Here is a 72089-nt window from a genome sequence, read left to right as displayed (position 1 = left end):
GACGAAAGAGATCCGTCCGATCCAAAAAATAAACATAAATTTGAAGTTGCCCAAAATTCATTAGCTCCAAACCACATCTCGAAATCAATCGCGAGGTGGGACTTAATGTCAACATACACAAGTTTTGTCGTTTACATATTAGTGTTTGATTAACTATTAATCAAAATTCTGAATGATCTATCAATATCTAAGACTTAGAATAAATATTATAAAGGGAATTTCTGATTATTTTATTAGCTGATCAGATTATTAACACAATTGTGCAATAGATGGCGTATGTTTGTTACAGAAGGATCCATTTCTGTATGTCAGTACAGTTGTGTAAAAGTATTCACCCTGTACTAATATCTCATTCTGATTAAATACAAATAATGTTAAACAGTTTTAATGATGTATTTGTTGAAAACTAATGATCAAACTTAACTCTGTAATGTGCGAAGGAGGTATAATACAAAGATAATATATAAATATTATATATTCAGCCCCCTAAATCAGTAGGTGATGCAAGCCCCTTTAGTAGCTATTACTGCTTTAAGTTTTTTTGTTTGTGTGTTTTTTGTAAATGTCTACCACCTTCGCACAGTGGGATGGTGTCATTTCTTTGTCCATTCTGTCCAGTAAAATTGTTCCAAATCTGACAAGTTCTTTTAGAATAGTTCGTGTACTGCAGTCTTCAAGTCTCGCCATAAATTTTCTATTGGTTTCAAGCCAGGACTTTGACTGGACCACTCCAGAACATTTAACTTCTTTTGAAACCACTCTAGTATGATTTAACATTGTGCCTCAGGTCAACGTCCTATCGAAATGCGAATTTTCAACCCAGTTCTACATTGTTGGCAGACTCGAGCAGATTTACTTCTAGCATTCACCTGTACTTTGTACCATCCGTCTTCCCCTCAGTCCTAACAAGTTTTCCAGTCCTTCCTGATGAGAAAAATCCATATAACATAATGCTACCATAAGCGTGCTTGAAAGTTGAGATGGTCTTGACTGGATGATGTGCTGCGTTGGGCTTTGCACCAGATTTAATACTTTGAATATTGGACCAAAAGAAAAAAAAAATTATACACAGTCTTATAATATTCATATATTTTGTAGCACACGTTTATTTTACATTTAATACGTTTTAATACGATCGATTTTTTAAATTATTGTTAAAATTTCCAGCGTTTATAAGTTTTGAACAACACAATTCGCGTGCGTCTAAAAGTGTAAATCAGTTTGTACACATTGATAAATACATTTTAAATGTTTAACAATAGAGGGCGCGACCGTCAATGGAACTCTTAAGGTTACTTGTTTATAATGTTTATTCTAAATAACTAATAACACAATGAGACGTGTTTAAATAAATAAACAAGAATAACATTCTTGAATTTTTAAATGTCATATAACTTTCTCTTTTTTTCAATATTTTGCTCTAGAGTTCATCAAATCCCATATGATCCTAGCTAACTACTGGACAAGCTAGCCTTTGTTCATCAGGTGGCTCGGCATGGCCAAGCGTGTTAAGGCGTGCGACTCGTATTCTGAGGGTCGCGGGTTCGCTTTGTACGAAATTCAAAACAAACAATTGTTCATCAGAGAAATAAAAATACATTTCTTGTTGCAATATTTGACCCTTGTGATAATAAAAAAAAAGCGAGTCTTCGGATTTACAATGCTAAAATCGGGGGTTCTATTTCTCGCGCTGGACAAAGTAGATAGATGCGAGTGCTATAACAAAATACACACACACACATAAAAAAAAAGAAAATGTGTTATATCAAAACGACTTAGTATGCAAATCAGAAAGTCACGGGACACTCACGACAGATATGAAAACCACACTGGAACGTAATCTATCATATACGTTTTAATTGTTTGACGCTACTTAGGTAGTGTGACCCCGCCGAAACTTTGTCGCGACGGGAAAAGGTGTATAACAATTCTTTTAGCAAAAATATTCAGAACACAAATATCTGTTTATCCCTTGTACTTAATGGCACTGGAAAAAAAATATATCAATTTAGGGCGCCAGGACTGCCAATAACGAGACCTTCAACAAGTCGTACCCCAATTGTGTCGCGGAAAGTGAAGCTTATTTTAAAGGTGAGATTCCACGAACACAAAAGTCAGAAACAAAAGCTGTCAGACTACAGTGTACAACATAATCAGAAATTATCTCCGCCTCTATAAGCGACATAACTCACACGTACAGAAACTGCTTTCACAACATATCCATTCACATATCCCATGCAACTGGGAAATGAGACGAAGAAATACCAGATAAGTCACTGGAAATAGTACCTGCGACTTTTTATGCTATCGGATTTTTGAAACAGGCACTGGAAAATCATTCTTCTAGTCTATTAGATAGATTAGGGGAATCCATTCGGGAACAGTAGTGCACTTTGAATATGATAATTTCACGACAAAACATTTTGCAATGAAAACTACACTGCAGGACTATTGACAATATTAACAGTCTTCAGACGGAATACGCCAGATCGTGACAACATTGACTGTAACGAAATGATAAAGTTCTAAGAGCGTTTTAACGTAATTTACTCAATATGTGCATTAATTATCACCCAATAATAATAAAGTAAAGCAACTGGATATAAGTATAGTGTAATGTATGTGTTATTGACTTAATAGATAGATATATATCTTAGAAAGCGCATTCGACTATATATTTAAAGAGGTACAGAAAATCTTCAAAACTTATAGTTAGAGTTTATGTCTCATGGTTTGTTTTAAATAAAAACAAGAACTTAACTGGAGAAACCTTGACCACGTTTTTATATCGGAAATTTCATGTTGAAGATTTATTTTGACAAATATTAATATTCACGTCCGTAATTAATGACAAAGTAGCGAAGTTCCCGAAATTCTGGCTAAAAGCTTGTGAATTATATTTTTAAAAATCTCACTTCTATTTTTTACTATAAAGATATTGTCGAAAGCTTTTGCTGAATATTTCAACACAACTAAAAACACTAAAACCAGGTGGTAACTTCTATATTACTAAACACATAACACTCATTACAAAAACACCACAGTTTCGTTGCTCACAGCTCCTACAAAAACACCACAGTTTCGATGCTCACAGCTCCTGCAAAAACACCACAGTTTCGTTGCTCACAGCTCCTGCAAAAACACCACAGTTTCGTTGCTCACAGCTCCTGCAAAAACACCACAGTTTCGTTGCTCACAGCTCCTGCAAAAACACCACAGTTTCGTTGCTCACAGCTCCTACAAAAACACCACAGTTTCGTTGCTCACAGCTCCTACAAAACACCACAGTTTCGTTGCTCACAGCTCCTGCAAAAACACCACAGTTTCGTTGCTCACAGCTCCTGCAAAAACACCACAGTTTCGTTGCTCACAGCTCCTGCAAAAACACCACAGTTTCGTTACTTCACGCTGTCAGCCTGCTTCACTAGAACACTGTTAGTGATATAATCTTCCATTGTTATAGTCTCTCCAGTAGTGATATTAACTAAACCACTCAACCTGATCAACTCCTAACACCTACTTATATCACCCAATAAGACTAGATTATAACACTGTAATATAACTATAACACCTCTGTAACACTAACTAAAAATCAATTCATAATACACCAATAAACAACACTAGCTTCTAACACTTTCCTATACCATTCAATAAGATCAGCTACTACCCATAAAATGCCCAAGATCAGCTTCCAACACCTTGTTCCTCGAAAAGGATATTTTTTTTATTTTATTTAAAACACGTCATAAGATCGCTCGTACTGCTGTTCTCATTAAGACGCAAAATCACCTGTACTGGTGTTCTCATTAAGACGCAAGATCACCTGTACTGGTGTTCTCATTAAGACGCAAGATCACCTGTACTGGTGTTCTCATTAAGACGCAAGATCACCTGTACTGGTGTTCTCATTAAGACGCAAGATCACCTGTACTCATTAAGACGCAAGATCACCTGTACTGGTGTTCTCATTAAGACGCAAGATCTCCTGTACTGGTGTTCTCATTAAGACGCAAGATCTCCTGTACTGGTGTTCTCATTAAGTCGCAAGATCACCTGTACTGGTGTTCTCATTAAGACGCAAGATCTCCTGTACTGGTGTTCTCATTAAGACGCAAGATCTCCTGTACTGGTGTTCTCATTAAGTCGCAAGATCACCTGTACTGGTGTTCTCATTAAGACGCAAGATCACCTGTACTGGTGTTCTCATTAAGACGCAAGATCACCTGTACTGGTGTTCTCATTAAGACGCAAGATCACCTGTACTGGTGTTCTCATTAAGACGCAAGATCACCTGTACTGGTGTTCTCATTAAGACACGTATTTCGACCGTGTGTACTAAGAAATCCGTTTACTCCTATTATCAGTTAAACAAAGTTCATTCTAGAAACTCTAAGGTTCTTGGAAACACGGAAATAAATCTCAGATATGATCTTTCAAGAAACATCATCTGAAAATATTTTATATTATTGCATAAAGATTTCATATTAGTAAAGACGAGCGAAGAACGAGCGCCTTACGGATGAGAAATGTTATTTGTTTATAGCTTTCGTAACTTAGTTCTGAGACTGAAAACTGCTGGTTCATAGAATACACTAAGGCGTGGATGTTTTCATATGCAGAATTTTCGCAGTATACACGAAACAAATTTTGGTTACACTGTTGCACCACGTGACTTCAAAACAAACAAAAGAAAATGACCGATTCTTCTATTCTGATTCGTGTTTTAAAACAAATTAGTTGAATGCTAAAATGATTGGATCTGACAAATTAAATATAGTTTGATAAATGTATTTAACGTGTAACACCTACTTAGGCCGATTTTGTTTGTATGTAAAAATTTTGTATCTATTTTCCTAAAAAAAATATTTAGGATTATTTCGACTCATTTGATTAATTCGTTCCTCGGAATACGATATAGAGACACTTAAATTTTGTTAGGTTAAAATTGTGTCCGTTATCATCACTAGTGTTATTAGTCAAAAAAATAATATTTTTGGAACCGTACACAGAATACAATTTTTTTTTTTTTTGCATTGTTTGAAATATACATTTACTTAAATTTTATTTTAGTGTGTGAACGTTTGATAAACAGTATTGTAATAAGGATTGGCTAGGCTAAAATTAAACAGTCTCAATAAACAACGCCGAGTTTAATTTGTTCTCTAGGTGCAAAATAAAACCAACAAAGTGAAGCCGTTTCGTTCTTAAACATATAAAACCAAATACACGAATCTACGACCATCTGGAAAAGAGTAGGAACATCTGATAGGCGAAACAAAATGTCTTTGTTATATACGTGCTTCCTTTGATTGTTTTTGGATTTCGCACAAAGCTACACGAGGGCTATCTGCGCTAACCGTCCCTAATTTAGCAGTGTAAGAATAAAGGGAAGGCAGCTAGTCATCACGATCCACCACCAACTGTTGGGCTACTCTTATACCAACGATTAGTGGGGCTGGTCGACACATTAATAACGCCTCCACGGCTCAAAATGCGAGCATATTTGGGAGGGGAGGCGAGGATTCAAATCCGAAACCCTCAGATTACGAGTCCAGCGGCCTTACCACCTGGCCACGCCGGGTCCCGTAGTGCAAGGAAATGTTCAAATGTGTTTCTTTAGTTAAACATAATTGTTGAGGTGTTTATATTTAACCTGAACTTATTTTGCAAGTTGGACTTATTTATTGACTAGAACACATTTGCTGAATTGAACGTACTATTTGAGTTGGACACGAATCTTCAGCTGGTCAGATCATGCGAGTTTGACCAATTTTTTAAAGTTGGACACATTACTTATTCTAATCAAATTTGCTAAGTTACGTATATTTGTTGAACTAAATTTAGTGAACTGTGTACAGTAATTTAGGTAGAATATTTCTCCAAATAGACATATCAGGTTCGTCCTTTTTGTCTTTCCTTTCTTTGTAGTTTGTTTTTTTTTGAATAACTCGAAGGTGAAAAACAATACTGCTATCAGTGGTAGTTTAAGGTTGTGTGAGCCCAAGAGCTAAATGTTTGTGGGCTCTAAGTCCCATGTAGTTTTACATAGAATAAAATTATCAATACGCCCCCGACTAAGATCATGGACCATGGGACTGAGCCCTCCCTATCCCCTACCTAAATACGCCACCGACTATTACATATGTTTAGCAGTAGTCTTCCTTGTATATAATACGATATATCTGAAGATGTCAGAAAACACGAAATTAGATTATTCTATTGAGTCAAAGAAATCAAACTGTTAGATTCAGTTTCCAAACATTAAACCTTAGTTCCTCTAGATTTTCCTTTTCTATAATGAATTATACGTGTTAATGGACATAACGTGGAAATTAATGAATTTTATTTTAAATTACGTCTAGTTACTTAACCTGATCTCGAATTTTTCAATTGAAGTATCTTCGCGAGAAATGTGTGTATATCCAGCCATCTTTTCTTTATTAAATTATATCAAACAAAAACCAAAAGTTAATGTTCCGTTTCGTTACTAACACACCTGTGTGAAAGATAGATTATTTGAACATGACTCTCGTTTCGTTACTAATCTAACACCGAAATTAAATGTGTGAAAGTTAGCTTATTTCAATTTATCTCTCGTTTCGTTGCTAACCCAACTTAAAAAAAGTGTGTGTGAAAGCTAGTTCATGTGAGTAAATGTCCCGTTTCGTTAATACCACGGCATAAACGTAAGTGTGTGAAAGCTAGTTTATTTAAATTAATGTCCCGTTTTGCGAAAAGTTTTATAAAGAATCGATTGATCTCCAATTTCAACAAAACAAAGACAAAACGATTCGATTTCATCTGACCTTTTCTTAGTTTCCGTAGAAATAAGAAATTGTCAATTTCATGCGTATTGTAATGAGTAATTGACGAAACTATCGAAATACACCATCACAGTTATTCAACTAACGAATATAGTAAGCCTTTTTCCATCAGAAATCAGACAGGAAAAAAAAAAACACTTCAAATTTTATGTTAACCAGAAATACCTGAAGCATTTATAATAACACGTGGTCTTCGAAACATTCTGTGTTTCTAATGTCACTACAATAAAACAAGTATTTTAACAAGTCACTTACCTTCTCTTTGGCAATGGCAAACAATATCAAGCATTCACAAAGTTCCAGAAATTGTACGTTTTGTTTAGGGGGCTGGAAATGGATTCGGAACGTTTTTAATGATTTAAGGCAAAGTTAATTTGATTTTTTGTTCGTTTCAGAAAAAAAAAAATCACTTATAAAGTTTGGGAGACATTTTAATAGAAAATATATATTTAATTTAAATTAGAAAATTGAAAATCACCACTTGAAATGAAGAAACTCTAGTTCTGCCAGTGAAGTGACAAAAATTACAACAGACTAAGTTCCACGCGTTCTTCTGATTAATACGACTCGTGCAACCCTACCTTTCATGGCCTCGAGCAGATCATACAAACCAACCGTCTTTGGACGACAACCAATAGATCTGAAACTGTCTTTTCTTACGTCGCATAACGATTTATTCTCTAATAGCCCTGAAGGTGTTTTTAATTAATTCTTTCAAACTGCTGATTAAATTATGGTTTCACACCTTCCAAGAAAGGAGACAAGCAACTCCTGAGGAGTTGCGATGGGGGGGGGAAGGTAATAGCTGAATCAGACTGCAAGATAACTTTACATTTCTGTGTTAATTAAATATTTCACCTCTCAGCTCCGACGGTTGTCGGGGACAATCGTATAAGAATTGGATTTTTTTTTAGGTCTTTAAAAACTAGAGGAAAAAAAAATCCCAGACAGATGAAAGAAACATTTCGTGTTTTATGTTGTTGTTTCTGGTTTTCTTTTTTTGAGTCTGAGCGACAGCGTGATAGGTTTTTGTCGAGAAACGGATTATTCCCTTGTAAATTAAAAGTTGAAATAGCGATAATTTCTTCGTCGACAAAATTAAAATTCTCTTCGTAATGAAAGTTTAGAAAGGATCAGAATTCTGACTGAGTTGAGCTACTGTGACAACGTTTTGTTCTTACAACTACGAAGAGAGAAAGAACCTGTAGTTACAAAGCTTTCCTAGGTTCTGAAAGTAAAAAAAATATATATATATTCTTTGTACTAAAATGTCGATTTCTTATTTTAGAACACAAGAGTTTAGAAAAGAAAGTTCGTAAAAAAACGACTCTGTATATACATCCAGACGTCTGAGTGATCAATCGAACCATTTTCTATCGAAAGAACATTACATTAGATCCAAACGAAAACGAAAAAAAAACAAAACATTATTCTTAAATTGTATTAAATATCTGAGTATTAAACCTGTTGTCTGGAACAGCTAAAATCAGAAACACACTACGTTCAAGTTTCATTTTAAATTGTTCATGCAAAAACAATGTCACTATTTATTGCGATATTCTGGGGAGGAAATCCCAGTAAGTATGTTATAGATAGCAATTGTCACAGCTGGAGAAGGGGGTTCCAATAAATATATTGTAGGTAGTAATCTGGAGTACAAGAAGTATGTGATATTCTGGGGTAGGGAACCCCAGTAATTATGTTATAGATAGCAGTTTGTTACAGATGGAGAAGGGGGTTCCAATAAATATATTGTAGGTAGTAATCTGGAGTACAAGAAGTATGTGATATTCTGGGGTAGGGAACCCCAGTAATTATGTTATAGATAGCAGTTTGTCACAGATGGAGAAGGGGATTCCAATAAATATATTGTAGGTAGTAATCTGGAGTACAAGAAGTATGTGATATTCTGGGGTAGGGAACCCCAGTAATTATATTATAGATAGCAGTTTGTTACAGATGGAGAAGGGGGTTCCAATAAATATATTGTAGGTAGTAATCTAGAGTAGAAGAAGTATGTGATATTCTGGGGTAGGGAACCCCAGTAATTATGATAGAGATAGCAGTTTGTTACAGATGGAGAAGGGGGTTCCAATAAATATATTGTAGGTAGTAATCTGGAGTACAAGAAGTATGTGATATTCTGGGGTAGAGAACCCCAGTAATTATGTTATAGATAGTAGTTTGTTACAGATGGAGAAGGGGGTTTCAATAAATATATTATAGATTGTAATCTGGAGTACAAGAAGTATGTGATATTCTGGGGTAGGGATCCCCAGTAATTATGATAGAGATAGCAGTTTGTTACAGATGGAGAAGGGGGTTCCAATAAATATATTGTAGGTAGTAATCTGGAGTACAAGAAGTATGTGATATTCTGGGGTAGAGAACCCCAGTAATTATGTTATAGATAGTAGTTTGTTACAGATGGAGAAGGGGGTTTCAATAAATATATTATAGATTGTAATCTGGAGTACAAGAAGTATGTGATATTCTGGGGTAGGGAACCCCAGTAATTATGTTATAGATAGCAGTTTGTCACAGAAACATTATGTAGTACACTGGGGGAGAGGATATATTACTCATAGCACTTTGACGAGAATAACGTGTAAAATAATCTTTACACATATGCAATTTATAAATCGTATTAGGGCGAGTGTAGCCCAGTGGTTAAAGTGCCTGTACTCTTTATTTGAGGGTTCATGGCTTGCATCCCTCTGCCGCAAAATTGCATTCTGTAGTGTGAGACCGTAAGAGCAGTAGTTAAATCCATTTATTGAGTCAGTAAAGTGTAACATAAGAGTGGGCGATGGATATTGTTCATTAAATGTCATTTCTTTGCTACATTTATTCGGAATTAGAGACAACTACAGATAACCTTTGTCCATTTGGAGAAGCTAAGATGGGCCTAAATGTTCAGCCTACTCATAAGATGATAACTTGGAAAACCAAGGTGAAACTATGTGTTGAGCATTCTCCAGAGATGGTTACTTGGATAAGATGGAACTTAGAGGTAGTACTGCGATAGAAAGTTAAACTGTACAGTGGAATCGTTGTTAGATCTATACGAGTTTGAACCCAGTATACTTTATCATAAAAACTTCAGTTCTGTACATATGTGCATAGAAATACGGAAACTTCGATTGTGTACGGGAATATAAATTTAAGATTTACTTGCTCACATACTAAAAGTTCTATCACGTTTTCAAAAGTTCTTAATATGAATAGAAGGAATATGTAATTTAATCTGATATAATGATTATTTCAAATTTTATAATAAATCTTTCAACTGTGGCTTCTTATTCGATATGTATAGAAGATACTTTGTTGCTACTTTGGCACCATCTAGTGTATAGTAAATAAGTTACAATATCAGCCTAGCGGATGCTCTTAACTTGTGAAGTCAGTTAGAATACCTAAATTTAATACAATATTTGAATATAATATTCCAGTGATGTGTATAAGTCGTTGTAGAACTTTTTAAATGATCTGATTAAATTTAAAAAAACTGTATTTGAATGGAAGTTTAACTGTTTGTTTGTTTGTTTTCTACTAAACACAAAAATACACAAAATGAATTGTCTATTATGTACCCATCATCGGTATTGAAACCCTAATTCTAACGTTATAAGTCATTAGTTTTACCATTGAGCCACCAGGGAGCAAATGTGCTTTAATATCAACCTATTAACCTTTAAATTGATTTGGTGCTTTATTTTTCATCTCAGTGCTAACATGAATATTTTATTTTCAATTGAAAACAAGTGGGGGCACCACAAGCACAATATCTTATAAGAGCACAAGACCAGGAAGAAAGTTTCAACTTTGAATGGAGCCCGGCATGGCCAGGTGGGTTAAGGCGTTGGAATACCAGTCGCACCAAACATGCTCGCCCTTTCAACCGTGGAGGGCGTTATAATGTGACAGTCAATCCCACTATTCGTTGGTAAAAGAGTAACCCAAGAGTTGGCGGTGAGTGGTGATGACTAGCTGCCTTCCCTCTGGTCTTACACTGCTAAATTAGGGACGGCTAGCGCAGATAGCCCTCGTGTAGCTTTGCAAGAAATTCCAAAGCAAACAAACCAACAAAAACAAACAGCTCAGAATGAAAAGACAAACAAAAATTATTCTTTTTGATAATTGTTTGATTGCCTCAAAACATATGAGCTCTCTATTTCATTTTTATTACACAGGCCTGCGATGGTTTTGTTATCTTGATATGTTTACATGTTCGACAGTAATTTCTGTACGCTGAACCAGAAAATGATATCCATTTTTCTCCATTGCGTACAGATTTTTCACAAAACTTCATACTTTTTTTACATTGAAATTTGGTCACATTTTGTTGTGCTTAAAATGTTGACAACCACTAGCTATAGATTCCTCTAGACCAATCGCGACGTGAGACCCTTATCGTCTGTTGAAGAACCCAAAAATAGCAAGCATAATAATAAAAACTTTTCATTATAATAAACTAAATAATATTTTAATACAAATAAGAGTTTTTTCTTTCAGATTTGTTTTAAAACTCTCTTACGTGATAGGGAAAAAATAATATTATTTTCGAAATTTGCGTAGCCGAATTACGGAAAATCAGTTATGAAATGTATAAAAAACTGTTGAGAAGTTAAAATTCACAATCCTGTGTTATCAACACTAATGTGAAATAGGGAACTTAAAACAGGAGACAGTCTAGCATTATCTCATGAACCAACTCCTTTACATCCAAAGGAAACGAATGATAAACAAAAAATTATTCTGATGTCTTCGTATTAAAAAGGAAACAACTATTTTCCCATTCGAAATTCTTAGTAGTTTCAAAATACGTACAGGAAATTCACTCCGTTTCTATTTAACTCATTGCGTGTGTTGTAAGAGAATGTTTAACGGTATTTATATGATAACCTGTTAGAAATTGAAACGTTTATTCGTTGACCTCGATATAGGCATGAATCCAAGTTCTATCAGGCAAGTATTCCTGTAAGGCTTTTGAACTTCGAGCATATTTAAATAACAAAAACCATAAGTAGAGATATTTATATTTTATATATAGTTTGCTTTCGTGTATTTATCTAGTACGAATGTGTGTGTAAAAAAAAGAAAAAACATCATTGGAGTATATTTCATGTATATATAATTTTTTAGCCGCGGCATAATGGCTCACAGAACAGCTCTAAGCTTTGTTGTTCTTTTTCAAGCTCTGTCATTTCTTGACGAGTCGAGATACATTTAGAGTTTTTAAGCCATTTCGACTGTTTTCTTTGCCCATGCATGAAATAATCTCAGTTTGAGGGTTGACTGGTAGAGATTCTGATGAATGATAAAACTAAATCGGGTATACGAGCGCCCCAAGCTTGGTATTGCTGGCGCACAAAAATATAGCTAATAAAAAGGAGAGAAAGGTCTCATATATTTCATTTATTTTAATCCTGCTAAAAAGAATTTCATGTTCCGCGGCTATTGGGGATTCCTTCTTGTTTTATTTTCTATTCTCTTTTCAAAATATATCTCATCTTAAAGGTTCAAACATAACTTTCATTCTTTTAAGACATTTTTCGGAAATCTGGTCGGTTATTATGGGTTTCAGATTAACTGTTAGTTATTTGATTACTTAACTTAATCTTTTATTGATTCTGATACGAGCCCCAGCATGGCCAGGTGGGTTAAGGCGTTCGACTCGTAATCTAAGGGTCACGGGTTCGAATCCCCGTCGCACCAAACATGCTCGCCCTTTCAACCGTAGGGGCGTTGGTAAAAGAGTAGCCCAAGAGTTGGCGGTGGGTGGTGATGACTAGCTTCCTTCCCTCTAGTCTTACACTGCTCAATTAAGGACGGCTAGCGCAGATAGCCATCGTGTAGCTTTGCGCGAAATTAAAAACAAACAAACAAAACTGTGATACGAATCTTGGTTATTCAGTCTTAGAGCTTTTTTCCTTCTGCTTCCTCTAATAGAGTTAAATGTGATGGAAAATCACAAGTTTGACAATCTAAAGTCCATATGCAATGTTCTATTTACACGTAGCTGTTTATCACATTGGTTTTAAATGTGGAATAGATATCTGCTATGTTCTACATACTGCTCTCAAATCCATATGCAATGTTCTATTTACACGTAGCTGTTTATCACATTGGTTTTAAACGTAGAATCTTGTTTGTTGGTTTGGTAAGTAACAAGAAATTCAAATTCGTGATTACGAGAAACCCACTTGAAGTAAAAATGTATCTCAAGATAGCTGGTATGGGTATTAACACTTTTACCAGCCTTAGGTCGAAACGTTATCCTCTGCTTTATTTTGGTAAAAGTGTTAATGCCCATACCAGTCTTCCTGAGATACAAGAATTTCGAATGTCTAATAGTAACGATTCAATTGAATTTTTATTATTTAATTAATTAATTAATTGTTTTTCTGTAGATACTGGGGTGTACTCTAATAGTAACGATTCAATTGAATTTTTATTTAATTAATTAATTGTTTTTTCTGTAGATACTGGGATGTACTCTAATAGTAACGATTCAATTGAATTTTTATTTAATTAATTAATTGTTTTTTTCCGTAAATGCTGGGGTGTACTCTAATAATAACGATTCAATTGAATTTTTATTTAATTAATTAATTGTTTTTTCTGTAGATACTGGGGTGTACTCTAATAGTAACGATTCAATTGAATTTTTATTTAATTAATTAATTGTTTTTCTGTAGATACTGGGGTGTACTCTAATAGTAACGATTCAATTGAATTTTTATTTAATTAATTAATTGTTTTTCTGTAGATACTGGGGTGTACTCTAATAGTAACGATTCAATCGAATTTTTATTTAATTAATTTATTGTTTTTTTCTGTAGATACTGGGGTGTACTCTAATAGTAACGATTCAATTGAATTTTTATTTAATTAATTAATTGTTTTCTGTAGATACTGGGGTGTACTCTAATAGTAACGATTCAATCGAATTTTTATTTAATTAATTAATTGTTTTTTCTGTAGATACTGGGGTGTACTCTAATAGTAACGATTCAATTGAATTTTTATTTAATTAATTAATTGTTTTTCTGTAGATACTGGGGTGTACTCTAATAGTAACGATTCAATCGAATTTTTATTTAATTAATTAATTGTTTTTTTCTGTAGATACTGGGGTGTACTCTAATAGTAACGATTCAATTGAATTTTTATTTAATTAATTAATTGTTTTTCTGTAGATACTGGGGTGTACTCTAATAGTAACGATTCAATTGCATTTTTATTTAATTAATTAATTGTTTTTCTGTAGATACTGGGGTGTACTCTAATAGTAACGATTCAATTGAATTTTTATTTAATTAATTAATTGTTTTTCTGTAGATACTGGGGTGTACTCTAATAGTAACGATTCAATTGAATTTTTATTTAATTAATTAATTGTTTTTCTGTAGATACTGGGGTGTACTCGTCGTGTCACTGCTTCTTCTCGTGCGAAGTTCAGAAGAAGTTGGTGTATCGAAGAGTAACATTGATGCTGGTCTCACTAACCTCGCTAAGATTGTGAACCAGATTGGTCTTCGATTGTATTCTGAGATTGCAGGCGATGGCAACACTTTGTTTTCCCCATTCAGCTTGTCTTCTCTTTTTGGAATGTTGTACCTGGGCGCTAGAGGACCTCAGTCCCAGGTTATTGGAGAGAAACTGGGATTCGAAGGAACCGACTTTGTGGGTAAAGATGTGCATGAAACATTTAAAGAACTGGCTGTCCTACTGGCTGACAACAGTCTTTATGTAGCCAACGGTGTTTTTCCGCAAAGTGGAATGAAAATCTTAGATTCATATAGGATTAAACTTGGTCAGTATTATGATGGGAAGTTAACGGAATTGGACTTTGCTAATGACCTGGACGAAGCTACCAATTATATCAATCAGTGGGTTAGTCAAAAGACGAGAAATAAGATTCCAGAACTATTCTCTGGCAATTCGTTAGGCGGGGCAATAATGGTGATATTAAATGTAATTTACTTTAAAGAAAGCTGGGCCTTTAAATTCAATCCTATTAATACGATTCCAGCCACGTTCGTTAACCTAAACGGACAGGAAGTCATTGTCCCAATGATGACACAGAAAGCTAAATTTTTGTATGGGTTCAACTCTGACCTTATGATCCATGTGTTGGACATACCTTACACCGGAAATAAAACCAGCATGTTACTAGTGCTTGCGGAAGATAATGTCGACCTTTCTCTGGTAGAGAGAAGACTAAATCCGGAATTTTTAAACCGCCTTTCCAAGGAACTGGAGGACACGCTTGTTCATCTGTTCCTCCCACGATTCAAGTTAAGTTTGAAATATGAAGACAATGAACTCAAGAGGGCGCTATCAGCGATGGGTCTTCGGGAATTTTTTTCGTTAGATTACTCAGGAATCGGTGAGGATAGGGGACTGACCCTCTCGGATATAGTCCATAAAGCTGTTCTAGAAGTAAACGAAGAAGGAACTGAAGCTGCAGCTGTCTCTGGTGCTGTTTTTCGCGGAGTTCCGATAGTCAGAGTAAACCATCCGTTCCTGTTCTTCATCAGAGACCGCCGAACAGGCCTGGTTCTGTTTATGGGCCGTGTTAATAACATGCCTTCACCCTAAGCTTATACAAGTTTTTTCAGAAAATGTATATTGCTATTTAGTTTTTATTTCTTTTACTTATTACAGTGCAATAATTAGAAACCAGACTAAGGGAAAGGGAGCCTGTGGTGGGACGCACTTATAATGTGACTTTGAACTTTATAGCCAAATTATTAATAAAAAGACATCGCCTTATAATCGGGTTGGTATGATATTTTCAGAAAACTTTTATAGCTATTTAGCTTTCACTTATTTTGCTTGCATTGCAAAAAATATTTTTAATGTTTTTTTCTTGCGTTTTAATTGTCATAAAAGCTTGTGAATCTACTTTCAAACATCATTTCTCTAAAAAAAAAGTAATTTTTATTCTCACATAAATGTTTATTTATTAACTCATTTTCACTAAGAAAAGTATCTTATTAAATTTCAGTAATAACAAATCTTGCTGTTTTCTTTAAAAAATATTTTATGAAATTATAATAAATCAATAAATAATATCGATCATTAATCCTGTTCTCTTTTTTTCTTCTTTATGTAATAAATAATATTATTCTAGAAGTTATGTCCCATCTACGGATTTACAACACTAAAATCAGGGGTTCGATTCACCTCAGTGGGCTCAGCAGATAGCCTAATGTAGCTTTGCTATAAGAAAACGAACAAACGATCTAAAAGTTATAATTTAAAAGCTGAAAGCTGGCAAAAAATAAGAAACCAGTAGGCCTAAAATCTGTAATGAAAATTTTATTAACAGAACTATTTTTGTTGCTATTATAATTAAGCGCAAAGCTATGTAACGACCTACGTGGGTACCAAACACCGATTTTTAGCGATAATGTCCTCAAGCTTACAGCTGAACCACTGAGAGTTAGATAAAAAAAATAAATTCCTATTAACAAATTTGAACTTACAATCTTTACAAATAGCTTATTTCTTTCACAGAGCTTACTTAAGATGACGTACGTGTTGTTGTTTGTGTGTGTGTGTTTTTTTAATGTCAATTTATACTATTTTGTCTAAAGTAATTCCAGAAAATTAACGTTTCGGGAAAAATCTTAACTGGATTGCACAGTTAAATAAATAGCAGAATAACATCTAATTTTTCCTTCATGCATAACGAGCCTGTAATGGGACAGGTGGTCAGGGAGCTCACCTAGCGATCTGGGAATCGCGAGTTCGAATCCTCGTCATACCAAACACGTTCACCCTCCCAGTCGTAGCAGCGTTATAACGTTTCAGTCAATCCCACTATTAGTTGGTAAGAGTTGACGGTGGGTGGTGATGACTAGCTGCCTTCCCTCTAGTCTTACACTGCCAAATTAGGGACGGCCAGCGCAGATAGCCCTCGTGTAGCTTTGCGCGAAATTCCAAGCAAACACTTCTTCATGCAACCCACAAAATTATTTTATTTTAACAGTCAGTAGACCAGAATCATGGGAAGAGGGAAGTAACATGGTTTTGATTAACCACATTCGAGATTTGGGTGTTCGATTCTCTGGTAATACCAAACACAGCGGAAGTTGGCAAGGATTTCCAGGAACCAAAACCAAATAAAATGCAACAAACTTGATGCAGGAAACAAAACACAAAAGATGTTATATCAATCAAAGTTGTGGTAACTAATAACAGATGGCTCATGTTTAGAGGCTTTCTCTGACATAAAGCTGTCTTTAAGATACTGATGTATGAAAGTTATCGAAATAATTAATCATATTATGATAAATATTGTAACTTTTGTGACCTATCATTACAATAGCTGATGTACTAAAACGAAAAGTCTGCAAGTTGAGAAAATATCAACAATGTGATTAGCTTTGTTTATCTTTAGAGCAAAGTGGGCTATCTGCTTTGTCCACCACAGAGAATCAACCCCGGATCCGTAAACTTATCGCTGTTCACTGGGGAATAAGTAATTAAGAGTACCATAATGAATTACGTTACTGATTTGAGCTTGTGAATTGTGGGCCCTCTGGTGGCTCAGCAGTAAGACTGAGAACTTATACCACTAAACAATGGGTTTCGATACCCAAACAGACAGAGAGCATGGATAATGCATTGTATATTTCTATGCAACAAACAAACAAACGATTTGAAACATAATAAAAACTAATACTCATGGCAAGAATTCAGTTTTTAAAGGAAAGACTGACTTTTCTAAACGGGGGGGGGGGTATTAATATTGATATTCCCCACACCTCGCTCACGAAACAAGAAATTTGCTACGTTCATGGAGTTAAAGGAAGTTTCAGAGTCAGGTTGAACCTGCTAATTTGGCCGATATGAAAATCTGAGAGATATCCAGAAGTCCAGGAGACTGAGAGAAGACCAAGGCTAAAAATGACGTTGATGAGAAAAAATAAGGCGATAGCAGTGAGTCACCAGAGCCACCTAGTGGATGGGATTTAAAAAGTCCAAAAGTGCCAAGGAATTTGTTGTGGGGGGAAAAACGGGAGATTCCCGAGAAAAACCACTTTCAGAAGACAGTCGCCGAATAATCTACCTGTCCTGTGTCCAGAGCTGAAATTAGAACAAGACTAATGGGTTAGAAATAACTTTGAAGTGTGTTCTAAACCAATTTAAGATGTCAGCGCCCTCTGTTATCACCTTATCACTGCGTTTAGAAGCTTGTGACATTTAACTAACACTTGAAGATTTGGAATGGTGGGAAACAGCAGTTTTACTCAGGACAGTAAACTTTTAACCTATGGTGTTTATTTAATTAAACAAAGGTTGGTTATAGTGTTACCAAACAGAAATGATAGAATTAGAAACACAGACATTCTATGTGGTTATTGTCCCCCGCTAGTACAGCGGTAAGTCTAAGGACCTACAACACTAAAATCAAGGGTTTGATTCCCCTAGATTGGCTCAGCAGATAGCCCGACGTCACTTTGCTATAAGAAAACACACACACACATAATTCTTGAAAGCGTCGGCGCCTGGTAACACTCGATCATTACAGAATAGAAGAAAACAAAGATGGTTGTACATCCCCGTCACACCAAACATGCTTGAGGAGGCGTTATAATGTGACGGTCAATCCCACTATTCGTTAGTAAAAGAGTAGCCCAAGAATTGGCGGTGGATGGTGATTACTAGCTGCCTTCCCTCTAGTCTTACACTGCTAAATTAGGAACGGCTAGCGCAGATAGCCCTCGTGTAACTTTGCGAGAAATTCAAAACAAACCACAAGAAGTCCAAAAGAAAAACTCTAATAGTTTCTCAGATTATTATTGGAATTTCTTCAGTAGACTGTATAGTACTGATTTTATGATAAGTCATTCCTTTCATAAAGTTAAGACAGAGCTAGACTGAAATTGATATACGAAAGTACTTGCCACGCGTTATTGTTAAAAATTAAGATTAAAATCTCGAACAGATCAGCTGATATATTCTTCTGTCTGCTGTATTGTGTACTTCAACGATAAGTCCACCGTTGGTACAGCGGTACGTCTACGGATTTACAGTGCTAAGATCAGGGGTTCGATTCTCCTCGGTGAACTCAGCAGATAGCCCACTGTGGCTTTGCTAAAAGAAAAAAAAACACACACACAATCCAACGATAAAACTTGTAGGTTTGGAACGCTAAAATTCTGGGCCCGATCTCTGCTGCGGACAAGCACAAATTGCTCATTTTGCAGTTTTTTTTAGTTAACAATAAATAGAACAGACGCTATGAAAATTTCGTGAAATCAAGACTAGAGTGTAAACATACTTAGTAAAAAGAGAAACAGTCAGTTACCACTGAAGTTTCTTATTGTCCCAACGTTTTGTCTTACGGATTTTTCAATCCAAGAGATGGACCCAGTGGCGCATTTAGGTAGGGGTTAGAGGGGTGTCAGCCGCAGGGCCCATGGTCTTAATGTAGGCCAATTGATAGTTTTATTCTATGTGAAATTATACGGAATGTATAGCTTACAAAGATTATTGGCCCCTGGCCTCACACAACCTTAAATCTGCCACTGGATAACCCTGTGGTTATTTTTTTCTAAAACTACTGTAGCCTTAATAATGTCATCTCTTGAAAAGTCCCCCCTGTAGCATAGCGGTATGTGTACGGATATAAAACACTAGAAATCGGGTTTCGATACCCGTGGTGGATAGAGCACACATAGCCCATTGTGTAACTTTCTGCTTAACTTTAAAACAAACAAACTCTTGAAAAGTTAAACTTCTACGGGATAAAAAACAACAAAAAACATTATTACCAACTCCTCCTAATGTTAAAAGTCAACAAACATATTTAAATATAAATGTTTAAACGTATATAGAGTACTTCTCAAAGACTGCACGCTGTAAGTAGTTTAGTGATAAAATAAAACACGAACGTGATAATAGGCGGCGTTGATTAAACGTTTTGGAATCTTCGTAAACGCATGATTAGTAACATATAGAGTTACAAAACAGACAATATTTGTAAATACAAGAGTATACAATTTGAATATATAAAGACAGTCAAGAATGCGACGATTTGGTTCAAACGAAAGGTCAAATTAAAACATGTTTAAATATAGTGAAGACCATGTGTTATTTAAGAACAGAAGGATAGTTTTCATGTATAATGTTTATTTTACTAGAAATCAGTGTCATGTTTATCTGTTTAGATTTTTATAGTTGGAGAGAGAAATCGGATGTCATGTTTCTGGGTAGTGTAGATGGATAGCTGAGTTGGGAGAATTTGTGACATTCCTTCCAGTTTTAAAAGATACTCCCATGTTTTAACATGGTGGTACTTTAAAGTGACTTTTGGTTTCACCAATATAGGAGGCTTTACAGTGTCCACCCGTGTACAAGTAGAGATGTTAACAGCTTGTTTTGTTTTGAATTTCACACAATCGAGGGCTATCTGCGCTAGCCGTCCCTAATTTAGCAGTGTAAGACTAGAGGGAAGGCAGCTAGTCATCACCACCAACTCTTGGGCTACTCTTTTACCAAAGAATAGTGGAATTGACCGTCACTTTCTTATGCTCCCACGGCTGAAAGGGCGAGCGCGTTTGGCGCGAGGGGGATGCGAACTCGAGACCCTCAGATTACGAGTCACACGCCTTAACATGCCGGGCCAGAGATGTTAACAATAGGCAGTCAGTAAACGATCTTAGTAGCTGGAAAAATTTTAGTCTGAAATTCGGCTTCGTAATAACTTTCAGGTGAGTTTGAGGATAGTAGGAGTTAAATACTGTTTCGTGATAAGGTAAGTTAGGGTACTGTGGGTACCTTAATGGTAAGTAGGTATGTAAGGTACTGTGGGTATCTTAATGGTAACTATGTATATAAGGTACGTTAAGGTACTGTGGCCTTAATGGTAAGTAGGTATGTAAGGTACGTTAAGGTACTGTGGGTATCTTAATGGTAAGTAGGTATATAAGGTAAATTAGGGTACTGTGGGTACCTTAATGGTAAGTAGGTATATAAGGAAAGTTAGGGTACTGTGGGTATCTTAATGGTAAGTAGGTATATAAGGTAAATTAGGGTACTGTGGGTATCTTGGGGGTAAGTAGGTATATAAGGTAAATTAGGGTACTGTGGGTATCTTGGTGGTAAGTCGGTATATAAGGTAAGTTAAAGTACTGTGGGTATCTTAATGGTAAGTAGGTATATATGGTAAATTAGGGTACTGTGGGTAGCTTCGTGATAAATAAGTATATAAGGTAAGTTAGGGTACTGTGGGTATCTTAATGGTAAGTAGGTATATAAGGTAAATTAGGGTACTGTGGGTATCTTAATGGTAAGTATGTATATAAGGTAAGTTAGGGTACTGTGGGTATCTTAATGGTAAGTAGGTATATAAGGTAAGTTAGGGAACTGTGGGTATCTTAATGGTAAGTAGGTATATAATGTAAATTAGGGTACTGTGGGTATCTTGGTGGTAAGTAGGTATATAAGGTAAGTTAGGGTACTGTGGGTATCTTAATGGTAACTAGGTATATAAGGTAAGTTAGGGTACTGTGGGTATCTTAATGGTAAGTAGGTATATAAGGTAAATAAGGATACTGTGGGTATCTTAATGGTAAGTAGGTATATAAGGTAAATTAGGGTACTGTAGGTATCTTGGGGGTAAGTAGGTATATAAGGTAAATTAGGGCACTGTGGGTATCTTGGTGGTAAGTCGGTATATAAGGTAAGTTAAAGTACTGTGGGTATCTTAATGGTAAGTAGGTATATATGGTAAATTAGGGTACTGTGGGTAGCTTCGTGATAAATAAGTATATAAGGTAAGTTAGGGTACTGTGGGTATCTTAGTGGTATGTAGGTATATAAGGTAATTTAGGGTATTGTGGGTATCTTCGTGATAAATAAGTATATAAGGTAAGTTAGGGTACTGTGGGTATCTTAGTGGTATGTAGGTATATAAGGTAAATTAGGGTACTCTAGGTATCTTGGTGGTAAGTAGGTATATAAGGTAATTTAGGGTACTGTGGATATCTTAATGGTAAGTAGGTATATAATGTAAATTAGGGTATTGTGGGTATCTTAATGGTAAGTAGGTATATAAGGTAAATTAGGGTACTGTGGGTATCTTGGTGGTAAGTAGGTATATAAGGTAAATTAGGGTACTGTGGGTATCGTAATGGTAAGTAGGTATATAAGGTAAATTAGGGTACTGTGGGTATCTTCGTGATAAATAAGTATATAAGGTAAGTTAGGGTACTGTGGGTATCGTAATGGTAAGTAGGTATATAAGGTAATTTAGGGTACTGTGGGTATCTTGGTGGTAAGTAGGTATATAAGGTAAGTTAGGGTACTGTGGGTATCGTAATGGTAAGTAGGTATATAAGGTAAATTAGGGTACTGTGGGTATCTTCGTGATAAATAAGTATATAAGGTAAGTTAGGGTACTGTGGGTATCGTAATGGGGTAGCAGGTATATAGGTAACCAGGGTACTGTGGGCATTTTCGTGATAAATAAGTACATAAGGTAAGTTAGGGTACTGTGGGTATCGCAATGGTAGTAGGTATATAAAGATGAAATTAGGGTACTGTGGGGCATCGTAATGGTAAGTAGGTGTATAAGGTAAACCAGGTACTGTGGGTATCTTCGTGATAAATAAGTACATAAGGTAAGTTAGGGTACTGTGGGTATCGTAATGGTAGACAGGTATATAAAGGTAAATTCAATTACTGTGGGTATCTTCGTGATAAAGAAGTATATAAGGTAAGTTATAATACAGTGGGCATCTTAGTGGTAGGTAGGTATATAAGGTCAACCAGGTGTTGTGGGTATCTTAGTGGTAGGTAGATATAGGTAAGTTCATGGTACAGTTTGTATATTAAATGGTATAACAAACAAAGTATGAATGAGGAAGGTATGTTCTCCAAGAAATATTTACAGTAACCGTTTGGAAAGAGAATGTTTTGTTTGGAAGTAATTTCTTCGTGAAGAGCTAAACAGAACAAGGTAAGTCTGTAAACCAGTTTTAGTAAGTAAAGAATAATAGTGTTTATATACAGTAGACAGAAGTTGGAAAGTTCAATACATGTGTTTATATAGTAGACAGAAGCTGAAATGGTCAATACATGTGTTTATGTAGTAGACAGAAGCTCAAGAGTTCAATACATGTGTTTCTATAATAGACAGAAGTTGAAAAGTTCAACACGTGTTTATGTAGTAGACAGATGCTCAAGAGTTCAATACATGTGTTTCTATAATAGACAGACGTTGAATAGGTCAATACATGTGTTTCTATAATAGACAGAAGTTGAAAAGTTCAACACGTGTTTATGTAGTAGACAGAAGCTCAAGAGTTCAATACATGTGTTTCTATAATAGACAGACGTTGAAAAGGTCAATACATGTGTTTATATAATAGACAGAAGTAGAAAAGGTCAATACATGTTTTATATAGATGGCAGAAGCTCAAGAGTTCAATATATGTGTTTCTATAATAGACAGAAGTTGAAAAGGTCAATACATGTGTTTATATAGATGGCAGAAATTGAAAAAACGTCTGCGTCATGGTTGACAAAAACGTCCAGAAAGGAAATAGTTATTTGTTTCACTTTAACGAGTGAACTGTAGAGGGGTGTTGTGAATTAATTTCGCCAATAAAATATTGGATATAATCAGAGGGTGAAACAAGGAAACTATCATGAACCTTTTGTACAGAACAAGCTAGAAATTTAAAGGACAGTTTTCAGTCCAGTTAGTTTGTAGCGACACTGATAAACGTTGGTAAGCATAGGACCCGAGTGGAGCCTATACCAACAGCATCTGTCTGTTCATGTAGAAGTATTGTACAAGAGAAGAGAGTCTATTATCGAGAATTCAAACATAGATTTTGAAATCTTATTTGGAAAGTCCATTAACCATAATATTTTAACGAAAAGGTTAGAGAATGCAATACTGATGGTGTCGTGCAGGGGAATTTTAGTACAAAACAAGAAATACGAATATAGCCTCACGTGATTTTTAAAAGAGCTGATTAATTTCTCAGGGAAGTTGGGAAAAGTCAGATGTTGTAAATTCATTCCTAGTTAAAGGTTTTAAGAAGTGTACAAGAAATTTATCTACTTTATAACTGTGAGTGCCAAAGGTCAGAGGTATAGGTCAGAGCTGGTGTCTGGTTTGTAAACTTTCGGCAAACTATATAATATTCCACATTGGGAGCCTGTGGGATATAAATTATTATAAACACAATAAGAAATAATATTTCTGTGCTTAGATTTCTAACAATGCTCTGCGTTTTCCGTTCAAGATGTAAAGAATGGGTTAATGGCTCTTTGTTTATGAGTTTGAACTTATTACGGTCACTGAGACATTTTCTTAACACAGTCAGCTCTGTTGAGGGTAACAATCCGTTTCTTTTGTCTGGTTGGGTTATGAGGATATTTGTGTCTCTGGAGAGTTCTTTGATAGCTGTCAGTTCTTCAGGGTTGAGGATATCCTAGATGTATTATAGAAGTTATAAGATAAGTTTGTTCGTTTTGTATCTCTACACTACTAATGACAGACTTGTAAGGATTCCGAATCGTTTAGCCCGGCATGGCTAGGTGGTTAAGGCACTCGACTCGTAATCCGAGGGTCACGAGTTCGAATCTCCCTCATACCAAACATGCTCGCCCTTTTAGCCGTGGGGGCATTATAAAGTGACAGTCAATCCAACTATTCGTTGGTAAAAGAGTAGCTCAATAGTTGGCGGTGGGTGGTGATGGCTAACTGCCTTCCCTCTAGTCCTACACTGCTAAATTAGGGACGGTTAGCGCAGATAGGTCTCGTGTAGCTTTGCGAGAAATTCAAAACAAACCAAATAGTTATACGTATATATCTGTGTACGTGTGTCTTGTGATGAGCATCGATTCCGATAACGTTTTATGCTAAGTCAGACCTAATGAACAGGACATACTCTTTGTTGCTTATTTCTGATGTTCATACAAAGATATGCAAGGGCCGACCTTCGCTAACTGTTCAGAATTTTTATCTGAAAAACTACACAAAAGACAGCTAGTAAACGTCGACCGCTAACTTTTGAGCTACTCTTTTTTGACAGAATAGTGGGACTTGACTGTCATTCTTATAACGCACCTATACACCGAACCCCAAACTGAAGGTCTGGGGTTTTTGTGTCATCGAGACTCGAACTGGGGTTCCTTGGAGGCACACCTTATCACGCTAAACACAAGGTCACGACGGCCCCCGAGAGGGTGTAAATAGCGGAAAATATTTTAATAAAGGCCTAGAAAAAATTCTAAAATATATTTATAATGTTTATTCAAGAATTACAGACACATTAGAATATTGTAATCAATAGAATAAACGTTATCGTATCTCGTGTTTTCTGATGAATAGATCATTTTGATATAATGTTCTCTATCTCTATAGTTACCATGCTGTTCATTTTCTTAAATATCTGTACAAGTACAGGTTATTCGTGATTACAAAATGCCGTCTTAAGAACCATACATACAAGATGTAAATCAGCACCACCAGTCTACCGGTGTTGTTCTCCGATTTTATCTTGAATGCTGCGAGTTGATCTTGTTTTACTGAAAATATTTTGATTGTATAAATCAGCAATTTACATGACCACCATAGGTGATACAAAGTTGCGGTGGAACTGAATGTATAAGAACTATATTTTGACATTGTTTGGCCTTCGTAGGTAGTATGATGCAACCGAAAACTGATTGTTTCTAGGGGCTATGCTCTTGGATATTGTTCCTGCTTTCAGTTTTGCCTTCGTATTGAATTCGTGCGCGAGCTCTCGCAGGTTCTCAGTCTTAACATGGCGTATTCACAAGTAAAAAGAACGAACGTTTATTTCCCCTTAATTGCTTTACTAGCGGATGTACCAGTACCATGTATGGTAAAGTACTTATGAAACTTGTTTATTTTTTCCAAAGTACTCTAGTGGGAATACAAATAATTAAAGTACATAAAAGTAAAGCTATTCGTGTCCACTGGGTTTGATTATTCAAATAGCATTGTATTTTCTACTTTAGTTGTTATCAAACTCAAGTCCCACAATTCGGTCACAAAAAGAGTAGCTCAAAAGTTGGCGGTTGACGTTTTCCAGCTGTCTTTCGTGTAACATGTGACATAAAAACATTTCACTTAATATAAGTGGGTCTGTCTTGAAAGTCTGTATAAACAATGTGAGAAAAAGAAATCCCTCAAATGATTGATGGGATTTGAAAACAAAATCCAGTCATTGAAGTAATGTTTCACCAGTTATGAATAGTTTGTTTATGTTTTTGTCCTGAGCACTACACTTACCACCAAATACCACCACAGTATGTTTAATTTTATTACCATTTTGTGGTAATGTTACAAGTAACTTAATATAACTATGAATCCATTAGTTACCATTTAGTGGCAATGACCAGTAACTTAATATAAATGTTAATCTATTGGTTACCATTCAGTGGTAATGATCAGTAACTTAATATTACTGGTGGTTTGTGCACACGACTCGTAATCAGCCGATCGCAGGTTCGTCATCAATCATGCTTGTCTTTTCAACTGTGAGAGTGTTATAATGGGATGGTCAATCTCACTATTCGTTGGTAAGAGAGTAAGTCAAGAGCTCGCGGTGGGTGATGTTGACTAGCCGTCTTCCGTCTAGTCTATCACTGTTAAATTAGGACTGATAGCCCAAACACCCCTCAAGCAGTTTGAGCGAAATCAAAAAAATATCAAATCGAAACATACACATAAACCGGTTTTAATAATCCGTACAGGAAATTATTAACTTTGACGGAAACTGTGGATTTAATGACACACACTCGATTTGTTTCTTATCGTTTATTCTTTGCAGGAATTTCAGGATGGTGTGACTTTGATAAGGACGTCATTAAAAAAACTACGCCAATCAAAAGACAGATATATAAAGGAATTTTTTATATCACTTTGCAATATCCTATAGAAGCTATTAAAAAAAAGGGCACGTGCGTGTCGTTTTCTTTCTTCCTAGTTTTTTACGAACTGCTTCGAAGCTGAGTTCATTTATAAGTTTGCAGAAACTCTCAGTAAGTTGGAAGTTCAGTTTGCTCAGTGGTAAGTAGTTTTCTATTGTAATGTTATCGATATAGTAGAGTTTTCTGTTTTTCACATATTCTCGCATACGTAAGTAAAAAGATATATTGGCACTAGTTGTCCGTTATTTGGAGCTGACAGGCTGGAAATAAGTCAGATAGTAACCAGCTTCCACCCCCACCTTTTAGGTTACTTACTGGAACGCTGACCTTTGTGCCACGCTCGGCCAAAATGAAGCAACGAAACATGATATTATAATTATAAAGCTATAAATTTTAAGAATATAGAATTGGTGGAACGAAGGCTACCTAGTGATAGAGGGCTGTCTGGTAATTGAGGGCTGCCTAGTGATTGAGGGCTGCCTGGTGATTGCCGGTCCAGATTGTGAAGTTGAGGTCCTTCACCGCTAAAAATCTCCGAACTTTGGAACTGTGAGTGTGTTATAAGAGTTGGTGGTGGCTATTGCTGATTAGTTGTCTTCCCTCCAGTTTGTCACGTCACAGTTAGGGAAGTTTCTTAGTTTACAGTTTTTCACAAAATTCAACAAAAAGTTTGTTAATTAAAACATCAGATAACGGGTATCGAAACCCGACTTTTAGCCTAATAAGCCTTTAAAATTTCCTCTGAGCGCCTTGGAGCTTCCAACAAACCAACCAGAGAATACCGGGCATACTTCAAGTATTCTGAAATCATTTTTTTCATTCAATTAAGTGTTAGCATAGCTCAGTATTTCTCAGCCTGAGGTCTCCGAATCACTGAGTGTCCACGTTGGTAATACTGAGTGTTCGTTGAGTTACATTATTTAATTACATGATGCACAGATGGACACAAAATGGCGTTCTTTAGGAACAAATTAATAATAAAATGAGTTCTTAGTGGTTAAAAGGTGGAGAACCATTGGTACAGTGTACGTCGGTAGAATGTTTGTGGTTTACTGATCATTTAACTTGTTACATTTCTTTGACGGGAGCGTCATCAAACTGAACTTCTTGATGAGGTTACAAGTTAAAAACCTATATCAAAGTGAATTATATCAACACTGTATATCTTCGTCTTTATTGATTCAGATTGATATTACTGCAAAATATTATTGGAGCAAAGCATAACATTAAATATTAGATTAACTAAAGTGACTAGAACACTTACGTAGTTTCTCTGCTTATTTCGTAGTGATCAAAAAACGTGCGTAAATTATCTCAACTGCGACTAGTTATTTTAATTAGTAAATATTAACGCGAAAATTCCTCGTGATTACAGACTGAGTGCTTTTCTTGAGATGAATTTCCGCCGAAATGATAAATTTGTGATCGACCCGACCGAACTTGATAGATTCGTGAATGATTCTGCTAAACTTGAAGGATTCATGATGGATCCTGCTAAACTTGGTGGATTCATGATGGATCCTGCTAAACTTGATGGATTCATGATTAATTATTAGGCTCTCTTAATCATTACTTACCAAGAAATAAAACGTTTGTTCAAGTCCCTCATGTTACACTTTTTTTCTTTTCTTACAGAATAACAAGATAATGGGGATTTCAGTTTTCAAAAAAGGCTTAGTTTTGCAGCACAATTCATCTTCTTCGCTGAAAGTTCCTTGGGTAATTCTTTATTTGGTAATTACTTAGATTTCTCTATCGACAACGTTCAGCAAACAGATAGAGCCTCAAAGATTGCCAATGCTACCAATTACTTTGGTTTCGGTCTTTACAGCAAACTTCGAGGACAATACAATATCTTAATCTCTCCTTACACCATGTCTAGTGTTATGGCAATGTTATACCTTGGGTCACGTGGTGTCACAGAACGTGAAATGAGGATATCACTTGGTTACAACATGCTTGAACTTAGTCCAAACGACATCTTCCTTGGATTTCAACAACTAATATACATTCTTAACACCAGTTCCAATGACTACACCTTGGAAACGGCAAGTGCCCTTCTGATTCAAAACTCCTTTGATATTTTGGACGAATACAAGCAGCATTTGGAAAGGGATTTTGGAGCAGTGGCACAAGAAGTGGACTTTATTAATAGACCTGAAAAGGTTAAGCAAGCTATCAATAAATGGGTTGCCCAGAAAACCAGAAACAACATTCCTGTTCTTCTAGACAATGCCCTTGAACCAAACACACGTCTGTTTTCCTGAATGCTGTGTATTTCAAAGGTTTCTGGAAAACCAAGTTCGATCCAGAAAGTTCCAAGGTATTACCTTTTTTAAACAACGGAGTAACTCGGACTAATGTCGTCATGATGCATATGACATCGGAATTTCCGTTTGCCTATGTTCCCAGCTTGAAATCGTTTGCTTTGGAAATGCCTTACCAAGGCAATAACATAAATATGTTACTACTTCTACCTAGAAGTCGAACTGGATTGACAGAACTGGAAAATGCATTGTCTCCTTCTTCCCTTACTCATATCGATTCACTATTACACAAGATGCAAGTTGACGTGGTTATCCCTAAGTTTACACTAAAGGAAGCCTACACTAATACGCTAAAGCGCAGCCTAATTAACATGGGAATGAATACTCTTTTTCGTAACGCTAATTTAACAGGTATAGTAAGAGATGGAAGTCTTCGTGTTTCGGATGTAATTCACAAAACCTTTATTCAAGTTGATGAAGAAGGGACCGAAGCCACTGCTGTTAGTGGAGCATCTGTAGTCAGCTACTCAGCCTCGCCAAGGTTTTATGCAAACCATCCATTTGTATTTTTCATCCGCCACACCGAAACTGGTGTCGTCCTCTTTATTGGAAAAGTTGCCAAACTGTAAAGTCACCTTCTCCTTCTCAATGAGCTGGAACTTATGACGTGGAAGCTATTTTACATATAACTATAAATTTGTTTATAATATTACTTTCAAATAATAGTTTGTCATTTTATATTTCTCATAGCCTTACCTCGGAGGCTTACTTACTTATCTTGTTTTATTACAGAATAAATAGTTGCAACTTTAATTAGTGCAGTTCATTTTTTTATATTCAGTTCACAACTTGAGTTTTATGTACGATATTATTAAGATGATTTTGTGTTTTTTTACACATTTAAGAACGAACTTCTTTACACATCAAATATTTAGTTAACGGGTACAAACTTTCTGAACAAACATCCTTATATATCATGTATTTAAGTAACTCTACAAAATCATGAAGTAATTCCAAGCATTAGCCGGGAAGCTACAGGTTGATTTGTAGTAACATTTGTCGACCAGTGGAATTTGACCATCATTCGTAAAGCGTTTTAATGTCAGCATATCATTATGTATGACATTATCCAATCTAATTTGACGATTTCCTGAAGAAACAAATCATCACGCTATATGCTGCTTCAGTAAACCAATCATCACGTTACATGTTGCCTGAAATATCCAATCATCACATTATATGTTGCTTAAAAATCAATCATCACGTTACATGTTGCCTGAAGTATCCAATCATCACATTATATGTTGCTTAAAAACCAATTATCACGTTACATGTTGCCTCAAGTATCCAATCATCACATTATACGTTGCTTAGAAACCAATCATCACGTTACACGTCAAATTAACTAACAGACATCAATCTGTCAAAATGTAGTTCTGATACATTGTTCTACCATAACTTTTTATAGGCTGTGGTTGTGACATGATGGCTCACAGACTCGCACGTTCAAAACTGTTTTATTATGACGTAGTAAACATTCTGTGAGTGAGGACCATATCTGAGACAGGAAGGACGGTCGATCGGAATTTCTCAGTATCATTAGTTACTCAGAAAGTATTGAAAAGCGTGGCTCAATGGTTCGTGTGCCGAACCATGGATCTGAGGTTGCTCCGTTCGCACCATATTACCAAGCACAACAAACAAACGCGTTCCACATAACGTTCACTTGTATGACGGCTTGATGAATGACTTCTTCTAAATATAAATCCCGATTTCCAGTAATTCCAGAGAAATCAGCTTTGATATTGGTAAACGACGATTCCATTCCAATGGACTTCAACGGTTTTTTTAAGTTTCGGCTGTCCTTTAGCTCAAACTTGGGTAAGCCAACTTTTAACACTTGAGTTTCCATATGGGATAAGATGTCATCCAATATGGCTGTCGTGAGTCCTTTTTCCAGAGACTTCAGATCACTGATCTCTGATGGAAGAAGCACTATCATACTCATATCCTCATCGACATATGGGAAGCTTATCGCATATGTACTGAGATTAGCATATTCCGCATAGGATGCATCGAAAGTCATTTGCATCAGAGGAACTACAACTTCTTGACCATTTTCGTTGGTGAAAGTTTCGTCGCGTGTGTTTTTGGGGTCAAACGGTTTCAGCCATTTCCCCTTGAAATAAACTCCATTCAACAATACCATCTTGGTGGTCTCTGGCAGTTTTTTTGTCAGCAGATTGTTTATCTTACTATGGGAAGCCCAGTACCCCCATGCATTTACCCACTCTAGCACGGACAATGAGTCCGTGAAGTTGACCTCTTTTACAGCGGATTTGTAATACTGTTCTAACCCATTTATGTAAGACTGGGAGATCGTATAACCCTTCTGGATGAGGGCTGCATTTACACTGCTAAGTTCGTATTTTTCCTGTACGCTGTTCAACCTAGTCTGTTCCGTCATGAAGCCAAGGTGAACCGATTCCCCCTGGATTCCTGATGTTCGATAACCCAGTGCATCTTCCATTTCCCGTGCAGTAGCACCAGCAGCACCTAAATAAGCCATACCCAAAGATACAGACAAGCTCCAAGGAGAGATAAAAGCATTACTTGGCTTATCTAATGATTTAAAGAGAGAGAGGGTAAACTCATTGTTAGCTTTGACCACACTCCTAGCAAAACTGTCAGTCTCTTCACGTGTCGGAACACAACTACACTGGATGAAGGCAACAGCAAGGAGAGTTGAGATAAACAAACTAACCATGTTGATGTCAGCCTAGAAACAAAACCAAATTTAAGACACAACAAGAATCCTAGAACCTTCTTTAAGTTTCTTATCGAAAGAGATTTATTTGTCAACAACAATAATTTACTACAGCTTCTCACCTTATAAACATTTAACTTAATAGCCACAATACTATTACTAAAGATAAAAAAATAATGTTACATATATTTTAATAACGGTACCGTCTGTCGTATGTCCATGTAAATACTTCGCAGGGTGTGGATGGATAATCACCAAAATTTGTCTGGTGGATTATTTGGTACACAGAATGCTTCAAATTTGGTTTTGCGCATTTTTATAATTTTGTTGTTGTTTTTTTTTACCACCACTTTGTCCCCAGTTCATCGGTCTTCACCAAATTTGTTATAAAGGTTTATTGGATCCTTGCAAAGAGACATGCAAATGTTACGTTTCACATTTTATATTCTTCATTGTTATGTGTGTGTTTTTATTAATATTACATACAAAGGAAGCCACTTTTATGTCCTAAAACAACCTTTCATGAAAATGTTTACATACCTTCTGTCCAAGGAAAAGTAGTCAAGCTAGTTGTAAATAGGTCACATAAGACAGAATTTTCCATTTGTGTTCAAAACGGAATCTCTTCGTAATTTCTGACCAATTCTACTTAATTAACAAATAATTACACAGTTTACATTCATTGATATTAGTTTACTGACATCAGTAGTTTATAACTCCTTATCCTCCTTCATGTGCTTCCGAATATCCTTGGATAACAAATTTTCTGCTCTTTTCCTTCCTATTACTGAGTAAATCTTTCTGACCCTGTACTACTCACTAAATGGTTTGTGAACTCTCCTCTGTTCTATTCAATAAATGGTTTGTGAACTCTGTTCTACTCAATAAATGGTTTGTGAATTCTCCTCTACACTACTCACTAAATGGTTTGTGAACTCTCCTCTGTTCTACTCACTAAATGGTTTGTGAACTCTCCTCTGTTCTACTCACTAAATGGTTTGTGAACTCTCCTCTACACTACTCAATAAATGGTTTGTGAACTCTCCTCTGTTCTACTCAATAAATGGTTTGTGAACTCTCCTCTGTTCTACTCAATAAATGGTTTGTGAATTCTCCTCTGTTCTAATCAATAAATGGTTTGTGAACTCTCCTCTGTTCTACTCAATATATGGTTTGTGAATTCTCCTCTGTACTACTCAATAAATGGTTTGTGAATTCTCCTCTGTTCTACTCATTGAATGGTTTGTGAATTCTCCTCTGTTCTACTCATTGAATGGTTTGTGAATTCTCCTCTGTTCTACTCATTGAATGGTTTATGAAATCTCCTCTGTACTACTCACTAAATGGTTTGTGAACTCTCCTCTGTACTACTCACTAAATGGTTTGTGAACTCTCCTCTGTACCACTCACTAAATGGTTTGTGAACTCTCCTCTGTACCACTCACTAAATGGTTTGTGAACTCTCCTCTGTACCACTCACTAAATGGTTTGTGAACTCTCCTCTGTACCACTCACTAAATGGTTTGTGAACTCTCCTCTGTACCACTCACTAAATGGTTTGTGAACTCTCCTCTGTACCACTCACTAAATGGTTTGTGAACTCTCCTCTGTACCACTCACTAAATGGTTTGTGAACTCTCCTCTGTACTACTCACTAAATGGTTTGTGAACTCTCCTCTGTACCACTCACTAAATGGTTTGTGAACTCTCCTCTGTACTACTCACTAAATGGTTTGTGAACTCTCCTCTGTTCTACTCAATAAATGGTTTGTGAACTCTCCTCTGTTCTACTCAATAAATGGTTTGTGAACTCTCCTCTGTTCTACTCAATAAATGGTTTGTGAACTCTCCTCTGTTCTACTCAATAAATGGTTTGTGAACTCTCCTCTGTTCTACTCAATAAATGGTTTGTGAACTCTCCTCTGTTCTACTCAATAAATGGTTTGTGAACTCTCCTCTGTTCTACTCAATAAATGGTTTGTGAACTCTCCTCTGTTCTACTCAATAAATGGTTTGTGAACTCTCCTCTGTTCTACTCAATAAATGGTTTGTGAACTCTCCTCTACACTACTCACTAAATGGTTTGTGAACTCTCCTCTACACTACTCACTAAATGGTTTGTGAACTCTCCTCTACACTACTCACTAAATGGTTTGTGAACTCTCCTCTACACTACTCACTAAATGGTTTGTGAACTCTCCTCTACACTACTCACTAAATGGTTTGTGAACTCTCCTCTACACTACTCACTAAATGGTTTGTGAACTCTCCTCTACACTACTCACTAAATGGTTTGTGAACTCTCCTCTACACTACTCACTAAATGGTTTGTGAACTCTCCTCTGTACTACTCACTAAATGGTTTGTGAACTCTCCTCTGTACTACTCACTAAATGGTTTGTGAACTCTCCTCTACACTACTCACTAAATGGTTTGTGAACTCTTCTCTACACTACTCACTAAATGGTTTGTGAACTCTCCTCTACACTACTCACTAAATGGTTTGTGAACTCTCCTCTACACTACTCACTAAATGGTTTGTGAACTCTCCTCTGTACCACTCACTAAATGGTTTGTGAACTCTCCTCTGTACTACTCACTAAATGGTTTGTGAACTCTCCTCTGTTCTACTCAATAAATGGTTTGTGAACTCTCCTCTGTTCTACTCAATAAATGGTTTGTGAACTCTCCTCTGTTCTACTCAATAAATGGTTTGTGAACTCTCCTCTGTTCTACTCAATAAATGGTTTGTGAACTCTCCTCTGTACTACTCACTAAATGGTTTGTGAACTCTCCTCTGTACTACTCACTAAATGGTTTGTGAACTCTCCTCTCCACTACTCACTAAATGGTTTGTGAACTCTCCTCTGTACTACTCACTAAATGGTTTGTGAACTCTCCTCTACACTACTCACTAAATGGTTTGTGAACTCTTCTCTACACTACTCACTAAATGGTTTGTGAACTCTCCTCTGTACCACTCACTAAATGGTTTGTGAACTCTCCTCTGTTCTACTCAATAAATGGTTTGTGAACTCTCCTCTGTTCTACTCAATAAATGGTTTGTGAACTCTCCTCTGTTCTACTCAATAAATGGTTTGTGAACTCTCCTCTGTTCTACTCAATAAATGGTTTGTGAACTCTCCTCTGTTCTACTCAATAAATGGTTTGTGAACTCTCCTCTGTTCTACTCAATAAATGGTTTGTGAACTCTCCTCTGTTCTACTCAATAAATGATTTGTGAACTCTCCTCTGTACTACTCACTAAATGGTTTGTGAACTCTCCTCTGTTCTACTCAATAAATGGTTTGTGAACTCTCCTCTGTACTACTCACTAAATGGTTTGTGAACTCTCCTCTGTACTACTCACTAAATGGTTTGTGAACTCTCCTCTCCACTACTCACTAAATGGTTTGTGAACTCTCCTCTGTACTACTCACTAAATGGTTTGTGAACTCTCCTCTACACTACTCACTAAATGGTTTGTGAACTCTTCTCTACACTACTCACTAAATGGTTTGTGAACTCTCCTCTACACTACTCACTAAATGGTTTGTGAACTCTCCTCTACACTACTCACTAAATGGTTTGTGAACTCTCCTCTACACTACTCACTAAATGGTTTGTGAACTCTCCTCTACACTACTCACTAAATGGTTTGTGAACTCTCCTCTACACTACTCACTAAATGGTTTGTGAACTCTCCTCTACACTACTCACTAAATGGTTTGTGAACTCTCCTCTACACTACTCACTAAATGGTTTGTGAACTCTCCTCTACACTACTCACTAAATGGTTTGTGAACTCTCCTCTGTACTACTCAATAAATGGTTTGTGAACTCTCCTCTACACTACTCACTAAATGGTTTGTGAACTCTCCTCTGTACTACTCACTAAATGGTTTGTGAACTCTCCTCTGTTCTACTCACTAAATGGTTTGTGAACTCTCCTCTGTACTACTCACTAAATGGTTTGTGAACTCTCCTCTGTACTACTCACTAAATGGTTTGTGAACTTTCCTCTGTACTACTCACTAAATGGTTTGTGAACTCTCCTCTACACTACTCACTAAATGGTTTGTGAACTCTCCTCTGTACTACTCACTAAATGGTTTGTGAACTCTCCTCTACACTACTCACTAAATGGTTTGTGAACTCTCCTCTACACTACTCACTAAATGGTTTGTGAACTCTCCTCTACACTACTCACTAAATGGTTTGTGAACTCTCCTCTGTACTACTCACTAAATGGTTTGTGAACTCTCCTCTGTACTACTCACTAAATGGTTTGTGAACTCTCCTCTGTACTACTCACTAAATGGTTTGTGAACTCTCCTCTGTACTACTCACTAAATGGTTTGTGAACTCTCCTCTGTACTACTCACTAAATGGTTTGTGAACTCTCCTCTGTACTACTCAATAAATGGTTTGTGAACTCTCCTCTATACTACTCACTAAATGGTTTGTGAACTCTCCTCTGTACTACTCACTAAATGGTTTGTGAACTCTCCTCTGTACTACTAATTAAATGGTTTGTGAACTCTCCTCTGTACTACTCACTAAATGGTTTGTGAACTCTCCTCTGTACTACTCACTAAATGGTTTGTGAACTCTCCTCTGTACTACTCACTAAATGGTTTGTGAACTCTCCTCTGTTCTACTCACTAAATGGTTTGTGAACTCTCCTCTGTTCTACTCACTAAATGGTTTGTGAACTCTCCTCTGTTCTACTCACTAAATGGTTTGTGAACTCTCCTCTGTTCTACTCACTAAATGGTTTGTGAACTCTCCTCTGTTCTACTCACTAAATGGTTTGTGAACTCTCCTCTGTTCTACTCACTAAATGGTTTGTGAACTCTCCTCTCTACTTCTCACTATATGGTTTGTGAACCCTCCCTGCACTACTCACTAAATCAGAGATTGCCTTTTTTATGCAAAGAACCTAAGAGATTGATACAGCATCTAACAGGGTAGATTCGATTATATATGAGATCCTGGTCACGTGACGTCACTAATCAGTGTGAAATAAGCTAATTACGGATCAAGGTAACAGACTGACCTTCCTACCAATCAAAACCTTGTTCCAGCAGTAACTTAACTCGCTTAAACCATCGAATGAATCTAAATAAGGAAATAAAACAGTATCAACATTCAGTATTCAAATAATTTTAAAACCACACATTAATAAGAACCTCCGAGTGAAAGTAAAGTACGTAATAATACGTCATCCGCTCTGTCTCAGCTATATCGAGTGCCGATGAGGTCTTTAGTTCAATACCAAAGCTCTTCAGGCCGTCTGGGACAGGGAAAGCACAGTTGAGGTTGAGACACAGTTTATATTGATTGGTACACCACCCATCAACATCTGTTGTGATATGAACTGGACTGCTTTAATCAACTTTATTTATGTTACAACACAAATTAGGGTCAGGCCATGCACGTGTGTAACGATACAGTTTGCTTACGTATAGCAGGGCTTTATCTCACTGTTCAAAGAGATTTGAATCATCACAAACTGTAAACCAGGAATCACCAAATTGTGGTACACGATACAATTAATAATACACATACTATTGTTTATCTTCACTTACAGTCTCACCCTCCACCTACCTACACTCGCCATTATTTTTTTCCCTTAAAATTAACAAAACATTGTACCACATATTCTTCAACCATGTCAAAAAACAATTGTATCCTTCGCATTAATAAGTAAGTGTTTAAAATTTAAAAATTTGTTACAAGGTTTTATCTCTGTTTGTAATTAAGCCTAAGTGTTTTTTATTTTTTAATTAAACAAAAGTTTGTTTGTTTGTTTTTTGAATTTTGCGCAAAGCTACTCGAGGGCTATCTGCGCTAGCCGTACCTAATTTAGCAGTGTAAGACTAGAGGGAAGGCAGATAGTCATCACCACCCATCGCCAACTCTTGGGCTACTCTTTTACCAACAAATAGTGGGATTGACCGTCACATTATAACGCCCCCACGGCTGAAAAGGCGAACATGTTTGGCGCGACGAGGATGCGAACCCGCGACCCTCAAATTACGAGTCGCACGTCTTAAAACGCTTGGCTATGTCGGGCCAAACAAAAGTTATACGCAAGCCTAAAACGTTTGAGAACCACTGCTGTAAACCATGACACACATCAACTACGGTAAAGATTAGTATTAATGATGCTGTTACATTAATACACGTAAAATCCTATTTCTGTCAGCATCACGCATATTGTAAACCACAACATACACTCACCACATTCTACTCTTGTACATGTAACATCGCAGTAGGTGATCAACTAAAATTATAAATAATAAAGCTAACTTTTTTTTGTTCATCCACCCAAGAGTTTGTACCACCTTATTAAAATATTGTTGAAACGTGTTCTATGGTTGGGCAGGTTATTTTGGATAATTTGGTGTAAATAATGCTAGGCCTATCCCATGTAATGATAACGAATTAATTAATTTCTTCAATAACGTTTGCTGAAGGTTGCATTCACTGGTAAGCCTAACTTCACAAACAGAATATAAACTCTGAAACTAAAGTACGGCTAACTTGCTTCTAGAATTTTCTCGCTAACTGATTGATAACAAACCCGCTAACTAAACTGGATGAACAGACAAGGTAAGTCTTATAGTTTCATTCACTATCTGACACTAATTACGAAAAACTCATTACTTGACTAACTCACTAACTTTTACATTATAATTAATACTTTTATTACTTCTCGTTGCAAGTAGCCTCTACATTCTACAGACACCTTAACTTTAATGGCCAGATAGTTAAGGCACTCAACTCGTAATCTGAGGGCCGCGGATTCGCATCACCTTCGCATTAAACATGCTCGCCTTTTCAGCCGTGGGGGCGTTATAATATGACGGTCAATTCCACTATTCGTTGGTAAAATAGTAGCCCAAGAGTTGGCGGTGGGTGGTGATGACTAGCGCCCTTCCTTCTTGTCTTTCACTGCTAAAATAGGGACGCCTAGCGCAGATAGCCCTCGTATAGCTTTGTGCGAAACTCAAAACAAACAAACAAAAACGTTCAACTAATTTAAACTGTCTTAACAATGATAAACTTAGCTCGAAATAAGCAAAAACGAAACCCGAAACCATTTCCCGACACTTCTCACCCCAATATATCTACCTATACGTATATATATACACACGCATGCTGTCGCGTCGCCACACTTTGAGAACTACTGGACTCGACAAAAACCAAACTTCTATTAAAATACAGAGCGCGTGTGGAATACACTAAAAACGAGATTGATACGTCATGGTGAAAAATAATATAAAACTTGTTGGGAGTTTCTGTTTCCATCGTGCAGTTGTACTTTGACAATTACGGATGCTAATTTTACTTTAAGATTTCATTGTAGAATTATAATTTTTTACTATTATATCGCTACCCTTTTGTCTGTCTTGAAATTTGTTTGTCCTTGAAACGTAGTAGTAACGAATTTGTTCTGTGTAGACCACACCCAAGAAGGCTTCCTGTAGGATGCGTATCGTGTTTATTATTTATAGTTAGGCGCTCCTATTTAGAATAAATAACACATGTAAGCACCTATACTATAGTAAAACAATGCAATTCTTCATTCTTTTAGGATAACACTCAAACACAGCTCTGAAACGCGTCTTAAAAGCTTCGTTTTTAATATATTACATAAAACATGTCAAACTTAATATTATTACAGAAAACACCGAAAAACTACTCGATTTTTCGATTTAGTCCTAAGTCTTACTGATTGAAGTATAACATTTTAACAAAGGCTTACCTGTCTGGTGGGTAAAGATAAAACGTGCCACAAGCCCAGTCTCCTTCTTTTAAGTTACGCTAAAGCTAAAAGAAAACAAAATCAATATGACTGGTAAGATTAGGCCCTTTATCCCTAACTCGCGCAACAACAAAGGAAAATGTTCAGTGAATGATTGGGCAACAAGCGAGGAATAAACAATAACAACAAAAGTCTTTCTACCTACAGAGTAAAATTTTGGTGTAGAATTCAAACCTATCAGATGGATTTGGAACCGTTAACTAACCTGTCGGGGTTTACCAGGTTGTTTCTTGATGGAGTTCGGATATTTACAAAGCAGGTTTCTGATTATTCAGAAATCGTGTGGTTACAAGGAAGTCACGTGAGGAATAATAGGAGCAACCTTTCCCAACAGGATTTTGTTTGAAGTACAGTTTTGTTCATATAAGTTGGATATTAATAAAATACGTTTTACTTTCTCTTCTACTAAAGTTTCCCAGTAGATCAACGGTTTCTTACAGGCTTAAATTATTGAAATTAGGGGTCAGATTCCACATGGTGACACAGCCCAAATAGTTATAAAAGATTAATTTATTACCCCTTACACATGACTGAAAATTGTGTTCTTTTGATGAATGTTATGTTGAATGAAACTGTACTTGTATGTAGTTGTGTAGGATACCATGTCCTGATTAAATAACCCCAAAACAAATATTCTTATATTTACAAAGTTACTCAGTCAATAATAGTATAGAAATTAATGTATTGTTATTGGTCAAACGAAGTATATACGTATATAATTCACTAAATAAATCATTCAACAATACTGTGGAAACTAGTGTAGTAATTTGAATAAGCCCAGTATGGCCAGGTGGGTTAACCCCGTCGCACCAAACATGCTCGCCCCTTTTAGCCGTGGGGGCGTTATAATGTTATAGTCAATCCCACTATTCGTTGGTAAAAAAAGTAGCCCAGTAGTTGGCAGTGGGTGCTGATGACTAACTGCCTTCCCTCTAGTCTTACACTGGTAAATTAGGGACGGCTAGCGCAGATAGCCCTCGTGTAGCTTTGCGCGAAATTTAAAAAAAAAAAGTGATAGAAAAACAATATATATATATATTTGCAGGATGAATAATTAAATAATAACATTTACCTGCGGTAGCTCGAGAGATTTAAAACAAAATATTGTGGTATGTTTAATGATACATTTTTTTTCATATGTATGTTGTAACAAACGTAATTCCCCTCTTTTAATCTACGCTCAAGGTTAGATTTTATGATCAAACATTAATGTAAGTTTCATTTCGTTCAAACAAACAACCCCTAATTAAATAAATCATTCTCACAGAAAAATAGTGAGATCATATACAGTTACCTCATTATTAGAATATTTACAACGCTACCTATATCCGTTTCCTTTTTTGCGGTACATGCAAGCGTTACGAACGCTAGGCCTAGGACATGATTCTGTGTACACTCACGCCACGTCCACCTTAGCTAAAATAAAATAAATCTACCTGTTCACAGCAGTTATAAAAATTAACGTAGTATGACGATTTTCTTGACACTTAATTATAGAAAAATAACTGCACATTGCACTGACTCATGCATGCCTATAACAAAGTATTGTAAAAACATCAACTCTTCCATTACCACACTGTACATAAACAATTCTCCCTCTACCAGGAAACACGTGTAATGTTGTGTAATTACTTATGCCTTGCTTATTACTTAGCGTTGTAATCCATAAGCTTACCGTTGTCCCACTAGGGACACTATTAAATAAATGAAATAATCATTCGTACATTTATTTCCAAAAATTGCAAATAAATATGAAAGATTTGTTTTTTTATTTAAAACAATGTTTCATACCTATTTCTTGGAACATTTTATTAATATCACTTTTCGAAGGTAAAACGATGGTTGTACAATGTGAATTAGTGAGTAAGATGGACATATATCTGTATTCATGTCAATGAAAAGGTTAGAATATTTGGAAACAAAATATATAAGCTGAAGTGCCCTTCCTTTGCCCGAGGTATGAACTTTAAGCAATGTGTAGATGGATGTTATGATAAACTATACAAATACCCTGCTAACCAATTCATTTATAACGTATTATTACAGTACTCAGTTATCACCTCACCAAACGTTTTGTATAAATTTTAAAAACTCAATATGTATGTACTTAAAACATAGGACATGCGACTGTTAGGGTGACTTTGTATGAAGAGGGAGCAGAAAATATAGTGACTGTAGGGATGCGTTCTGTTACCAATTTTCAACGTTCAATTTTTAATATCCTTCTCCAGTGTTTCACGTGATTAATTAATAGATGGACATTGGCTGAAGTTGAAAGGTCACGAGTTAAAGTAAAAAGTTGAGAAAAATTAAGAAAATGGCTTTTGATATTAGTCTCATGATGGTTGTTGGAGAAGAAACTTCAGATGAGTTTACGTATTATTGCAATAGTAGTGGTCATTCTTTCACTGCATTTCTCCATAGAAAAGGCTAGCGTACGCCCTGAAATATATAAGACGTTTGTGTGCCCTCTCCCATACTGTGTGTATGTTTTCATAGAATATTTAATTTCTTTTTGGCCCCCCGCTAGTACAGCGGTATGTCTCCGGATTTACAACGCTAAAATCAGGGGTTCGATTCCCCTCGGTGGGCTGAGCAGATCGCCCTTTGTGGCTTTGCTATAAGAACACATAATTTCTTTTCCGGTGTGAGGAAATGGCGCCATCTATGAATATAATTAACGTAAACGTACGTGAAAAAATAAACACTCAACAACAACAATGGGGGTCGAAAAAGTTTCAAACTATTATCACACACAAACTTTGTTTGAGAACAGCCCAATGACAAGTAATAACAATAATAAATAGTAAAAGGATTAGGACTCCCCCCCGTAACATACTCCTTCTACTAAACTATCGTCGGACAAAATTTGGTTGAAATTGGCCCAGCAACCTAATAGTAGTTAAATAACAGCTACACACATTTTTGTACTTTGTGTTTTGTGTGTTTATAGCGTTATAAGCCTTTAAACTTAACCTTTAACTAACTGGAGTGTTGTAGGTAAGAACGTTTATAACGAATTACTTAATCGCAAATTATTAATTGTGACAATAATCGAATGTTTGTTCGTCAGATAGAGAGTTTTATTGTATTAAATAATAGTTTTTGGTTTAAGTTTTGTTAATTTCATGTTTGAACGTAACAGTGGCGGCGCCAGAAATGAATCTAGCCTTCCAATATTGTTACCTACATATATTCATAAAATATGGAAAACACAATCGTCGTTGTTGCTTAACAATTAACATCAAAGAGACATAGATCTGTAGAACTCAACGTCTTCATTAAAACGGAAGTATGTGTCATGCGTCCCATAGCAACGTACTGAATGCACTGAAACTCATGCGTTGTATTGCCGCTCTCTGTGTAATGCCATTCTATCTTGAGCTTTGACGAAGATTAGACAACCACGTTGATTTCAAGTTACAACATATCATCAGGGATTTTACTTGATAAACCAAAGGTTTCACAGGTATTTACCCATTAATTTCATTTATCTTTTATTAAAAAGTAAAACATAGCATGCATGTATAAGTGTATTGTGTATAGGTCAAAACTATGAAGCATTTAGCCGGTGTTGTGTCATATAGAATAAGCACGGTAACTTAACTGTCATTTATTCATAAAAAATACGCAGAGACCTCTAGCTTTGTTCTTAATTCAGTTAACGAATTAATTAACTTCAAATGTGGCATAAAACAACAATTAAATCACGAGATGTACAAAATATGTAAAACGAAATAACAGTTTGTATTATTATACATTTATATTAAGGTTTACTCAAAACTGAAATTGTTTATTCTGAACGGCACCTTATGCGCACGTGGGTTAAACTGCTAGGTCAAAGAATATTTCGTGGTATTGAACGTACTGAAACAAGGCTTCTACCACAAGGTCAACCGGAAACTGAATATGTAAATCTGTGTGTTTCTTTGTAACTAAACAAAAACTTATAAAATGGACTATATGTATTATGCCCACCACAGGTATCGAAACACAGTTTTTAGCGTTATATGTCTCTACTTTTGCCTCTGAGCCACTGGAGGGGCGATATAAAGAAGGATAAAAGTAAATTGGCTATCTGTGCTGTGCCTACCAGTAGTATCGAAACTCGGATTTTAGTGCTATAATCCTTTAATATTACCGCTGAGCCACTGGAGGGTGATTATCAAAATAAAAATCATAAAAGCAAATAAAGAGACAGTTTAAGACTTTTGGTATAAAAACAAGTCTACAGAGTTCGACGACGTTTAGAAATCCACATGAAATAACAGAAAGACAAATACAAATGATATATTTGTTTTTAAAAGGCCCGGTATAGCTAGGTGTGGCAAAGGAAAGAATGTGGTTTCATGGATATGTACCAACTTGTCTTCTGGGAGATTAACTCAATTAACTCTTTAGCTTTAGGCCCAGCATGGCCAGGTGGTTAAGGCGCTCGACTCGTAATCTGTAGGGCGCGGGTTCGAATCCCCATCACACCAAACGTGCTCGCCCTTTCAGCCGTGGGGGCGTTATAATGTGACGGTCAATCCCACTATTCGTTGGTAAAAGTGTAGCCCAAGATTTGGCGGTGGGTGTTGATGATTTTCCTTTTGTCTCACACTACTAAATTAGGGACGGCTAGCGCAGTCAGCTCTCGTATAGCTTCGCGCAAAATTCCACAAACAATTGTTTAAACAATAAGTTTTTAATTTTATATTAAGATAACTATAAAAGTTGATAAAGTTTGATAATCTAAAGTTAGTCAGTAAAACACAAATAAAGATTTCAAGTTGTTCATACGTTTTCTTTTGCAAGTTTTAATTATCATGGGGGTAGTTAAAAATATCAGAAAGACAGCGATCAACAAAATAAAAATTAATAAAAATGATTAGGCTTGTTAAAATAGTTTTGTTGTTTTATCAAGACTTAGATCTGTGAAATGCTAAAAATATAAAATATCCAAACGTTCCAAAAAATAAAAAGAGCAAGTTTGTCTCTTTTTTTTTTTTTTTCGTGTTGAAATCAGAAGCTTGAACATATAATGTAACACTGAGGACAACAAGATAGCCATAACTGTGGTCTTCTTTGGGCTTCATCGAAAAGTTTTAGGTCAAAATCCAGACGATGATAAAAATAGAAAATAAAATACGGATCTAAAACATCCGTTAAATAATTGAACGCAAGGAAAATAAATTGTGCTGTTATAACTTATATTAAAGTCCGTTCAATTTACTTTGATTGAAATTAGCAATCAAGAGCACCATTACAAACTGAATTGTGAGTTAGAATCTGCATAAAACTGTGGTATTGCTTCTGTTAGAACCTTCACAACATTCAAATCTTTGTCTTAAGATTCTTATAAAACTGAGAGGGTATTAGAATGTCTCCAAAAGTCTACTATATTTCAAAATATTAAAAAAACAGCTGCTTTGTCTGACATCTAATTAGATAACAAGAGACCATTAAAAGGCAAAAAATAGGTCAGATGATGAGGTATTGTTGTTGGAACTTTGAATTCCATTTTTTTTTCCAGAGTGGTTTCACACAAAAGCGATAAAAGAGTGATGTTACTTTATCGATTTTCTAGCACTCTGTAGGTGGCACTAGTAGTCTCAGTGAACACGTGCCATTTTTTCACGATTACCGAGGAATACAAGGAAAGATATTGTGAGCCAAGATGATTTTAATTCCGCTGTTAAGCCTAAATTACTTCAAGGTAGATTGCTGCTACTGGATAGTAACAAAACAGACATTTCTTTTTAAGTGAATCATTTAGCATATTTAGAACATGATACGATAAGTGTCAGTCTTCTAAATTTGCATAACAGTTTCACAGCACGAGCGGCTGAAAACAAAAATCAGTTTTTCTTAACTTACGCACCCCAGAACACAGTCACTTTTTAGCTCAAATACTTGTCATGTAAAAATGAAAAATAATGAATTTGACCTGTCGTTTGAAAGGAACTTAAATCGTATGAAGGAGTAGATTTACTGTCGCACAGCGTCCTCTTTCGTTGGTACGTTGAAACAAACGTAATTGTTCTGTTATAATAAAATATTAATTCATATATATGTGTGTGTTATTTGAAGAAATGCTATTATAAATTACAAGAATATAGAATATTTATGAGATTTTAGTTACACTGGTGAAATATCAGGGTGCCTCTTGAATATTCACAATTCATTATAAACTGATTGAACAAACCTTGGACATTTTTCCTCGTTGTATTTCTGAATATTTTATCAAATGATGTCAAAAAAAAATCTGTAGGTTTATAGTTGACTGTGAAAAATTTAATTTCTCCAAACAGATTAAAAATATACATTGTTTCATAATAAGTAAAATGAATATTTAGTCATAGAAAAAAAAAACGGTTGTACAAACCGATCGTTACAGGTCTGAGTATTATTCGATGCATAACTCATTCGTTTGTTTTATGGCTAGAATGATTGATCTGTTTCATAAAGTTTAATACGATGATCATCGATCATTTTGAATCCAATATCAGCAAATATGGCAAAACTAAGAAGAAGAGGTAATATTGAGATTAAAGTACCTTTTATTACGAACAAAATGTCTACGTGTATTCTTCATTTCGCGGGTAATTTGTGAACGACTTAAAGACCCGATCTGTAAGTCATGTGACACACAAAATTACGTTATTACTTAATATAATTAGATAATTAATTACTTGATAAACCAAAGGTTTCACAGGTATTTACCCATTAATTTCATTTATCTTTTATTAAAAAGTAAAACATAGCATGCATGTATAAGTGTATTGTGTATAGGTCAAAACTATGAAGCATTTAGCCGGTGTTGTGTCCTCTGTTAGATCATTTTGCATTGTGTATCAGTCATCCAAAATTTGCTTCCAATCACCAGAACAGGCACATTGTTTTGAAGTAATATTGACTATAAACACAACATGATGAAAGACATTTACCCTGATAGTGACCTTACTTTTCCTCAGAGTGTATTAACTTCACATGGGATAATTCGTTTCTGCTATGTAAACTATGTCTTTATGTTATATTTCTTTTGATTTGTAGCTTTACTCTTAATGGTATATGTTCAATCTAAACTAATCTTGATTTTCTTTATTATTAAGAACCTTGGGTGGAATTTAGGTGAGCTTCCTCTTTTACATATACGCATATTTTCATGAACAGATTATTTCTAATTTGTAATAATGAATTATTAATCAGAGTACGAGTTTCCAATGAAAACTGCCTTGAAAACGCAGTTCAAAATAGCACACCTTTCTGAAATGTATCTTGGTATTTACATTATTATAATTTACCATCTATACTTCATATTGATGGCATTTTGGGAAGCCCCTCCACAGTTTACCTCAGTCCCCCACAACGAAAATATCCTGGCGCCGCCACTGGAACGTAAACATTTTTGTTCCAATGAAATAGCTTGTTAGAGAATCATTAGTAGGACGGATCCATTAAAATTTGGCAGTATTAGATAATTGTCAGTAATTTTTATCATTCAAAGTGAAAATAAACTTTATTCATATGTAAAGACTTTTGTTCCAGTTTGTTAGAACAGGTCTTCGTTGGACCAATTTAGTTAGCCAAGTGAACTAAAATCGTTTTACTACTTCCTTTAGGACAAAGTCCTGAGATGTGCAAACTGGATACCTTATTTGTTTTACTACTTTTAGGATGCAAAGTTCTGAATTGTGCAAAATATCTCATTTGTTTTACCTACGTTAAGATAAGAATTATGGTAACACAACTGGTCTCCAAGTACCGAGACATACTTCAGCAGAAAGACCTCATCAAAGAATATTTCAGAAGGAAGACTTCAGAAATAAGACCTCATCAAGACATAGTTCAGAAGGAAGAAAGACTTCAGAAATAAGACTTAATCAAGACATAGTTCAAAAGGAAGACTTCAGAAATAAGACCTCATCAAGACATAGTTCAGAAGGAAGACTTCAGAAATAAGACCTCATCAAGACATAGTTCAGAAGGAAGAAAGACTTCAGAAATAAGACTTAATCAAGACATAGTTCAAAAGGAAGACTTCAGAAATAAGACCTCATCAAGACATAGTTCAGAAGGAAGACTTCAGAAATAAGACCTCATCAAGACATAGTTCAGAAGGAAAATCTTATCAAGGCATGCTTCAGAAGAAAGATTTTATCAAGACATACCTCAGAAGGAAAACTTTTAATTTTACATTCAGAATTACGCCAGGTGTAGACGAATGACGTCATTTAAACATGTCAGTGACAAAAGGGGAAAAGGGAATCTGTGTTAAGTACTTAATAGCCTATACTTTTACTGTGTTAAGTACTTAATAGCCTATACTTTTACAACACAAATAAAAATACCAGCCGTACAGTAAATAAAACATTCCTCATTCAAATTCCAATAAATGAATAAATAATGTAACATTATTATCACACAATTGAAATGCAATAAGAGTTATTGTTTATTACTATTAATTATCCGTGACATAGCGATTCATAGAATCGTTCAGAGTTGTTGTTGTTTGCAAGTACACACGTTTAGCGCATTGCTAAACATCTTGAAAGATTTGTGATATAATCATAGCCACGGATATTGAGTATTTGAAATGGTTTGGTTTTGAAAAATTAATTTCAAAACGTTTAGTAAAGACAGGGATATATCATCAATATTCAGTTTGTCTTTTGTTGTATACGTACATAAAACTAAATTATACTCGTAGATTAGGCTTAGATAAATTACGAAATAAAAAACAACTTAGATTTAACAGTTTGACTTGGTTTTCTCACAGGACTAACTGTATTTATTTCACACAAAGTGAACACGACAATTCTTGCAGTTCATAATTTCCATCAAAGACAAAACAAAATGTCTGAAACGTTTATTAGAACACATAGTTAACATGAGAACACTTCGAGTGTCTCGTTTCTATCAAAAATAAAATATAATGTCTGAAACGTTTATTAGAACACATATTTAACATGAGAACACTTCGAGTTTCTCGTTTCTATCAACAATAAAATATAATGTCTGAAACGTTTATTAGAACACATAGTTAACATGAGAACACTTCGAGTTTCTCGTTTCCATCAGAGAACAAAACATAATGTCTGAAACGTTTATTAGAATTAGGTGTATAAACTTATCTTGGTTTAATTAGTTAATTTAGTTATCTAGTTAAAAGTTGGATCAGTGGTGCATAGAAGCGTGTCATAGTATAACTGTAGTTAAAAGTTGGATCAGTGGTGCATAGAAGCGTGTCATAGTATAACTGTAGTTAAAAGTTGGATCAGTGGTGCATAGAAGCGTGTCATAGTATAACTGTAGTTAAAAGTTGGATCAGTGGTGCATAGAAACGTGTCATAGTATAACTGTAGTTAAAAGTTGGATCAGTGGTGCATAGAAGCGTGTCATAGTATAACTGTAGTTAAAAGTTGGATCAGTGGTGCATAGAAACGTGTCATAGTATAACTGTAGTTAAAAGTTGGATCAGTGGTGCATAGAAACGTGTCATAGTATAACTGTAGTTAAAAGTTGGATCAGTGGTGCATAGAAGCGTGTCATAGTATAACTGTAGTTAAAAGTTGGATCAGTGGTGCATAGAAACGTGTCATAGTATAACTGTAGTTAAAAGTTGGATCAGTGGTGCATAGAAACGTGTCATAGTATAACTGTAGTTAAAAGTTGGATCAGTGGTGCATAGAAACGTGTCATAGTATAACTGTAGTTAAAAGTTGGATCAGTGGTGCATAGAAGCGTGTCATAGTATAACTGTAGTTAAAAGTTGGATCAGTGGTGCATAGAAACGTGTCATAGTATAACTGTAGTTAAAAGTTGGATCAGTGGTGCATAGAAGCGTGTCATAGTTTAATTAACTGTAGTTAAAAGCTAAAACAGTTCTCTAACAGTCATTTATAGTTTCATTAACTAATTAAAAAGTGAGTCACTTTTGTATCAAAGTTACTCCGTGTTTAAAACACACCAATAAACATTGAAACGTGTTTTATTTGCTGGTTATAAAAAAATACTGAAAGGGTAAATTCCATCAGCAAAATAAGTGTGTGTGTTTTCTTATAGGAAAGCCACATGGGGTTATCTACTGAGCCCACGTAAGGGAATCGAACCCCTCATTTTACGTTGTAAATCCGAAGACATACCGCTGTACTAGAAGGGTGCAGAAAACAAGTAGATAGTTTAATAAACTAAACAATAAACATACGTTCTTGAAATTAATAAAAATAAAATAATGATACAACCCGTACTACAACAGTTATAAATCTTAGACCATTTACATTTATAACACATAAGTCGATCTAATAAGAATAGATCTACTTCGAAATATTATAAATGAAGCGTGTTTCGTAATATGAGGGCGTACAAACTTAACTTAATAAATTTTCATCTTATCCGACAACAAATAATTCATTAAGCTTTGTGTGAACTTCTACGAAAATTAACCAGAAGTTGGTTCATTTCCTATTGTTCAATTTGATTTTCGTGACATTATTTCTAAATGTAGAAGATAAAATTAATTGTTGGTTAATAAATGACAACAGTAAATTAAATTCTCAGTTTGGAAATAATGTTGCATGTTTTAAATATCAACTGGGAAGTTAACCTTGTCTATGCTGGTGGCGACACCTGTGTGTGTGTGTGTACACAACACAGGAGTGTCTTTGGTCATATACTTGTGTTGAACAAACCCGGATTAAACCTGAACAAGAATCAAGGTTACAAAGCAGCTGTCGTCACTTCAAATTTTATATTAGGGTTATTTAATGAAATCAAAAATATAAAAACTTGTGAGCTAAGCCTAACATTTGTAAGCCTGTTTATTATACGGCTTTTATTTCTCCTTCATTTTTTTTTTTGCAGAATTTCAAGAAGAGTGACAGATGAAAGTGAACTTTCTTGGAACATAAATTAAATTATACAGAGTTTAAGATTTGTCTTTTTATTTTTTGTTTCTTTATAAATTAAATATACGGTCCACGAAGTTCGTTAGCGACGACAAGGAGAGGCTTAGTGTTGGCCTTTCTTCTGTGTGTTCGCAATTTTTTTGACTGATGTACACTAGCCTCCCGGGTTCGAGGTTAAAATCGTTCAGAAAATTCTCAATCGTATTAATGACGCTATGGTCAAGACTAGATTGACGACTTAGAATTTCTAGACTGTGGAGGTGACCGAAAAACAGACTGCGGCATGTCCAGGTAATTGCAACATTTTTATAGTCGGTTCCGAGTACCCAGTAGTTTAGTGTAGGCCTCATGATATCTGTAATAAGACAGAATATATAAATATTTTAAACATCAATTGAACTGAAGGAAATGTAATAATAATACAATTGATAGCCTTGGTAGAAAGTGACCTCACCAACGGCACCTATCGCCAATACTTAGCTGTCACTGCTAAATTAAAGATGACTCTATTCAAGTATCCCTTGTATTGTTTTCCATAAAAATTATAAACAAAGTTTCATAAATTAGAGAGGGTTTTATTTCAGACTTTTGTTTTGAAGAAAATCCACCATATTATTATGATTTTAATTTTCAGTTTCTTTACTAAAATTTATATGAATATCTACAACTGGTGGCGCAATGGTTGATGATGAAGTATTCCTCCAATTTTGGCATAGCCTGATGGTTAGGGTCATGAGTTCGAGTCCCATCACCGAACCCGTTCGCATCTTTTAGTCGTGGAAGTGTTATAACGTGAAGTTCACTCCCATTGTTCGTGAGTAAAAGAAAGCTCGTGAGTTGGAGGAAAGTGTTAAATAGTCTACAGTTCCAAAGTAGAGACATCTACCATAAATATTTCTCAAAGCAGTTCTTTGCGAAATTTAGCAAAGAAGTGGCGAATCGTGGACAGGTAGTTAGGGCGCTCATAATCTGAGGGTCGTGAGTTCGAATCTCCGTCACGCCACAAATGATCTCCCTTTCAGGCGTAGGAGCGTTATAACATCACGATCAAGCCCACTATTCGTTGGGGAAAAGGGTTGTCCAAGAGATGGCGGTGGGTGGTAATAATTAGCTGCTTTCCCTCTAGTCTTACATAGCTAAATTAGGGACGCCTAGCGCAGATAGCCCTTATGTAGCTTTGCACGAAACTGAAAACAAACCACAAAGAAATTGTGTTTTTATTTTGTTCACACACTGAGCTGCGTTTAGATAAATATCGGATAAGCCTAAAACATAAGCTTCATAACCGAAGTCAACAATATTCCCTTGAGCGAAACGCTCTAAGTTTTACCTTAAACACCTAAATTTCACAATAACAACTGACAGGAGTCAACAATTCACCCCTTATCGAAACGTTTCTACTAAGAGTAACACACCTAGACTTCACAATAACAACTGACTGGAGTCAACAATTCACCCCTTATCGAAACGTTTCTACTAAGAGTAACACACCTAGACTTCACAATAACAACTGACTGGAGTCAACAATTCACCCCTTATCGAAACGTTTCTACTAAGAGTAACACACCTAGACTTCACAATAACAACTGACTGGAGTCAACAATATTTTCTTAATTAAAATTTAATATTAAAAAATTAACTATTTGGACGTATCATGTTAAACAATCGAATGCATTACAGCAAGTAACTGATAATCCAACATATATTCCATGCGATATTCTGTCGATTGACCGATTATACAGAACATTATACAAAGAAAACCTAAAATGTTACTAAGAAACAAGCCTTGCACCTGGAAGAGGAAGTTCTTAGGTTTCGGGTAACAAGATAGCACTTAAAGGTATTAGTATTCATATGATGTATTTAGGCTACTTAAAAATTTAAATTCAAGTGGTCGGGTCGGTAAATATACAGAAAAATTTGTGCATCCAAGAATCCTCTTATAGTAAAGAAAAGGATGAACTAGATTACTGTAAGGACCCCTTCAGCCCTGAAACAAGCGACTTCAAGCGGAAAAAACTTGAGTTACTAATTATTTACGCCTTAAAGTGAACGACCTGGTTTTGTTTCGAAGAAGAGAACATTCACATAGACTTCTTTCGTTTCCCATTTTGTACATAAAATATTAATTAATATAGCTGACCAAAAGATGGCACTTGTAAATTTCTTTGTCGGTATACCTTAAAAGCATAAATTTACTCAATGGGTTTTCTGTTCTCTGTCGAACGCAGGTATCGAAACTCGATTTTTAGATTTACAAGCTCGCTGATTTACCGGAGTGGGTTTTGTAAAAGCCGAGATTATGTTATTGTTGTTACTTGTACGTGTTTGTTCATTTCACTATTTGTCACCAAAGGTAATCTGTGCGCTGTTCATTACAAAACCCTATTTGCAGCATGAAGAGCCTTCAAATTTGCCTTCGAGCCAAACGTGAGTTTGTTTTTGTTTTTTGAATTTCGCGCAAAGTTACACGAGGGCTATCTGCGCTAGCCGTCCCTAATTTAGCAGTGTAAGACTAGAGGGAAGGCAGATAGTCATCACCACCCATCGCCAACTCTTGGGCTACTCTTTTACCAACAAATAGTGGGATTGACCGTAACATTATAACGCCCCCACGGCTGGGAGGGCGAGCATGTTTGGCGCGACGGGGATGCGAACCCGCGACTTTGAGATTACGAGTCAAACGCCTTAACCCCCCTGGCCATGCCGGACCCCGAAAAGGGAGAGGCGATACTTACACTGCAAATCGTTTCAAAATGCGCTTTCTTTCATGTCACGTAAATGACATTTAACTTAATAATTTATAAACATACATATTAGATCTCCCATACCACTAACATAAACTCAAAGTAATCATGGTAAGATGAAAACGAAAAATGATTTCGGCTTTAAAAATTCATACAGGGATACGTTTTCGTTTTTATGGCCAGTGCAAATCTAAAGAGTAATCTATCTGTGATTTGTGGATCACGGAGAATCGAGCTCCAGATTTTATTTCTGTAAGTTCGTACATTTACAGTTGATACATCCAAAACGTCTGACAAAATACATATTGACTTATGGCTTTTAATTTAAAATAATCGTTAGACTTTGGTGAGCTTCACAGTTAGGCTTACCGTAGTTCTGAGTTTGTTTTTTAATCAGTGACTTGTACAAATGACACCTTTAAAATGTAACAAAGGGGTACTTCAATTGAAATATCCAGTTGACCTGAATGTTAGAAAAAAATTCTACATACAGCCGTTCTTGAATGGAGCTACATTTAATTAGCACGTGTGGTTTTATCAAGCCTTTATATATTTATTTCGCTTCACTTTGTAAGTGTAAAAGCTTAGATCCTATGCATAATTATAGTATAGCTATTGGTGACATGGATAGTTCCCATGACACTAGAGTGAATTGTCACGCCCATTTCTGTATACTGTCAGTACGAGTTCATACATAAACATTCATTTCTGAAATTTTGCTTAGTTTCAAACAAACACAATGGGTTATCTGTGCTGTATCTACCCCAGGTATCGAAGCCAGGGTTTTACTGTAATAAGCCTTCAGACTTTCCATTAAGTAGGTTAATAAAACGTTTATCCGTAAAGGTATGGTAATTCGCTTGATTTATCCACTTTGTATTGGTAAGTCAGATTTAGAAAAATTGATGGTTGATATGAAGTAATAACAAATTCATTTATTAGGAGATTCGCAAGGCCTGAACACAAACAGCCAAGTGAGCAGTTTTAGGCAGAAAAAAACAAATCTACTACCTGATATGTTCATACTGGTATTACATTACATGTAGATCGGTATTATATGAGGACTCTTAGTTTTGTAAAGAGATCTTACTTGTTTACATATTACGTCACATTAGTCACATCTGTCTCAGATAGTCTACTGTTTGTTCGTATGAATTTCGCGCAAAGCTACACTAGAACTATCTGCGCTAGTCGTCCCAAATTTAGCAGTGTAAGACTAGAGGGAATGCAGCTACTTATATCACCACCCGCCGCCAACTCTTGTGACACTATTTTACCAACGAATAGTGGGACTGGTCTTCACATTATAACCCTCAGATTACGAATCGAGTGGCTTGACCACCTGGCAATGCTAGGCCAAACAATCTGCTGTGGTATTGTTTCGTATTATATTTTATTCCAACAACAACTTACTAAAGGGGCGTTTCAAAGCCATCTTAGCTGGTTCTCCTGACGGAATTTCTAATTCTCTCGAAATCTTGCCCAACACAGGAAGCCTGAAACGACAAAAAAGGTAACTTATTATTTGAAAATGTTTCTGTCATTAAAGCTACTCGGAAAAACACTTGTTTTAATGGTAGGTATAACTGCTTGTTCCCGCTGTTAGATCTGAGGCCTTTTCTGGATTCTCCTACAGTTGGGGCCCCGGCATGGCCTAGCGCGTTAAGGCGTGCGCTTCGTAATCTGAGGGTCGCGGGTTCGCGCCCGAGTCGCGCCAAACATGCTCGCCCTCCCAGCCGTGGGGGCGTTATAATGTGACGGTCAATCCCACTATTCGTTGGTAAAAGAGTAGCCCAAGAGTTGGCGGTGGGTGGTGATGACTAGCTGCCTTCCCTCTAGTCTTACACTGCTAAATTAGGGACGGCTAGCAGAGATAGCCCTCGAGTAGCATTGTGCGAAATTCCAAAACAAACAAACAAAACTCCTACAGTTCTACAAATATTTACTAATACTTGACATCCATGAAAAAAATGATTTCATTGACATTTTAGGTTAAAAATAAGCTGTCATCACAGCATTACATCACAGAGTAGATTTTATTTAAGTATTTCTTAGCAGACGCAGTTATCGATGAAAGTGTCTTGCTTTTCTGTTGCAACAGGCCCGGCACGGCCAAGCGTGTTAAAGCGTTCAACTCGTAATCCGAGGGTCGCGGGTTCCAATCCCGTCGCACCAAACATGCTCGCTTTTTCAGCCGTGGGGGCGTTATAATGTTCGGTCAATCCCACTATTCGTTGGTAAAAGAGTAGCCCAAGAGTTGGCGGTGGGTGGTGATGACTAGCTGCCTTCCCTCTAATCTCACACTGCTAAATTACGGACGGCTAGCGCAGATAGCCCTCGTGTAGCTTTGCGCGAAATTCAAAAACAAACAAACAAATCTGTTGTAACACTCATGAGATCCTTACTAAAGAAAAACAAATAAGTATTTATAAATTGTTTTCTGTTTGTTTACTGTTTACGATTATTCCTTTTTGTTTCTAATTTTTACTGGTTTAATCTGAAGCATGTGATTAATGCGGAACTTTCAGTTGTTTTATTTGTTGTACAGCTATAAAAATACAGCCTAGTTATACACAGTCGTTACCATATATAGAATAAGCACGGTAACTTAACTGTCATTTATTCATAAAAAATACGCAGAGACCTCTAGCTTTGTTCTTAATTCAGTTAACTAATTAATTAATTTCAAATGTGGCATAAAACAACAATTAAATCACGAGATGTAAAAAATATGTACAACGAAATAACAGTTTGTATTATTATACATTTATATTAAGGTTTACTCAAAACTGAAATTGTTTATTCTGAACGGCACCTTATGCGCACGTGGGTTAAACTGCTAGGTCAAAGAATATTTCGTGGTATTGAACGTACTGAAACAAGGGTTCTACCACAAGGTCAACCGGAAACTGAATATGTAAATCTGTGTGTTTCTTTGTAACTAAACAAAAACTTATAAAATGGACTATATGTATTATGCCCACCACAGGTATCGAAACACAGTTTTTAGCGTTATATGTCTCCACTTTTGCCTCTGAGCCACTGGAGGGGCGATATAAAGAATGATAAAAGTAAATGGGCTATCTGTGCTGTGCCTACCAGTAGTATCGAAACTCGGATTTTAGTGCTATAAGCCTTTAATATTACCGCTGAGCCACTGGAGGGTGATCATCAAAATAAAAATCATAAAAGCAAATAAAGAGACAGTTTAAGACTTTTGGTATAAAAACAAGTCTACAGAGTTCGAGGACGTTTAGAAATCCACATGAAATAACAGAAAGACAAATACAAATGATATATTTGTTTTTAAAAGGCCCGGTATAGCTAGGTGTGGCAAAGGAAAGAATGTGGTTTCATGGATATGTACCAACTTGTCTTCTGGGAGATTAACTCAATTAACTCTTTAGCTTTAGGCCCAGCATGGCCAGGTGGTTAAGGCGCTCGACTCGTAATCTGTAGGGCGCGGGTTCGAATCCCCATTACACCAAACGTGCTCGCCCTTTCAGCCGTGGGGGCGTTATAATGTGACGGTCAATCCCACTATTCGTTGGTAAAAGTGTAGCCCAAGATTTGGCGGTGGGTGTTGATGACTAGCTGCCTTTCCTTTTGTCTCACACTACTAAATTAGGGACGGCTAGCGCAGTCAGCTCTCGTATAGCTTCGCGCAAAATTCCACAAACAATTGTTTAAACAATAAGTTTTTAATTTTATATTAAGATAACTTTAAAAGTTGATAAAGTTTGATAATCTAAAGTTAGTCAGTAAAACACAAATAAAGATTTCAAGTTGTTCATACGTTTTCTTTTGCAAGTTTTAATTATCATGGGGGTAGTTAAAAATATCAGAAAAACAGCGATCAACAAAATAAAAATTAATAAAAATAATTAGGCTTGTTAAAATAGTTTTGTTGTTTTATCAAGACTTAGATCTGTGAAATGCTAAAAATATAAAATATCCAAACGTTCCAAAAAATAAAAAGAGCAAGTTTGTCTTTTTTTTTTTTTTTTTTCGTGTTGAAATCAGAAGCTTGAACATATAATGTAACACTGGGGACAACAAGATAGCCATAACTGTGGTCTTCTTTGGGCTTCATCGAAAAGTTTTAGGTGAAAATCCAGACGATGATAAAAATAGAAAATAAAATACGGATCTAAAACATCCGTTAAATAATTGAACGCAAGGAAAATAAATTGTGCTGTTATAACTTATATTAAAGTCCGTTCACTTTACTTTGATTGAAATTAGCAATCAAGAGCACCATTACAAACTGAATTGTGAGTTAGAATCTGCATAAAACTGTGGTATTGCTTCTGTTAGAACCTTCACAACATTCAAATCTTTGTCTTAAAGATTCTTATAAAACTGAGAGGGTATTAGAATGTCTCCAAAAGTCTACTATATTTCAAAATATTAAAAAAACAGCTGCTTTGTCTGACATCTAATTAGATAACAAGAGACCATTAAAAGGCAAAAAATAGGTCAGATGATGAGGTATTGTTGTTGGAACTTTAAATTCCATTTTTTTTCCAGAGTGGTTTCACACAAAAGCGATAAAAGAGATGTTACTTTATCGATTTTCTAGCACTCTGTAGGTGGCACTAGTAGTCTCAGTGAACACGTGCCATTTTTTCACGATTACCGAGGAATACAATGAAAGATATTGTGAGCCACGATGATTTTAATTCCGCTGTTAAGCCTAAATTACTTCAAGGTAGATTGCTGCTACTGGATAGTAACAAAACAGACATTTCTTTTTAAGTGAATCATTTAGCGTATTTAGAACATGATACGATAAGTGTCAGTCTTCTAAATTTGCATAACAGTTTCACAGCACGAGCGGCTGAAAACAAAAATCAGTTTTTTCTTAACTTACGCACCCCAGAACACAGTCACTTTTTAGCTCAAATACTTGTCATGTAAAAGTGAAAAATAATGAATTTGACCTGTCGTTTGAAAGGAACTTAAATCGTATGAAGGAGTAGATTTACTGTCGCACAGCGTCCTCTTTCGTTGGTACGTTGAAACAAACGTAATTGTTCTGTTATAATAAAATATTAATTCATATATATGTGTGTGTTATTTGAAGAAATGCTATTATAAATTACAAGAATATAGAATATTTATGAGATTTTAGTTACACTGGTGAAATATCAGGGTGCCTCTTGAATATTCACAATTCATTATAAACTGATTGAACAAACCTTGGACATTGTTCCTCGTTGTATTTCTGAATATTTTATCAAATGATGTCAAAAAAAAATCTGTAGGTTTATAGTTGACTGGAAAAAATTTAATTTCTCCAAACAGATTAAAAATATACATTGTTTCATAATAAGTAAAATGAATATTTAGTCATAGAAAAAAAAAACGGTTGTACAAACCGATCGTTACAGGTCTGAGTATTATTCGATGCATAACTCATTCGTTTGTTTTATGGCTAGAATGATTGATCTGTTTCATAAAGTTTAATACGATGATCATCGATCATTTTGAATCCAATATCAGCAAATATGGCAAAACTAAGAAGAAGGGGTAATATTGAGATTAAAGTACCTTTTATTACGAACAAAATGTCTACGTGTATTCTTCATTTCGCGGGTAATTTGTGAACGACTTAAAGACCCGATCTGTAAGTCATGTGACACACAAAATTACGTTATTACTTAATATAATTAGATAATTAATTACTTGATAAACCAAAGGTTTCACAGGTATTTACTCGTTAATTTCATTTATCTTTTATTGAAAAGTAAAACATAGCATGCATGTATAAGTGTATTGTGTATAGGTCAAAACTATGAAGTATTTAGCCAGTGTTGTGTCCTCTGTTAGATCATTTTGCATTGTGTATCAGTCATCCAAAATTTGCTGCCAATCACCAGAACAGGCACATTGTTTTGAAGTAATATTGACTATAAACACAACATGATGAAAGACATTTACCCTGATAGTGACCTTACTTTTCCTCAGAGTGTATTAACTTCACATGGGATAATTCGTTTCTGCTATGTAAACTATGTCTTTATGTTATATTTCTTTTGATTTGTAGCTTTACTCTTAATGGTATATGTTCAATCTAAACTAATCTTGATTTTCTTTATTATTAAGAACCTTGGGTGGAATTTAGGTGAGCTTCCTCTTTTACATATACGCATATTTTCATGAACAGATTATTTCTAATTTGTAATAATGAATTATTAATCAGAGTACGAGTTTCCAATGAAAACTGCCTTGAAAACGCAGTTCAAAATAGCACACCTTTCTGAAATGTATCTTGGTATTTACATTATTATAATTTACCATCTATACTTCATATTGATGGCATTTTGGGAAGCCCCTCCATAGTTTACCTCAGTCCCCCACAACGAAAATATCCTGGCGCCGCCACTGGAACGTAAACATTTTTGTTCCAATGAAATAGCTTGTTAGAGAATCATTAGTAGGACGGATCCATTAAAATTTGGCAGTATTAGATAATTGTCAGTAATTTTTATCATTCAAAGTGAAAATAAACTTTATTCATATGTAAAGACTTTTGTTCCAGTTTGTTAGAACAGGTCTTCGTTGGACCAATTTAGTTAGCCAAGTGAACTAAAATCGTTTTACTACTTCCTTTAGGACAAAGTCCTGAGATGTGCAAACTGGATACCTTATTTGTTTTACTACTTTTAGGATGCAAAGTTCTGAATTGTGCAAAATATCTCATTTGTTTTACCTACGTTAAGATAAGAATTATGGTAACACAACTGGTCTCCAAGTACCGAGACATACTTCAGCAGAAAGACCTCATCAAAGAATATTTCAGAAGGAAGACTTCAGAAATAAGACCTCATCAAGACATAGTTCAGAAGGAAGAAAGACTTCAGAAATAAGACTTAATCAAGACATAGTTCAAAAGGAAGACTTCAGAAATAAGACCTCATCAAGACATAGTTCAGAAGGAAGACTTCAGAAATAAGACCTCATCAAGACATAGTTCAGAAGGAAGAAAGACTTCAGAAGGAAGATTTCAGAAATAAGACCTCATCAAGACATAATTCAGAAGGAAGACTTCAGAAATAAGACCTCATCAAGACATAGTTCAGAAGGAAAATCTTATCAAGGCATGCTTCAGAAGAAAGATTTTATCAAGACATACCTCAGAAGGAAAACTTTAATTTTACATTCAGAATTACGCCAGGTGTAGACGAATGACGTCATTTAAACATGTCAGTGACAAAAGGGGAAAAGGGAATCTGTGTTAAGTACTTAATAGCCTATACTTTTACTGTGTTAAGTACTTAATAGCCTATACTTTTACTGTGTTAAGTACTTAATAGCCTATACTTTTACTGTGTTAAGTACTTAATAGCCTATACTTTTACTGTGTTAAGTACTTAATAGCCTATACTTTTACAACACAAATAAAAATACCCAGCCGTACAGTAAATAAAACATTCCTCATTCAAATTCCAATAAATGAATAAATAATGTAACATTATTATCACACAATTGAAATGCAATAAGAGTTATTGTTTATTACTATTAATTATCCGTGACATAGCGATTCATAGAATCGTTCAGAGTTGTTGTTGTTTGCAAGTACACACGTTTAGCGCATTGCTAAACATCTTGAAAGATTTGTGATATAATCATAGCCACGGATATTAAGTATTTCCTCTCGTTTGGTTTTGAAAAATTAATTTCAAAACGTTTAGTAAAGACAGGGATATATCATCAATATTCAGTTTGTCTTTTGTTGTATACGTACGTAAAACTAAATTATACTCGTAGATTAGGCTTAGATAAATTACGAAATAAAAAACAACTTAGATTTAACAGTTTGACTTGGTTTTCTCACAGGACTAACTGTATTTATTTCACACAAAGTGAACACGACAATTCTTGCAGTTCATAATTTCCATCAAAGACAAAACAAAATGTCTGAAACGTTTATTAGAACACATAGTTAACATGAGAACACTTCGAGTGTCTCGTTTCTATCAAAAATAAAATATAATGTCTGAAACGTTTATTAGAACACATATTTAACATGAGAACACTTCGAGTTTCTCGTTTCTATCAACAATAAAATATAATGTCTGAAACGTTTATTAGAACACATAGTTAACATGAGAACACTTCGAGTTTCTCGTTTCCATCAGAGAACAAAACATAATGTCTGAAACGTTTATTAGAATTAGGTGTATAAACTTATCTTGGTTTAATTAGTTAATTTAGTTATCTAGTTAAAAGTTGGATCAGTGGTGCATAGAAGCGTGTCATAGTATAACTGTAGTTAAAAGTTGGATCAGTGGTGCATAGAAGCGTGTCATAGTATAACTGTAGTTAAAAGTTGGATCAGTGGTGCATAGAAGCGTGTCATAGTATAACCTGTAGTTAAAAGTTGGATCAGTGGTGCATAGAAGCGTGTCATAGTATAACCGTAGTTAAAAGTTGGATCAGTGGTGCATAGAAGCGTGTCATAGCATAACCAGTAGTTAAAAGTTGGATCAGTGGTGCATAGAAGCGTGTCATAGTATAACTGTAGTTAAAAGTTGGATCAGTGGTGCATAGAAACGTGTCATAGCATAACCGTAGTTAAAAGTTGGATCAGTGGTGCATAGAAACGTGTCATAGCATAACCGTAGTTAAGTTGGATCAGTGGTGCATAGAAGCGTGTCATAGTATAACCGTAGTTAAAAGTTGGATCAGTGGTGCATAGAAACGTGTCATAGTATAACTGTAGTTAAAAGTTGGATCAGTGGTGCATAGAAACGTGTCATAGTATAACCGTAGTTAAAAGTTGGATCAGTGGTGCACAGAAGCGCGTCATAGTATAACTGTAGTTAAAAGTTGGATCAGTGGTGCATAGAAACGTGTCATAGTATAACTGTAGTTAAAAGTTGGATCAGTGGTGCATAGAAACGTGTCATAGTATAACTGTAGTTAAAGTTGGATCAGTGGTGCATAGAAGCGTGTCATAGTGTAACTGTAGTTAAAAGTTGGATCAGTGGTGCATAGAAACGTGTCATAGTATAACTGTAGTTAAAAGTTGGATCAGTGGTGCATAGAAGCGTGTCATAGTTTAATTAACTGTAGTTAAAAGCTAAAACAGTTCTCTAACAGTCATTTATAGTTTCATTAACTAATAAAAAGTGAGTCACTTTGTATCAAAGTTACTCCGTGTTTAAAACACACCAATAAACATTGAAACGTGTTTTATTTGCTGGTTATAAAAAAATACTGAAAGGGTAAATTCCATCAGCAAAATAAGTGTGTGTGTTTTCTTATAGGAAAGCCACATGGGGTTATCTACTGAGTCCACGTAAGGGAATCGAACCCCTCATTTTACGTTGTAAATCCGAAGACATACCGCTGTACTAGCAGGGTGCAGAAAACAAGTAGATAGTTTAATAAACTCAACAATAAACATACGTTCTTGAAATTAATAAAAAATAAAATAATGATACAACCCGTACTACAACAGTTATAAATCTTAGACCATTTACATTTATAACACATAAGTCGATCTAATAAGAATAGATCTACTTCGAAATATTATAAATGAAGCGTGTTTCGTAATATGAGGGCGTACAAACTTAACTTAATAAATTTTCATCTTATCCGACAACAAATAATTCATTAAGCTTTGTGTGAACTTCTACGAAAATTAACCAGAAGTTGGTTCATTTCCTATTGTTCAATTTGATTTTCGTGACATTATTTCTAAATGTAGAAGATAAAATTAATTGTTGGTTAATAAATGACAACAGTAAATTAAATTCTCAGTTTGGAAATAATGTTGCATGTTTTAAATATCAACTGGGAAGTTAACCTTGTCTATGCTGGTGGCGACACCTGTGTGTGTGTGTGTACACAACACAGGAGTGTCTTTGGTCATATACTTGTGTTGAACAAACCCGGATTAAACCTGAACAAGAATCAAGGTTACAAAGCAGCTGTCGTCACTTCAAATTTTATATTAGGGTTATTTAATGAAATCAAAAATATAAAAACTTGTGAGCTAAGCCTAACATTTGTAAGCCTGTTTATTATACGGCTTTTATTTCTCCTTCATTTTTTTTTTTTGCAGAATTTCAAGAAGAGTGACAGATGAAAGTGAACTTTCTTGGAACATAAATTAAATTATACAGAGTTTAAGATTTGTCTTTTTATTTTTTGTTTCTTTATAAATTAAATATACGGTCCACGAAGTTCGTTAGCGACGACAAGGAGAGGCTTAGTGTTGGCCTTTCTTCTGTGTGTTCGCAATTTTTTTGACTGATGTACACTAGCCTCCCGGGTTCGAGGTTAAAATCGTTCAGAAAATTCTCAATCGTATTAATGACGCTATGGTCAAGACTAGATTGACGACTTAGAATTTCTAGACTGTGGAGGTGACCGAAAAACAGACTGCGGCATGTCCAGGTAATTGCAACATTTTTATAGTCGGTTCCGAGTACCCAGTAGTTTAGTGTAGGCCTCATGATATCTGTAATAAGACAGAATATATAAATATTTTAAACATCAATTGAACTGAAGGAAATGTAATAATAATACAATTGATAGCCTTGGTAGAAAGTGACCTCACCAACGGCACCTATCGCCAATACTTAGCTGTCACTGCTAAATTAAAGATGACTCTATTCAAGTATCCCTTGTATTGTTTTCCATAAAAATTATAAACAAAGTTTCATAAATTAGAGAGGGTTTTATTTCAGACTTTTGTTTTGAAGAAAATCCACCATATTATTATGATTTTAATTTTCAGTTTCTTTACTAAAATTTATATGAATATCTACAACTGGTGGCGCAATGGTTGATGATGAAGTATTCCTCCAATTTTGGCATAGCCTGATGGTTAGGGTCATGAGTTCGAGTCCCATCACCGAACCCGTTCGCATCTTTTAGTCGTGGAAGTGTTATAACGTGAAGTTCACTCCCATTGTTCGTGAGTAAAAGAAAGCTCGTGAGTTGGAGGAAAGTGTTAAATAGTCTACAGTTCCAAAGTAGAGACATCTACCATAAATATTTCTCAAAGCAGTTCTTTGCGAAATTTAGCAAAGAAGTGGCGAATCGTGGACAGGTAGTTAGGGCGCTCATAATCTGAGGGTCGTGAGTTCGAATCTCCGTCACGCCACAAATGATCTCCTTTCAGGCGTAGGAGCGTTATAACATCACGATCAAGCCCACTATTCGTTGGGGAAAAGGGTTGTCCAAGAGATGGCGGTGGGTGGTAATAATTAGCTGCTTTCCCTCTAGTCTTACATAGCTAAATTAGGGACGCCTAGCGCAGATAGCCCTTATGTAGCTTTGCACGAAACTGAAAACAAACCACAAAGAAATTGTGTTTTTATTTTGTTCACACACTGAGCTGCGTTTAGATAAATATCGGATAAGCCTAAAACATAAGCTTCATAACCGAAGTCAACAATATTCCCTTGACCGAAACGCTCTAAGTTTTACCTTAAACACCTAAATTTCACAATAACAACTGACAGGAGTCAACAATTCACCCCTTATCGAAACGTTTCTACTAAGAGTAACACACCTAGACTTCACAATAACAACTGACTGAGTCAACAATTCACCCCTTATCGAAACGTTTCTACTAAGAGTAACACACCTAGACTTCACAATAACAACTGACTGGAGTCAACAATTCACCCCTTATCGAAACGTTTCTACTAAGAGTAACACACCTAGACTTCACAATAACAACTGACTGGAGTCAACAATATTTTCTTAATTAAAATTTAATATTAAAAATTAACTATTTGGACGTATCATGTTAAACAATCGAATGCATTACAGCAAGTAACTGATAATCCAACATATATTCCATGCGATATTCTGTCGATTGACCGATTATACAGAACATTATACAAAGAAAACCTAAAATGTTACTAAGAAACAAGCCTTGCACCTGGAAGAGGAAGTTCTTAGGTTTCGGGTAACAAGATAGCACTTAAAGGTATTAGTATTCATATGATGTATTTAGGCTACTTAAAAATTTAAATTCAAGTGGTCGGGTCGGTAAATATACAGAAAAATTTGTGCATCCAAGAATCCTCTTATAGTAAAGAAAAGGATGAACTAGACTACTGTAAGGACCCCTTCAGCCCTGAAACAAGCGACTTCAAGCGGAAAAAATTTGAGTTACTAATTATTTACGCCTTAAAGTGAACGACCTGGTTTTGTTTCGAAGAAGAGAACATTCACATGGACTTCTTTCGTTTTCCATTTTGTACATAAAATATTAATTAATATAGCTGACCAAAAGATGGCACTTGTAAATTTCTTTGTCGGTATACCTTAAAAGCCTAAATTTACTCAATGGGTTTTCTGTTCTCTGTCGAACGCAGGTATCGAAACTCGATTTTTAGATTTACAAGCTCGCTGATTTACCGGAGTGGGTTTTGTAAAAGCCGAGATTATGTTATTGTTGTTACTTGTACGTGTTTGTTCATTTCACTATTTGTCACCAAAGGTAATCTGTGCGCTGTTCATTACAAAACCCTATTTGCAGCATGAAGAGCCTTCAAATTTGTCTTCGAGGGTTACACGAGGGTTATCTGCGCTAGCCGTCCCTAATTTAGCAGTGTAAGACTAGAGGGAAGGCAGCTAATCATCACCACCCACCGCCAACTCTTGGGCTACTTTTTTACCAACGAATAGTGGGATTGACCGTCACTTATAACGCCCCCACGGCTGGGACGGCGAGCATGTTTGGCGCGACGGGGATGCGAACCCCCGACTTTGAGATTACGAGTCAAACGCCTTAACACCCCTGGCCATGCCGGACCCTGAAAAGGGAGAGGCGATACTTCCACTGCAAATCGTTTCGAAATGCGCTTTCTTTCATGTCACGTAAATGACATTTAACTTAATAATTTATAAACATACATATTAGATCCCCCATACCACTAACATAAACTCAAAGTAATCATGGTAAGATGAAAACGAAAAATGATTTCGGCTTTAAAATTCATACAGGGATACGTTTTCGTTTTATGGCCAGTGCAAATCTAAAGAGTAATCTATCTGTGATTTGTGGATCACGGAGAATCGAGCTCCAGATTTTATTTCTGTAAGTTCGTACATTTACAGTTGATACATCCAAAACGTCTGACAAAATACATATTGACTTATGGCTTTTAATTTAAAATAATCGTTAGACTTTGGTGAGCTTCACAGTTAGGCTTACCGTAGTTCTGAGTTTGTTTTAGAGCACAGATAGTCCATTGTGTAGCTTTGCGCTTAACTTCCAAACAAACAAAGTCGTACATTAATTATTCAACAAAATACTGTGAAAAAATAGTGTTTTTTCCACCCTCTAACATAATTCCTCGTTGTTCTGTAAATAACAACGTATGCTGTCTCCACAGGTCAGGAATTCAGTTAAATCCGTTTTCGTAGATGTGAATAGAGGAAAATTTCAGAACAAAATAAATGTATTAATGCCTAATATGGGTAAATACAAAGTGATTGTTGAGGGTCAAACCTCTTGTTTAACTCAATACCACCATTTCGAAACACGTGTTTTTGTCATCTTTTAGTTTTGTTTTGAATTTCGCACAAAGCTACTCGAGGATTATTTGCGCTAGTCGTCCCTAATTTAGCAGTGTAAGACCAGAGGAAAGGCAGCTGGTCATCACCACCCATCGCCAACTCTTAGGCCAACGAATAGTGGGATTGACCGTCACATTATAACGCCCCCACTTCTAAAAGAGCGAGCAAGTTCGGTGCGACGGGGATTCAAACCCTCGACCCTCAGAGTACGAGTCGAACGCCTTAACCCACCTGGCCATACTGCGCCCTAGGACGACGGCATCAAAAGCAAACATTTAATTCTTTGACGCTTCAATATACACATGTTCCATCTTCAGCAAGACGTATTGAACATGGTACATTATTCGGTGCTGACATATTATATAGTTTAAACCTTTCATAAAAGTAATTGAAACAGCATAAAAGTATGAAATAAATTAAGAGACAATCAAATAAACACATCATAAAATAACACAACGATATTGTACGTGTATTTAGAACAGACTTAATTGTAGTGAAGTTGTGTTGTAATTTAAATTTGGGCATTTTTTAAATAAATAAACTTTCTTCAATTAAACGTTCAGTATTTGGTGGCCCAGCATGGCCAAACGTGTTAAGGCGTGCGACTTGTAATCTGAGGGTCGCGGGTTCGCATCCCCGTCGCGCCAAACATGGTCGCCCTTTCAGCCGTGGGGGCGTTATATTGTGACGGTCAATCCCACTATTCGTTGGTAAAAGAGTACCCCAAGAGTTGGCGGTGGGTGGTGATGACTAGCTGCCTTCCCTTTAGTCTTGCACCACTACATTAGGGACGGCTAGCACAGATAGCCCTCGAGTAGTTTGTGCGAAATTCAAAAAACAAACAAACAATCAGTATTTGGTGATCCAAATAAGATGACTTTGAAATTAGTAATTAAGTTGATGTTTTTACCATGTGAGCGAATTGTGAAGTCTGGTAAAGATAAAGGTAACGCTATAGTCATAATGAACACGAATGAATACATCCAAAAAATGAAGAACATCCTATCAGACAAGAACAAATTTAAACCAATACACACAAATCCAACAAAGACATATGAAATGCAACTGAACAAAATACTACTAAAAATGAAAAAAGCCAACAGAATTTCACAAACACTTTATTCCTACCTACGTAAAACCGACTCACGCACGCCACAAATATACGGCATCCCCAAACCTCATAAACCAGATTGTTCATTACGATCAATAATGTCCACATATGAATCGTTTAATTACAATCTTGGTAAATACATAGCATGGGCATTTCTCCAAATATGTAACATCAGCCAGCTCATTCATCAAAGACTCTTTTAATTTCAAGTCTAACTTTAATCAACTTAATCATAAAGCCTTAATGGCCAGTTTCGATGTTATATACCTCTTTACAGAAGTTCCAACCGCTGAAGCCTGCAAGATAGCCTTAGAACTCTATATCCGAGACCCTAACCCATCAATAGACATTCCCAGCAACTAACTAACAACCCTCATAGAATTCACCACGATGAAGACAAACTTCATGTTCAACAACCACAACTATATACAAACAAATGGCCTAAGCATGGACAACTCAGTATCACCAGTTCTAGTCAGTATTTTTATGACACAAGTTGAAACACAAGCAATTAACACAGCATTACATCCACCACTATACTGGTACAGATGACACGGTTGCGGGATTCAAATCTACAGAACACATACTTAATTTTTTCAATCACATTAACTCTATACATCCCAACATTAACTTCACATGTAAACAGGAAGAAAGCAATTAAATATCATTTCTTAACTTCAAAATTACAAGAACCGATACACAATTTAAAACATAAGTCCACCGAAAAATCACCCATACTGGACTATACATTCCTTGCGACTCAGCACATGAAACAAAACAAACACTCAACACACTAAGAAACCAAATAAACACAGCCATAAAACTATGGTCACCAGATAAAATTAACGACGAATTAGACAAAATAAAACAATACTTCATCAACATCAATAAGTTTCCTCCACAAACCGTAGAAAACATTATACACACATCTAGACAGAAAGCAAAATCAACCAACAAAAATAAATATATGTCACGAATCAAATAATCACAAAACCATATACTGCTGTATACCATATATTCCCAACATCAGCAGACAAATAACCAACATTTGGCAAAAACTAGTAACAAAATATGACATTCCAGTTAATACCAAATTTATTCAAAAACCAGGCACAAAACTAAGATCTATACTGTGTAAAAACTACACTGACAAACACCACACCAACATAATTTATAAAATACAATTGATAACTGCCACGACTTCTATGTTGGAGAAACAAGTAGAAAAATGGAAACCAGATTCAAAGAACATAAAAAGTCACCTTCACACGTTTTCGAATACTGCAAATCAAATAAACACAACATAACCATAGAAAACACTCAAATACTAAATAAATAAACAAACATAAACAAACGCAAAATTAAATAAGCCTTACTTATGCAACAACTAAACCCAAAATAAACCAATATAAAGGAACGCCTTTATACCTTTCTAAATAAATATAATCAAACATCTAAACACGTCCTCTACATTCCTATACTCAGTTACACAACCCCTTCAATCATGTGGTCAGCTATCGATCAGTTACCTCCCTCCTTCTTTGTAAACCTGACGATGACCAAAGAACGTCGAAACATTGTTCGATCCTCTACATAAAAATTTTTCTCAACTCAAACCAGCCGTTTTTACACATATATTTTTCTCTACAAGTGGGTTTTCTCGTCATCACTTATTGTAAAATTTATTGTTTGTATATTACTAGCCGTCCTTAGCTGAGTATTACCTCAACAGATTTTTAGCTATTTTCAAACGGAAAGATCAAAATATTGCTTTTCATATAACAATAAGTGTCAAAAGGGTAAAGATAGCAATACTGAAAAGAAAGACATTCAGTTTTCAATCATTCTGTGGATGTGAAATAAGATGGGGAAGATTCTATCTCACGTGTATTTCACTTTACTAATAGATAGAGGAAGATTCTATCTCACGTGTATTTCACTTTACTAATAGATAGGGGAAGATTCTATCTCACGAGTATTTCCATTTATTAATAGACCCTCCTCACTTTTCCCCCGGTTTTGCTTGTTTGCTTCAGTCTAAAATCCTGAGGTTTTTATTATACCTAAAGCCTATAAAATAGACGTCGAACATTAATCTGTGTTTATTACAGTGTTTGGCATTGTTCTAATATGTAGAGCTCAAGTGTGTACTATGTTACATGGTTCTTCTTTTGGTGCCAAGATGAAAAGGTTTTTGCTAGTTTCAACGCTGGTTTGTTTGTGTTTTTTTTTTAATTTCGCCAAAGCTACACGAGGGCTATCTGCAGTAGCTGTCCCTAATTTAGCAGTGTAAGACTAGAGGAAAGGCAGCTAGTTATCGCTGCCCATCGCCGACTATTGGGCTACCAACGAATAGTAGGATTAAGAAGTCACATTATAACGCCCCCACGGCTGAAAGGACGAGCATGTTTGGTGCGACGGGGATTCGAACCCGCAACCCTCAGATTACGAGTCAAACGTCCCTGACCACCCGGCCATGCCACGATTATTATTAAAATTGCGAAATATTGTACAAATTAATGTGAAATGATGTTAATCTTTAGAGGGAATATGATTTGTTTGTTTCTTGTTAAGTAACAAACTACACAGTGAGCTACGTACAACCAGTTACAAAATTAGTGTACCGAAGAAAAAGACGTAACATATGAAAAGAACATATGAAGAAATTGTGAAACAACAAGCTATATTAAACGAATAATAAAAATGATTTCACAGATTCATAAATAAATGAACTTTATATTTTTATCAAAACAATATTTCCTCCGGTATATTATAAAAAATATACTAATTAAATTAATTAATTAATTATAGAAATATACTAATTAATAACCAACATGTGTTTATTTCCACCAGTATTCTGGAACACTGCAAATCAAATAAACACAACATAACCATAGAAAACATCCATATATTAAGTATGGAAACAAATATAAACAAAGGCAGAATCAAAGAAGTCCTACTTATACAGCAACCAAAACAAAAATTAAACCAGTATAAAGGAACACCTTTATACCTATACTAATTAATAACCTGACATCCACCAGCAACACCACCTACAATCCCATACCCCTTTATTCCCTCGTCGCTAAGACGTGTTCATGAACAGTCACATTCAAATTTTCTCTTTCTAAACCTGAAGATGACCTAGAATGGTCGAAACGTTGTTTTCTCTTTATAAATAAAAATGAGTTAAATTGTAATTTAGATTTAGAAGTTAAATAAATTTCGATATATTTCCAATTTATGATATTTTCCAACAAGATGCACACAGTTCTTTTTTTCTAATTCAAATATATTTTTATGTACAAACAATAACACATTTTACGGTAGTAGTGGTTACAAATAATGATCTATATACAAAAAATTTACAAACTTACAAACAATATTTATCCCTCTATCTGGTCTGGAATTTTCTTGGTATCTTATCGAATGTCCACGATGAACAAATTAATTTTGAGTTGATGTAAATACAATTCACTTAAAAAGGAGTTGCCTTGCTCTGCATTCTGTGTTCTTCGCTGAACACACGTCGAGTTTTTAATCGCTGAAGTTATACAATGTCTTCATAAAAAATACTAATGACCGATATGAAACCTCTGAAGTTAAATGTTTTGTAAAGTTCAAAATACATAAACGTTCCTAGTCAACTATCTGAAGTTACCCATTACTAAGCGTTAATCACAGTTATAGCTTACGCGGTATATAAAACATAGCAAATCAATAATATATAATCTCTCAGTACGTCGTGTTGGTTTTATTTATAGGCGTGAGGAGATTTGCTCTAAAGTTTAGTTTATACAACGATATAAACGATACACCAGTGTTTACACACACACACATATATTGTTTATTTTTACACTCGAGAATCTTCAACAGTTTTAGTGAATAGGGGGAGTTTCGCAATACACATTTAATAGTATTTTTGTTTGTTGACTTCGCGCAAAGCCATACGAGAGCTATCTGCTCTCGCCGTCTCTAATTTAGCAGTGTAAGACTAGAGGGAAAGCAGCTAGTCATCACCACCCACCAACAACTCTTGGGCTACTCTTTTTACTTATGAATAGTGTGATCGTCCGTCACATTATAATGCCCCCACGGCTAAAAGGGCGAGCATATTTGGTGTGACGGGGATTCGAATTCGCGACCCCCAGATTACGA

At 35.6% G+C, this 72089-nt stretch overlaps 2 protein-coding genes, 1 long non-coding RNA gene and 1 pseudogene across 6 annotated transcripts; 2 read left to right on the top strand and 2 right to left on the bottom strand.

The window, feature by feature from the left end:
- Positions 1-2987: 2987 nt before the first annotated feature.
- On the bottom strand, positions 2988-7898 carry LOC143248606 (uncharacterized). Of its 2 annotated transcripts, XR_013027074.1 has the most exons (3): positions 7406-7898; positions 7080-7151; positions 2988-3432 (listed from the first exon to the last, which is right to left on the bottom strand). It is a non-coding gene; the product is annotated as an uncharacterized LOC143248606 (long non-coding RNA). The 2 variants fall into 2 exon arrangements; XR_013027073.1 differs by lacking the exon at positions 7406-7898 and having other exon boundaries at positions 7080-7395.
- A 3738-nt stretch (positions 7899-11636) lies between these two features.
- On the top strand, positions 11637-15918 carry LOC143248602 (intracellular coagulation inhibitor 1-like). 2 transcript variants are annotated; one of them, XM_076497098.1, is made up of 2 exons: positions 11637-11792; positions 14240-15918. In XM_076497098.1, the coding sequence occupies exons 1-2, from the start codon at positions 11773-11775 to the stop codon at positions 15429-15431; spliced, it is 1212 nt and encodes a 403-aa protein (XP_076353213.1). In that variant the 5' UTR covers positions 11637-11772; the 3' UTR covers positions 15432-15918. The 2 variants fall into 2 exon arrangements, with proteins under 2 accessions (XP_076353213.1, XP_076353212.1); XM_076497097.1 differs by having other exon boundaries at positions 11689-11804.
- A 10849-nt stretch (positions 15919-26767) lies between these two features.
- Positions 26768-29842, top strand: LOC143248605 (intracellular coagulation inhibitor 3 pseudogene; annotated as a pseudogene). The gene is made up of 2 exons (XR_013027072.1): positions 26768-26901; positions 28398-29842. The product of XR_013027072.1 is annotated as an intracellular coagulation inhibitor 3 pseudogene (transcript).
- An 871-nt stretch (positions 29843-30713) lies between these two features.
- Positions 30714-39779, bottom strand: LOC143250030 (intracellular coagulation inhibitor 1-like). The gene is made up of 2 exons (XM_076500667.1): positions 39571-39779; positions 30714-31808 (listed from the first exon to the last, which is right to left on the bottom strand). Exon 2 carries the CDS (start codon positions 31794-31796, stop codon positions 30714-30716), a length of 1083 nt encoding a protein of 360 aa, XP_076356782.1. The 5' UTR covers positions 31797-31808; positions 39571-39779.
- Positions 39780-72089: the final 32310 nt, after the last annotated feature.

This window comes from Tachypleus tridentatus, chromosome 4, assembly GCF_004210375.1.
Source record: "Tachypleus tridentatus isolate NWPU-2018 chromosome 4, ASM421037v1, whole genome shotgun sequence".
Lineage (NCBI taxonomy): Eukaryota > Metazoa > Arthropoda > Merostomata > Xiphosura > Limulidae > Tachypleus > Tachypleus tridentatus.
This window is presented reverse-complemented; position numbering and strand designations above follow the sequence as displayed.

What these genes read in the sequence shown, in the direction of transcription:
- LOC143248602 (XM_076497097.1), top strand. Translation starts at nt 11,773, where the DNA reads ATGAATCCAAGTTCTATCAGGCAAGTATTCCT. An exon ending in TCTATCAGGCAAGTATTCCT is followed by an intron (nt 11,805 to 14,239) that starts GTAAGGCTTTTG and finishes GTTTTTCTGTAG; the next exon opens with ATACTGGGGTGTACTCGTCG.
- LOC143250030 (XM_076500667.1), bottom strand. Translation starts at nt 31,796, where the DNA reads ATGGTTAGTTTGTTTATCTCAACTCTCCTTGCTGTTGCCTTCATCCAG.